Source organism: Pleurodeles waltl, chromosome 9, assembly GCF_031143425.1.
Source record: "Pleurodeles waltl isolate 20211129_DDA chromosome 9, aPleWal1.hap1.20221129, whole genome shotgun sequence".
NCBI lineage: Eukaryota > Metazoa > Chordata > Amphibia > Caudata > Salamandridae > Pleurodeles > Pleurodeles waltl.
Window position 1 is genome coordinate 716519889 of NC_090448.1, and position 60948 is coordinate 716580836.

General features: G+C 47.1%; 1 pseudogene; it reads left to right on the top strand.

Moving 5' to 3' along the window:
• The first annotated feature begins 41388 nt into the window (after positions 1–41388).
• LOC138260551 (U2 spliceosomal RNA) lies at positions 41389–41500 on the top strand (annotated as a pseudogene).
• The last annotated feature ends 19448 nt before the right edge of the window (positions 41501–60948 follow it).

The window sequence follows — 60948 nt, forward strand, 5'->3', positions numbered from 1 at the left end:
ACCGCGGAGCGGCAATGTGGCGGTGACCGCATGGCGGGCGGCGTCTGCCGCCCGCCGCGGTCAGAATGACCGCCTAAATCTTTTAGTCATATCAAGCCAAGATTTACACTGTCTGTCCTCAAAGTAGCTATGCACTAACATGACTTTTATAGATGGAGGTTTTTTTAAATTCAATGGAAACTGATGGTCCTATTTTCCCACTTATATTGGGATCTTCCCCCAATACATGCCAATATTTCTGAAGAATAGCTCTAATTCTACTACTTTCCTTATTATATTACAGTACGACTCTTGGTTTAGATACTCGTGATTTGTCTGCAATCAATCTATTTTGTTGGCTTTGCACTAACATATCACTCCGATTTGCTTGTCTCACCTTCTCCAAACCTCTTTGTATATCTTCTTGTTTGTATTCTCTTGCTCTGAATCTGCTTATCATCATTTCCCCATGTTTCTCAAATTCTATTTCAGTGGAACAATTCCTTTTGAACCTCAAAAACTCACCATACGGATTGTTTTTCACTACATGATGGGGATGAAAACTCAACACGTGCAAGACAGAATTGGTGGAGGTTTCCTTTCTATATAGGGTCGTCTGTAGCTTATTGTTCTCTACATATGAAGTTATATCTAAAAAATTTATTTTAATTTTATCGATTACATGTGTGAATTTTAAAACCACAGAATTAGAATTCAACATTGTGAAAAAGATCTTAAGATCATTCACCGTGCCTTTCCAAATAATAAAAAGATCATCTATATATCTTGTCCATAATACAACCTTCTCCATGTATTCCTGATGATGTTTACCCCAGGCTACTTCCTTCTTCCACCGTCACTTTGTCAAATTGGCCTAACTGGTAGAAAATGCCACTCCCATGGCAGTCCCACATTTTTGTTGGTAAATTTGTTAATAAAAAATGAAAACATTGTTATTCAGGCATAAATTAATCGTGTCTAATAACATCTTTGAGTGTTTGTATTCTCCAATTCTTCTCTCTTTCAAAACATATTCAATGGCATTGTAGGAAAGTAGCCTCCTTCTAACATGGTTACCCCCACTTTTGGCCTGTTTGTGAGTGTATGTCAGTGTGTTTTTACTGTGTCACTGGGATCTTGCTAACCAGGACCCCAGTGCTCAAAGATAAAAACCTATATGTCAGTGTGTTTTGCCTGTCTCACTGGGATCCTCCTAACCAGGACCCCAGTGCTCATAGTTTGTGGCCTAATGTGTATGCCTGTGTAGTGCTGTGTCACTGAGGCTCTGCTAATCAGAACCTCAGTGCTTATGCTCTCTCTGTTCTTAAATTTGTCACTGTAGGCCAGTGACTTCATTTACCAATTTTAATTGGCACACTGGACTCCCCCTCATAAGTACCTAGTATATGGTACCGAGGTACCCAGGGCATTGGGGGTTCCAGGAGATCCATATGGGCTGCAGCATTTCTTTTGACACCCAATGTAGGAAGTTGGCTCTGTATGTGCTATTTCAAAGTAAGGAATAGCATGCACAGAGTCCAAGGGTTCCCCTTAGAGGTAAAATAGTGGTAAAAAGAGATAATACTAATGCTCTATTTTGTGGTAGTGTGGTCGAGCAGTAGGCTTATCCAAGGAGTAGTGTTAAGCATTTGTTGTACATACACATAGACAATAAATGAGGTACACACACTCAGAGACAAATCCAGCCAATAGGTTTTGTATAGAAAAATATCTTTTCTTAGTTTATTTTAAGAACCACAGGTTCAAATTTAACATGTAATATCTTGTTTGAAAGGTATTGCAGGTAAGTACATTAGGAACTTTGAATCATTTCAATTGCATGTATACTTTTCAAGTTATTGACAAATAGCTACTTTGGACACAGTGCAATTTTCACAGTTCCTGGGGGAGGTAAGTTTTTGTTAGTTTTACCAGGTAAGTAAGACACTTACAGGGTTCAGTTCTTGGTCCAAGGTAGCCCACCGTTGGGGGTTCAGAGCAACCCCAAAGTCACCACACCAGCAGCTCAGGGCCGGTCAGGTGCAGAGTTCAAAGTGGTGCCCAAAACGCATAGGCTAGAATGGAGAGAAGGGGGTGCCCCAGTTCCGGTCTGCTTGCAGGTAAGTACCCGCGTCTTCGGAGGGCAGACCAGGGGGGTTTTGTAGGGCACCGGGGGGGACACAAGCCCACACAGAAATTTCACCCTCAGCAGCGCGGGGGCGGCCGGGTGCAGTGTAGAAACAAGCGTTGGGTTCGCAATGTTAGTCTATGAGAGATCAACGGATCTCTTCAGCGCTGCAGGCAGGCAAGGGGGGGCTTCCTCGGGGAAACCTCCACTTGGGCAAGGGAGAGGGACTCCTGGGGGTCACTTCTCCAGTGAAAGTCCGGTCCTTCAGGTCCTGGGGGCTGCGGGTGCAGGGTCCTTTCCAGGCGTCGGGACTTAGGTTTCAGAGAGTCGCGGTCAGGGGAAGCCTCGGGATTCCCTCTGCAGGCGGCGCTGTGGGGGCTCAGGGGGGACAGGTTTTGGTACTCACAGTCGGAGAGTAGTCCGGGGGTCCTCCCTGAGGTGTTGGTTCTCCACCAGCCGAGTCGGGGTCGCCGGGTGCAGTGTTGCAAGTCTCACGCTTCTTGCGGGGAGATTGCAGGGTCTTTAAAGCTGCTCCTCGAAACAAAGTTGCAGTCTTTTTGGAGCAGGTCCGCTGTCCTCGGGAGTTTCTTGTCTTTTTCGAAGCAGGGCAGTCCTCAGAGGATTCAGAGGTCGCTGGTCCCTTGGAAGGCGTCGCTGGAGCAGAGTTCTTTGGAAGGCAGGAGACAGGCCGGTGAGTTTCTGGAGCCAAGGCAGTTGTCGTCTTCTGGTCTTCCTCTGCAGGGGTTTTCAGCTAGGCAGTCCTTCTTCTTGTAGTTTGCAGGAATCTCATTTTCTAGGGTTCAGGGTAGCCCTTAAATACTAAATTTAAGGGCGTGTTTAGGTCTGGGGGGTTAGTAGCCAATGGCTACTAGCCCTGAGGGTGGGTACACCCTCTTTGTGCCTCCTCCCAAGGGGAGGGGGTCACAATCCTAACCCTATTGGGGGAATCCTCCATCTGCAAGATGGAGGATTTCTAGAAGTCAGAGTCACCTCAGCTCAGGACACCTTAGGGGCTGTCCTGACTGGCCAGTGACTCCTCCTTGTTGCTTTCTTTGTTCCCTCCAGCCTTGCCGCCAAAAGTGGGGGCCGTGGCCGGAGGGGGCGGGCAACTCCACTAAGCTGGAGTGCCCTGCTGGGCTGTTGACAAAGGGGTGAGCCTTTGAGGCTCACCGCCAGGTGTTACAGCTCCTGCCTGGGGGAGGTGTTAGCATCTCCACCCAGTGCAGGCCTTGTTACTGGCCTCAGAGTGACAAAGGCACTCTCCCCATGGGGCCAGCAACATGTCTCTAGTGTGGCAGGCTGCTGGAACTAGTCAGCCTACACAGACAGTCGGTTAAGTTTCAGGGGGCACCTCTAAGGTGCCCTCTGGGGTGTATTTTGCAATAAAATGTACACTGGCATCAGTGTGCATTTATTGTGCTGAGAAGTTTGATACCAAACTTCCCAGTTTTCAGTGTAGCCATTATGGTGCTGTGGAGTTCGTGTTTGACAGACTCCCAGACCATATACTCTTATGGCTACCCTGCACTTACAATGTCTAAGGTTTTGTTTAGACACTGTAGGGGTACCATGCTCATGCACTGGTACCCTCACCTATGGTATAGTGCACCCTGCCTTAGGGCTGTAAGGCCTGCTAGAGGGGTGTCTTACCTATACTGCATAGGCAGTGAGAGGCTGGCATGGCACCCTGAGGGGAGTGCCATGTCGACTTACTTGTTTTGTCCTCACTAGCACACACAAGCTGGCAAGCAGAGTGTCTGTGCTGAGTGAGAGGTCTCCAGGGTGGCATAAGACATGCTGCAGCCCTTAGAGACCTTCCTTGGCATCAGGGCCCTTGGTACTAGAAGTACCAGTTACAAGGGACTTATCTGGATGCCAGGGTCTGCCAATTGTGGATACAAAAGTACAGGTTAGGGAAAGAACACTGGTGCTGGGGCCTGGTTAGCAGGCCTCAGCACACTTTCAATTGTAAACATAGCATCAGCAAAGGCAAAAAGTCAGGGGGCAACCATGCCAAGGAGGCATTTCCTTACACCCATAGGGAGCTCAGACAAACCCTTACACAGGACTGTCATTGCAGCCTGCGTGAAATAGTGCACTCACTATTTCACAGCCATTTTCACTGCACTTAAGTAACTTATAGGTCACCTATATGTCTAACCTTCACTTGCTGAAGGTCAGGTGCAAAGTTACGAAGTGTGAGGGCACCCTTGCACTAGCAAAGGTGCCCCCATGTAGTTCAGGGCCATTTCCCGAGACTTTGTGAGTGCGGGGACGCCATTACACACGTGCACTACATATAGGTCAATACCTATATGTAGCTGCACAATGGTAACTCCATATATGGCCATGTAACATGTCTAAGATCATGAAATTGTCCCCCCATTCCAAACCTGGTATTGGGGAGCCAATTCCATGCATCCTGGGGGCTCCACCATGGACCCCCAATACTACCAAACCAGCTCTCTGAGGCTTACAGCTGCTGCCACCTCACAGACAGGATTCTGCCCTCCTGGAGTCTGGGAAGCCCAGTCCCAGGAAGGAAGAACAAAGCATTTCCTCTGAGAACATGGTGTTACAACCCCTCCCTTTAGAAATAGGTGTTACCGGCTGGGGAGGGGTAGCCTCCCCCAGCCTCTGGAAATGCTTTGAAGGGCACAGGTGGTGCCCTCCTTGAATAAACCAGTTTACACTGGTTCAAGGACCCCTTCTCCCCTGCTCTGGCGGGAAACTGGACAAAGAAAAGGGGAGTGACCACTCCCTTGTCCATCACCACCCCAGGGGTGGTGCCCAGAGCTCCTCCAGTGTGTCCCAGACTTCAGCCATCTTGCTTTGCAAGGTGTGGAGGCACTCTGGAGGGCTCTCAGTGGTCAGAGCCAGCAGGTGACGTCAGACACCCCTCCTGATATGTCCATACCTGATAAGGTAGCCAATCCCCCTCTCAGGGTTACTTAGGATCTCTCTTGTAATTTCTCTTCATATTCTGCGTGCAAGTTTCCTTCAGGAATCCTCTGCAACAACTTCCGCATCCTCTGACCTTGGATCAACTGCAGCCTGCTGCAAGAAAAGCTGTAACTGCTACAAAGTGTCTGCAGGAGACACTTTTCTTCAGCAACCTAAGCACCACATCAGCAACTGCAACAGTTTCCATGGTGTGCATGCTCTGGTGACGGAATCACTCCCCTGCTCCAAGCAGGCACCATCCAAGGCGATGACGGGTACCCTGGGACTCCTCTCACGCTGACGAGCGTGCACCTAAGGACACAGAGGGTAGACATCATCAACATAGACTGTCCTGAGGTCCTGCTGACGTAATTTGGAGGGGGTAAGACCTTGCCTTCCCTGAGAACGATGGTACCCCTGTGTTTTGTGTCTTCTTCACCTCCTGAGGCCTCTGTGCACTCTTTTCAAAATTCCTTTGTGCACAGCCTGGCCCAGGTCCCCAGCACTCTACCCTGTGACGCACAACTCAGCAGCGTGGGATCTTCTTTTGTTGTGCTGCATCAACTGCATTTTGAACCTCCTTTGAACCCAGATCCTGCAGATTCTGGGGGTGCTGGCTGGCATCCTGAGGGCTCTCTAAAGTTCTGAGAGACCCCTCTTCCTCCTCACAGAGAGTTGAGGCCCCCAGGTTCCTCCTGGGTCCATCCAGCGCCATTTTGATGAAAGACGCACTTTTGCCGTAGCCAAGGCTTGTTGGAGCCTTCCAACACAAAATCTCATCTGCAACGATCTTCATACCGTTGGAAATATTTTGCATCATGCAGGAACCCACTGGCATCTTCCTAGGATGCATTTCTGCAGTCTTCTACTAACCGGAGACTCTTGTTTTGCACCCTCTTTTGGGTTGGCAGGGGCTCCTGTCCTTTCTGGAACTTCTTTTGACTTCTGGACTTGGTCCCCTTCCTTTGAAGGTCTTCAGGTCCAATAATCCAGCAGTTGTTTTTGCAGACTTGGTTGGCTGCTGCAAAATCCCAAAAACGAGGTGTAGTGTGTCCCAAGGAAACTTGCAGTACTGTACTCTTGCTTTTCTGGGCTCTGGGGTGGGGTAATTTACTTACCTTTACTGTATTCTTACTCTCCCAGCAATTCTGCACACACTACACTTGTCTAGGGGGGAATTCGTGATTCACATTCCACTTTTTTAGTATATGGTTTGTGTTGCCCCTAGACCTATTTTCTCCCATTGCATTCTATAGGATTTCCTACTGTTTGCATTGTTCTATGACTATTTACTTGTCAAATTCTGGTGTATAGTATATATATGGTGTATAATACTTACCTCCAGAAGGAGTATTGTTTCTAAGATATTTTTGGTACTATGTCACCCAAATAAATACCTTTATTTTTGATAACACTGAGTATTGTCTTTACTTGTGTATAAGTACTGTGTAACTATAAGTGGTATTGCATGAGCTTTGCATGTCTCCTAGTTCAGCCTGCACTGGTCCAGATCAGACAGGGAAGAGGTGGAGGATAACTCCAACCAGGAAGGCTCAGAGGAGTATGATGACAATCCTGGCGCGGGTCCTTCCAAAGACCTATCTGTCAACAAGCCCCCTAGTATAACTGGTATTGGAAAGGGTTCACACACAAGTAGGGCTCCCTTCACCCCTAGAGGCCAGGCCACTAGAGTGGCCCCTGTTAGAGATAGGTGTGCCTCCGCACACTCTCATGTTACCTCTGTTTCTGAGGCTTCACATAATTCTAGCCCTGAGGACCAGTCCCTAGATAGGGAACTCAGAAAGCTGAGGTTAGAGGAGGCCAGACTGAAGGTAATGCAGCAGCAGTTGGCCTTAGACAGAGACTCCCTGGCTGTGGAGAAAGAGAGGCAGGGTTTGGGGTTAGTTCCCCATGGTGGCAGCAGCAGTTTTAGAAATACAAATGTTAGGGAACCTTGATTTGATTCTAGAAATCTGCACAAAGTTGTCCCTCCTTACAAGGATGGTGATGACATCAACAAGTGGTTTGCTGCACTTGAGAGGGCCTGTAAAGTTCAGAGGGTCCCTCATGTACAGTGGGCTGCTATCCTTTGGTTATCCTTCTCTGGCAAAGGTAGAGACAGACTTCTGATTGTCAGAGAAGATGATGCAGATAATTACCAGATTCTTAAAAATGCCCTCTTGGATGGTTTGGGATTAACCACTGAACAGTACAGACTTAAATTCAAAGAGATTAGAAAGGAGTCATCACAGGACTGGATAGACTTTGTGGACTGTTCTGTGAAGGCCCTAGAAGGTTGGTTACGTGGCAGCAAGGTGACTGATTGTGAAGGCCTATATAACTTGATTCTGAGAGAGCATATCTTGAATAATTGTGTGTCTGACTTGTTACATCAGTATCTTGTGGACTCAGATCTGACCTCTCCCCAAGAATTGGGAAAGAAGGCAGACAAATGGGTCAGAACAAGGGTGAGCAGAAAAGCTCATACAGGGGATGACAAGGATGGCAAAAAGAAAGATGGTGAAAAATCTCAGGACAAGCATGGGGATAAAAGTAAACATAAAGATCCTCCTTCAGGTTCAAAACACTCCTCTGGGGGTGGGGATAAAACCTCTTCATCTTCTTCAAATTCTTCACACTATCAGAAAAAGCCTTGGTGCTTTGTGTGTGGCCAGTAGATAAGTCCTGCACAGGTAAAGCCCCTGAACCTACCACCACTAAGATATCAGACTCTAGTGCCCCTAGCAGTAATGGTAATAGTGGTGGGACTACTGGCAATAGTCAAACTACAGGTGTAGTTAGGGTCACTTTGGGACCATAATAGAAACTGGGGTAGACAGTCCCAAGACAGTTTCTGTCACAACTGGTGGCATTGGCCTTGCCACCTTGGCTGCTTGTCCCCTTAACATGGATACGTACAGGCATTCAATCTTAATAAATTGTGTTGAGGCCCAGGCCTACAGGCACACAGGTGCCAGTATTACTTTGGTGACTGAAAACCTGGTGTCACCTTCATCAACCGCGTTTTGCACCTTCTTTGAACCTGGATCCTGCAGCTTCTGGGGGTGTTGGCTGGCATCCTGAGGGCTCTCTAAAGTGCTGAGAGCCCCCTCTTCCTCTTCACACAGGGTTGAGGCCCCCAGGTCCCTCCTGGGTCCATCCAGCGCCTTTTTGATGAAAAAAGCACTTTTGCCGTAGCCAAGGCTTGTTGGCGCCTTCCAACACAAAATCTTGTCTGCAATGATCTTCACGCTGTGGGAAATCTTTTGCATCACACAGGAACCCGCTGGCATCTTCCTAAGGTGCATTTCTACTGTCTTCTACTAACCTGGGACTCTTCTTTTGCACCCTCTTCTGGGTTGGCAGGGGCTCCTGTCCTCCCTGGAACTTCTTTCATCTTCTGGACTTGGTCCACCTCCTTTCCAGGTCTTCAAGTCCAATAATCCAGCAGTTGTTCTTTGCAGACTTGGTTGGCTGCTGCAAAATCCCAAAAATGAGGTGTAGTGTGTCCTAAGGAAACTTGCAGTACTTTACTCCTTTCTGGGCTTAGGGGTGGGGTAATTTACTTACATTTACTGTATTCTCACTCTCCCAGCAATTCTGCACACACTACACTTGTCTAGGGGGAAATTAGTGATTCACATTCCACTTTTTTAGTATATGGTTTGTGTTGCCCCTAGACCTATTTTCTCTCATTGCATTCTATAGGATTTCCTACTGTTTGCATTGTTCTATGAGTATTTACTTGTCTGATTTTGGTGTGTAGTGTATATATTGTGTATAATACTTACCTCCAGAAGGAGTATTGTCTATAGGATATTTTTGGTACTGTGTCACCCAAATAAATACCTTTATTTTTGGTAACACTGAGTATTGTCTTTACTTGTGTATGTGTACTGTGTAACTATAAGTGGTATTGCATGAGCTTTGCATGTCTCCTAGTTCAGCCTAAGCTGCTCTGCAATAGCTACCTCTATCAGTCGAAGCTGCTAGAACACTACTACATTCACTAACAAGGGATAACTGGACCTGATGTAAGGTGTAAGTACCCAAGGTACCCTCTACAAACCAGGCCAGCCTTCTACAGGCATGTATACCTATTTCATGTTTTATTGATGTATATAAATTGCTACCTACCTCATGAATATGAATGAAGTAGGCCATTTGCGACCCCGTTGAGAATCTCAGTGTGAAGTACACTGTTGTACATATGGTTTTGCAGCTTGCAATTTGCGACTCGCAAGCTACTACATCTTAACTGATTGAATAACAGTCCTCCTGCCATATAATGCCATCCACAATTCGAAGTAGATCTCTAGTGTTTCTAATATGTGAACTCACATTTTGTACCATGGGAGATAAATAATATTCAATATATTTTGCAATATTTTCCAACACAGAGACTCATGATGATATTGTTGGTCTGCCTGTTTATTTTTTAAGATTCTTGTGATTTGTTGGTAAAAAATAAATGGTTGGTGTAGGAAGTTGGCTCTGTATGCACTATTTCAAAGTAAGGAATACTATGCACAGAGTCCAAGGGTTCCCCTTAGAGGTAAGATAGTGGCAAAAAGAGATAATTCTAATGCTCTATTTTGTGGTAGTGTGGTCGAGCAGTAGGCTTATCAGAGGGTAGTGTTAAGCATTTGTTGTACACACACAAGCAATAAATGAGGAACACACACTCAGAGACAATTCCAGGCCAATAGGTTTTTGTATAGAAAAATATATTTTCTTAGTTTATTTTAAGAACCACAGGTTCAAGATTTACAAACAATACTTTAAATGAAAGGTACTTCACTTAGGAACTTTAGGAACTTTGAATTAGCAAAATAGCATATACAGTTTTCACACAAATGGCATATAGCTATTTTAAAACTAGACACAGTGCAATTTTCAACAGTTCCTGGGGGAGGTAAGTGTTTGTTAGTTTTGCAGGTAAGTAAACCATCTACGGGGTTCAAAGTTGGGTCCAAGGTAGCCCACCGTTGGGGGTTCAGGGCAACCCCAAAGTTACCACACCAGCAGCTCAGGGCCGGTCAGGTGCAGAGGTCAAAGTGGTGCCTAAAACGCATAGGCTTCACTGGAGAAGGGGGTGCCCCGGTTCCAGTCTGCCAGCAGGTAAGTACCTGCGTCTTCAGAGGGCAGACCAGGGGGGTTTTGTAGGGCACCGGGGGGACACACGTCAGCACAAAAAGTACACCCTCAGCGGCACGGTGGCGGCCGGGTGCAGTGTGCAAACAAGCATCGGGTTTGCATTAGGTTTCAATGGGAGACCAAGGGGTCTCTTCAGCAATGCAGGCAGGCAAGGGGGGGGCTCCTCGGGGTAGCCACCACCTGGGCAACGGAGAGGGCCACCTGGGGGTCGCTCCTGCATTGGAGGTCGGATCCTTCAGGTCCTGGGGCTGCGGGTGCAGTGTCTTTACCAGGTGTCGGGTCTTTGAAGCAGGCAGTCGCGGTCAGGGGGAGCCTCGGGATTCCCTCTGCAGGCGTCGCAGTGGGTGCACAGGGGGGTCAACTCTGGCTACTCACGGTCTCGTAGTCGCCGGGGAGTCCTCCCTGTGGTCTTTGTTCTCTACAAGTCGAACCGGGGGCGTCGGGTGCAGAGTGCAAAGTCTCACACTTCCGGCGGGAAACGTGTGTTGTTTCAAAGTTGCTTCTTTGTTGCAAAGTTGCAGTCTTTGTGGAATAGAGCCGCTGTCCTCTGGAGTTCTGGGTCCTTCTAGATGCAGGGCAGTCCTCTGAGGCTTCAGAGGTCGCTGGACCCTGTGGAACGCGTCGCTGGAGCAGTATCTTTAGAAGTGGGGAGACAGGCCGGAAGAGCTGGGGCCAAAGCAGTTGGTGTCTCCGTCTTCTCTGCAGGTTTTCCAGCTCAGCAGTCCTTCTTCATCTTAGGTTGAAGGAATCTCACTTCCTTGGTTCTGGGGGCCCCTAAATACTCGATTTAGTGGTGTGTTTAGGTCTGGGAGGGCAGTAGCCAATGGCTACTGTCCTTGAGGGTGGCTACACCCTCTTTGTGCCTCCTCCCTGAGTGGAGGGGGGCACATCCCTAATCCTATTGGGGGATCCCTCCATCTGAAAGATGGAGGATTTCTAAAAGTCAGAGTCTCCTCAGCTCAGGACACCTTAGGGGCTGTCCTGACTGGCCAGTGACTCCTCCTTGTTTTTCTCATTATCTCTCCTGGACTTGCCGCCAAAAGTGGGGGCTGTGTCCAGGGGGCGGGCATCTCCACTAGCTGGAGTGCCCTGGGGCATTGTAACACGAAGCCTGAGCCTTTGAGGCTCAATGCTAGGTGTTACAGTTCCTGCAGGGCGGAGGTGTGAAGTACCTCCACCCAGAGCAGGCTTTTGTTTCTGTCCTCAGAGAGCACAAAGGCCCTCACCACATGGGGTCAGAAACTCATCAGCAGGCTGGCACAGACCAGTCAGTCCTGCACTGAACAATTGGTTAAAATACAGGGGGCATCTCTAAGATGCCCTTTGTGTGCATTTTTTAATAAATCCAACACTGGCATCATTGTGGGTTTATTATTCTGAGACGTTTGATACCAAACTTCCCAGTATTCAGTGTAGCCATTATGGAGCTGTGGAGTTCGTTTTTGACAGACTTCCAGACCATATACTCTTATGGCTACCCTGCACTTACAATGTCTAAGGTTTCAAGTCAGCATCAGTATCAGGCAAAAAGTGGGGGGTAACTGCAACAGGGAGCCATTACCTTACACAAGCCCCCCCCCCCCAGCCCACAGGCCAGGAGACTCAGCCAAAGCTGGGAGAGTCTTCCTAGTCTGTCAGGCGAGGAAGAGTAGAGGAAATAGGCTGGTTTGTTGCAGGGCCTACTCTGCCTTACATCCTCCTGTTCAGGTCATTCCCTCTGGGGAACTGACCCACTTCCACAGTGATAGGACCTAGTCTGAATTGCCTCTTGTCTGTGCTTTTTATGTTTTCACCCATTCTCTCTATTTTGGGGTTAGAGGTATCCACCTCTGTTAATCTTATCTTAGCCAGGGTCACCCCTAGCTTACCCAAAGAGGTTACCCAGAGCTGGAGTAACCCCACCATGACCAACGGGGTCAGGGGGCCTAACTTGCTATTTGGCATGGGGTCAGACCACCATGCCAAGGATAGTGCAGCCATAAAGGCTAAACCCCCGCAGAGGCCACTGACAGCTGTCAGTGCCCAGAACCACACCTTTAGCTCTTCACCTACAAGGGAAGGAGCTAAGTTACAGGCTTCTTTGGGTTCAGGGTGCCTGTCTGCTGTGTGAGAGTGGGGGGTTACTACATCTTGTAGTAAACACCCTTCTCCCACTCTTTCTTCTGTTAACTGAGGAGCCACCCACTCAGGTTTAACAGTTGCATGACTAGCCAGGAATTCTTGTGGGTCAGGTTGGACTTTACCAGTGCCATTTTTGGAGTTGTCCCCTACTGGAGCAGAATCTCCTTGGCTTGCTGGAACCTTGGCTAAAGGTTGTCTACCTTTCCTACTCTGTTTTCCTTTCTTTTTCTTTTGGGGCCTACTTGCAGTTACTGCAGGGGTAGCACCCCCAGAATCCTTAGGAGAGGACTGGCACTGGACCAGTTCCTCTCTTGGGCTCTGACTAACCTCTGGGTAGTCATTTCCAAGGAAACAATCAAGGGATAGGTCTGTACTGACTACCACCCTTCTCCAGCTAAAAGTCCCACCCACTTCTATTGGCACAAAAGCCACAGGCCTATCAGTGACCCTGTCTGGGCTACCTCTTACTCTGGCAGTCTCACCTGGGATGTACTGGTTTGAGAACACCAGCCTGTCATGCACAATAGTTTGACTGGCACAAGTGTCTCTCAGGGCAGTGGCTGGGATTCCATTCACCAGTAGGTGGTGGAAGTGTCTACTTCCCTCTGGAATCTCCATCTCACCTGTTGGGCCCTTTTTCCAGTTGAAGGCTATGAAGACATCCTCATCTGAGGAGTCATCCCCAATGGCTACACTGGTCACCCCTGGGATTTTGCTAGGGGGTTTGTTTTTGGGACAAGAAGTGTCCTTGGTGTGGTGCCCTGTCTGTCTACAGTTGTGGCACCATGCCTTAGTGGCATCCCAGTTCTTACCCTGGTACCCACCTTTGTTTTGGGTTGTGTCTTGGGGCCCACCCACCTGGTTTGGTTTTTGGGGGCCTACAGAGGACTCTTTCTCTTTGTTTCTAGTGTCGCCCACTTTCTCCTGGGGAGGCTTTGTAACCCCTTTCTTTTGGTCACCCCCAGTCGAAGTTTTGGTTACCCTAGTCTTGACCCAGTGGTCTGCCTTCTTTCCCAATTCTTGGGGAGAAATTGGACCTAGGTCTACCAGATACTGATGCAACTTTTCATTGAAGCAGTTACTTAAAATGTGTTCTTTCATAAACAAATTATAAAGCCCAACATAGACATGCACTTCATTTCCAGTTACCCAACCATCCAATGTTTTCACTGAGTAGTCAACAACATCAACCCAGGTCTGGCTCGAGGATTTTTGAGCCCCCCTGAACCTAATCCTGTACTCCTAAGTGGAGAATCCAAAGCCCTCAATAAGGGTAGCCTTCATGAGGTCATAGGATTCTGCATCTTTTCCAGAGAGTGTGAGGAGTCTATCCCTATACTTTCCAGTGAACGTTTCCCAAAGGAGAGCACCCCAGTGAGATCTGTTTACTTTTCTGGTTGCACAAGCCCTCTCAAAAGCTGCGAACCATTTGGTGTTGTCATCACCATCTTCATATTTAGTTACAATCCCTTTAGGGATTTTCAACATGTCAGGAGAATCTCTGACCCTATTTATGTTGCTGCCACCATTGATGGGACCAAAACTCATCTCTTGTCTTTCCCTTTCTATGGCTAGGAGCTGTCTCTCTAACGCCAACCTTTTGGCCATCCTGGCTAGCAGGAGGTCCTCTTCACTGAGGCTATCCTCAGTGATACCAGAGGTGCTGGACTCTCCTGTGAGAGAAGCAGCATCTCTGACTATCACTTGTGGAGTCAGGGCTTGAGGGGCCCTGGCCTCCCTAACTAGGACAGGAGGTGGGAATTCCTCCACTTCACTAGCTTCCTCCTCTGGGAGGTCATCCTCAGAGGGGTTGTTCTTGGCAAACTCTGCCAAAAGCACCTGTAGCTGTACTTTGGTAGGGTTTGAACCAGTTCTAATCTTTTTTGTTTTGCAGAGAGACCTTAACTCTGACATTCTAAGATTCAGGTAAGGGGTGACGTTGAGTTCCATCACATTCTCTTCTGCATTAAACATTATGGGGGCCATTACAACATTGGCGGTAAAAGCCGCTTACCGCCATGCAGAAGACCGCCAATACACCGCCGCGGCCGCGGAATTCCGCCACAGCTATTATGACACACATCTCGGAATCCGCTGAAATTCAGACACCCACACAACACCGCCACACCAAAGGTCAGTGATAAACTGGCGGAAACAAATCCTCCACCTCCACGCCAACAGAAACACGCCCATGCTATTACGACCCACGAATCCATGCAGCGGTCTTTCAACCGCGATATTCCATTGGCGGTACACACCGCCGTGCTCAAAATACACACACATCTACAAAACACCGCCACATTGGACAATTACAAATACACACACCTGATACACATACACACACCACTCCCACACACCCAATACAATATAAAACACACACCCACATCACCCACAAACCCCTACGACCAGAAATTCTGAAAGAAGGCCAGAGAGAGAGCACAGCAATTGACAACCCCATCACACAGAGGCACACAACACCATCACCCACACAACATCCACGCACAAAACACCACACACCACTACTCTCACCACACTGATCACCACATACACCACTCCACACCTCACCCACACTACCCCATGGCACGCCAAAGACACCCTGCTTCTCCGAGGAGGAGCTCAGGGTCATGGTGGAGGAAATCGTCCGGGTAGAGCCACAGCTATTTGGCTCACAGGTACAGCACACATCAATAGCCAGGAAGATGGATTTATGGCGCAGAATAGTGGACTGGGTGAACGCCGTGGGACAGCACTCAAGAAATAGGGAGGCCATCAGGAAGAGGTGGAACGACCTACGGGGGAAGGTGCGTTCAACGGTCTCCAGGCACAACATCGCGGTGCAGCGGACTGGCGGCGGACCCCCACCTCCTCCCCCACAACTAACAACATGGGAGGAGCAAGTCTTGACCATCTTGCATCCTGAGGCCTCGGAGGAGTCGGTGGAGGATGGGACACTGGTAAGTCAAATCTTAAATATCAGATCCCCCACCCTACCTGCATGCTCTCACACCCCACCTCCCTCACCCCCTCCCCTATCACTACAACTCCTCACTAATGTACCCATGACACCAACCACCCATCCCAACTCCAAGCCCTGCATGACACAACTAAGCATGGACACCCAGTACTAAAGCATGCCCACTGCATATACCCAGAACACCCCCCCCCCAACCATCATCACACAAACCCACACACAGGAATGCTTGCACTGGGGTACACAAACACCCACTCATTGCACACCAGTACACACACACATGCAATAATCATGCTCTTATGCCCCTGCAGGAACCTGAAGGACCGTCACCACACCAGAGGGTCCAGACAACACCACTCCACCCCTAGAAGAGGCCCACAGTGACGAGAGCAGCTCTGCCCTACTGGATCTTGATGGAAAGCCCGGACCATCGTGGGCCTCAGGACAGTCGGTTCCCCTTGCACAGGCACAGCCCAACACCGACCTTCCACCCTCTGCTAACACCAGCAGAGCACCCACCCAGCGGGCCCAAACCACCCTACCCAGGACAGGTCAATCAGCGGTGTGTCCACCACTACAGGGCACCCAGGGTAACCCACCACCCCAACAACAACAGGGACCTGGGGGCAGTGGTAGTGGGCACACGGTCCAGGGGACAGAGGCACAGGAACACAGGGGAACTGGGAGGGTTGCTGTGCGACAGGGGGCGGACAGGCCAAGGGAACCCACTCTCCACAAGGCCCTATCCTCCATCATGGGAGCATACCAATACTCCCAGGAGACGATGGCCACGGTCCCGGACAAGTTGCAGGAGACCCTGCGCCTGCAGGAGGAGCAGTATTTGGGGTTCAGGGAGGAGCTCAGGACCATCAGCTCCGCCCTGGGCACCATCGTAGGGGTGCTGAAGGACATACAGCAAACCTTGAGGGACACCATGGCACTCCAAGGGGCCCCTGACACTAGCCACGACGATGAACTGCCCACCACCTCCGCCGGCGCTAGTGGACAGGACGCCCCGCCACAGGACCACCACACCAGCACCCCACCCCCTGCAGACGGAGAACCACCACGCAAACGGTCCCTGAGATCCAGGAACAGGACAGAGCAAGATGGCAAGACCCCCGCCAGGAAATGAGACCACCCTGATTGTCCTCCCACTGTCCCACTTTGTTACCCTGTCCATATTCGAACTGCCCCAGCTCCACTTCCTATGCCCATATGGGCAGTGCACCTGTGAGACTTATAGACTGGACTCTGCCATGGACATTCCTCCACCATCCCCCATCACCATTTTACAACCCCCCTTCTTTTTCTGAGCACTTCAATAAACACCCTTGAAACACAAAACAATCTGGAGTCAGTCTATGATTTGGTAATTTGTATTATCAATGACAGTGTCATAATGGCTGTACCATTGTAAGGCTAACATACCTATGTCACACATCACAAGCCCTTGAAGGATGCAAGCAGTTGACACGTAGGTTACCACACCTGTGAAACCATAATGGAAGGGTACAACTCAGTTAACAAATAGTGATTGAAATCAAGAAACAGGATAGAGGTAGACGTGTGAAAGTTAATGTAATGTTAAACATGAAAATGTTCTCACCTGTGTGTCACTGGAAATATTGCTGTATGACTGACTCCCTGTTGTCGTTGTCTTCTTCCTCAGCTTCATCCTCATCACTGTCCACAGGCTCCACAGACTCCACAGCTGCTACAACACCGTCATCTGGATCATCCTCCTACAGAAAAGGCACCTGGCGTCGCAAAGCCAAATTATGGAGCATGGAGCAGGCGATGATGATGTCGCACACCTTCTTTGGTGAGTAGAATAGGGATACACCTGTCATATGGAGGCACCTGAACCTGGCCTTCAGGAGGCCGAAGGTGCGTTCGATCACCCTCCTAGACCGCCCATGGGCATCATTGTACTGTTCCTCTGCCCTGGTCCTGGGATTCCTCACTGGGGTCAATAGCCAGGACAGGATGGGGTAACCAGAGTCCCCCAATAGCCATACACGGTGCCTCTGGAGTTGACCCATCATATCAGGGATGCTGCTATTCCGCAGGATGTAGGCGTCATGCACAGAGCCAGGGAACATAGCATTTACCTGCGAGATGTACTGGTCTGCCAAACAGACCATCTGGACATTCATGGAATGATAACTCTTCCTGTTCCTGTACACCCGTTCACTCCTGTGGGGGGGGGGGACCAGAGCTACATGGGTCCCATCAATGGCACCTATGACGTTGGGGATATGTCCAAGGGCATAGAAGTCAACTTTCACTGTAGGCAAATCCTCCACCTGAGGGAAAATGATGTATCTCCTTACGTGTTTTAGCAGGGCAGCCAACACTCTGGACAACACATTGGAAAACATAGGCTGGGGCATCCCTGATGCCATGGCCACAGTAGTCTGAAATTACCCACTTGCAAGGAAATGGAGCACTGACAGCACCTGCACGTCAGAGGGGATTCCAGTCGGATGGCGGATCGGTGACATCAGGTCTGGCTCCAACTGGGTACATAGTTCCTGGATAGTGGCCCGGTCAAACCGGTAGGTGACGATGACATGTCTTTCTTCCATTGTCAACAGGTCCACCAGCGGTCGGCACACCAGAGGATTCTGCCATCTTCTCATATGTCCCAGCTGACGGTGCCTACGAAGGACAACAGCGAAGAACCAGTCATCATTCCTCCAGGTATGTACCCACAGTTACACACAAGACTACACCAGACACAAAACCCTTCCTGTATGTGTGTTGAGTGTAGGCCTAGCTATGTGTGACGCAGTAGTAAATGAATCCATGTGGGCCCCTGAAATGGCGGCTGCCTGAACTGTAAACTGGGACAATGGGATTGTGGGGTAACTGCGCTGGCGTTGCACACTGTCGCGGTAGGCGGTCGTAGACCGCGGCGCAATGCTGCATTGGTTAACATTGGACCCTATGGGTCCCAGGAGCCAATGAACAGGTGCGCTGGCGGTGATGATGCGCACCGCCGCGGACGTCACCGCTGCGGACGTCACCGCCATTTTCTATCTGTTCAATCACTAGATACCTGACCTTCGACAGAAGAGGACCTACACTGCTAGTGCTGCTGTGACCTCGGTCTGGAAGCAACAATGGCTGCTGCTTCTGGTGAAAGGGCCCCTGCCTTCACTGCACAGGAGTTGGAGAAACTTGTGGATGGGGTCCTTCCCCAGTACACGCTACTCTACGGTCCTCCAGACCAACAGGTTAGTACACAGGGAGCACGTTGTATGGGCTAGGCCTGGGTGGAGAGGGCTGGGTGGAAGATGGAAGGGGGCCGAGTTCATAGAACATTAATGCATGGGAATGAATGGGCCACATGGCCAGTGTAGGGGGGCGGCCACTCACATTGACGGTGCAGTTGGTAATGACTGTTCCTCTTCCCTTGTGCATGTCATGTAGGTCAGCGCCCACCAGAAGAGGGACATCTGGCGTGCCATCGCCAAGGAGGTCCGGACCCTGGGGCCCACCAGAGACGGGGCACCCACTGCCGGAAGAGATGGGAGGACATTCGCCCCTACAGCAAGAAGACGGCGGAGGCTCAGCTGGGGATGGCATCCCAACGTGGGAGGGGTGCCCGTCGCACCATGACCCCCCTGATGTTCCGGATCCTGGCGGCGGCCTACCCGGAGTTGGATGGGCGCTTGAGGACATCACAGCAGACACAAGGGGGTGAGTACAACCTCATTCTGCGCACTTTGCGTGCAGTGGAGGGGTCTGGGTGGGGGAGGTGGGCTGTGGGTGTCCCTTGGCCAGGGCGAGTTAGGTAGGCAATGCCCCTCCGTAATGTAGGCCATGTAGCACTCAACCCCACCTCAGCAGAATGCCAAGTCGAGGTATAGTTGCCCCTGTGGCATCCATGTGCGCAGATGTCCACCATTGCCATGTAGGCCATAACCCAGAAATTGCGTGTGCAGAGTGCAGGAGCACGGCGTAATGCAGGGGGCTGCTGCGTCTGTCTTGTCCGCCAACGGTAGCGGAATGCCATGCACTAAAACTCTCTTTCTTCTGTCTCCCCCCCCCTTTTCCTGCTCTCCCTGTCCTTTTGTACATCAGCATCAACAGGCGGAGGTACAGTGGCACCGGAGCACGAGGGAGCTGCATCCCACATGGCCATGGAGGGCCACACCACGGAATCTGAATGCACCAGTGGGACGCAGGGCGAGGGGAGCTTCACATCGGCCACCGGATCACCAACCAGCGACACGGACTCGTCCGCCGATGGGAGCTCCCCTGTGGTGGCGGCACCATCTGTGCCCACCACTTCAACAGGTACAGCCGCCACCTCCCCTACCAGCACCACCCTCCCAGCAGCCCCTCAGCGTTCACCTCGTGCCCGCTCACCCAGGAGGGTGGGCATCACCTTCGCCCCAGGCACCTCTGGCTCTGCCCCAGTCACCCCTGCTGCCCTCAGTGAGGAGGCCATTGACCTCCTCAGGTCACTCACTGTTGGGCAGTCTACCATTGTGAATGCCATCCAGGGTGTAGAACGAGAGTTGCAACACGGTAATGCATTCCTGGAGGGCATTCATTCTGGTCAGGCTATCCTTCAGCGAACCCTGCAATCTCTGGACTCAGCACTGATGGCAGCCATTGTCCCTGTGTCTAGCCTCCCCCCTCCAACTTCCTCCACCCAGACCCAATCTCCTGTACCCCAGCCCATCCCAAGCACACCTACAGACCAGCATGCACACAAGTCAACACACAAAAGTAGCTCAAGCAAACATAGGCACCACACATCCCACAGGCATTCACACAAGCATCACACCCATACAGACACAGCAACATCAACTGTCTCCACTGTGTCCCCCTCCTCCTCTTCTCCCTCCTCCCTCCCAGTCTCGTCCACACACACACCTGCATGCACCACATCTACAGGCACCATGAATCGCACCAGGACACCCAGCATCACAAGCCGCTCACCTGCACTCACCACCTCCTCTGCCATTTACACATCCCCTGTGTCCTCTCCCAGTGTGTCTGTGACGCCCCCTCCCAAAGTACACAAACGCCGACAATCACTCACCCAACATCCATCCACCTCACGACAGCCTCCAGTACCGGCACCTGCACCCAAAACAGCTAAAGTGACACCTCCGACAACCACCTCCTCTTCCTCCACTCCCAGACCCCCTCCAGCTTCCCATCCCAGTGTTCGTCAGAAACTGTCCCTGTGTAAAATTGACCTTTTTGCCCCCCCCCCTCCAATTCATCAGTCCTGTCGTAGCGCCTCAGCCAAAAAGCCTCCAATACCAGTGGTGCGTGTTCAAGGCTTGTGGAGTGCGCCGGCCACTAGGGCAGACAGTAGGACCCGGAGCCAAGGCACTGGCAGCCCACCCCCTGTAAAGGCTCTAAAATTGGAGAGTGGACGACGGGACCGTGTTAAGACTCCTGGTGGGACAACAACTCACATGGGTTTGAAGGGGATTGGTGAGTCAGCTGTGACACCACCAAAGGTGGGTAAGGTCCAGAGGAAGTCTGCCCAGCCTGTTGTGAGTGTCACAGCGGAGAAGTGCGCCATCATTTCCGGCGGTCCAGACACAACCGCCAGCACTGTCGTCACTGGTCCAGAGACCACCACCAGAGTCACAGCCCAGGAGGGCCCAAGTATCGTCACTGGTCCAGAGACCACCGCCGGAGTCTCAGCCCAGGAGGGCCCAAGTATCGTCACTGGTCCAGAGACCACCGCCGGAGTCACAGCCCAGGAGGGCCCAAGTATCGTCACTGGTCCAGAGACCACCGCCGGAGTCACAGCCCAGGAGGGCCCAAGTATCGTCACTGGTCCAGAGACCACCGCGGGAGTCACAGCCCAGGAGGGCCCCGGCTGCCACAGCCCCGCTGGGCAATGATGGAACGTCATGCCACACACCAATGCTCAGTGTGAAGAACGTCATGCCACACACCAATGCCCAGTGTGAAGAACGTCATGCCACACACCAATGCCCAGTGTAGAGATCGTCATGCCACACACCAATGTCCGTATCAGAACCGCCATGTAAAATCACCGCTGAACAGTCCAGAACCGCCATGTCAAAGCACCGCTGAACAGTCCAGAACCGCCATGTCAAAGCACCGCTGAACAGGGCAAAGACCGCCATGGCAAAGCACCGCTGAACAGTCCAGAACCGCCATGTCAAATCACCGCTGAACAGGGCAAAGACCGCCATGGCAAAGCACCGCTGAACAGTCCAGAACCGCCATGTCAAAGCACCGCTGAACAGGGCAAAGGAAAAGACCGCCATGTCAAAGCACCACTGAACAGGGCAAAGACCGCCATAGCAAAGCACCGCTGAACAGGGCAAAGTCCGCCATGGCAAAGCACCGCTGAACAGGGCAAGCACCGTGTAGGAATGAATAGCCCGCCACATCAGGCATCCTTATCCCATGTGCAGCTGGGACAGTGACAGGACAGGAACATTCACAGGGAGACTCATCCAGTCTGGGCACCAGTCCCACCCAGTACCAGTAGAGAACTGCATCTACTTGAGAGACTGTGGCTTTGCACTCCCCAGGATGGCACAGTGGGCAAACCAGCCACTGTAGTGAGTTGAGAGACTGTGGCTTTGCACTCCTTAGGATGGCACAGTGGGCAACCCACCCACTGTAGAGACTTGTGAGACTGTGGCTTTGCACTCCCCAGGATGGCACAGTGGGCAACCCACCCACTGTAGAGACTTGTGAGACTGTGGCTTTGCACTCCCCAGGATGGCACAGGGGACAACCCACCCACTGTAGTGACTTGAGAGACTGTGGCTTTGCACTCCCCAGGATGGCACAGTGGGCAACCCACCCACTGTAGTGACTTGAGAGACTGTGGCTTTGCACTTCCCAGGATACATCAATGGGCATGGAGCCCCGTCGTGGATCTGGCTTTGCATTCATCCGGCTGAGGTGCCCCCCCCTTCCCTTCCCCCTGAGGTGCCTGTAGTATTTCTATCTGATGCCCCGGCAGTGTTCTCTCCGATAGTGGTCAGGTATCGTTTGTGGGCCTCACCCATGCATTTATGGACTGTTGGTGCATGGACATTGTTGTGTACATATCTGCACTACTTTTTGTATTGTATATATAATTATGACTGATTTTCAAATATATATCTGTATATTTTTGTATGACATGTATATTGGCACATTACAATGTTTGACCGAATTTCGCATTGTCTTTTCATTCTTCCGGGGAGATTGTGGGCTGTTCTTGTGATTTTTATGAATGCATTGGTGTGTATGTTGTAATATGCGAGGGTGGGGGTGGGGGTGTTTGGTGGGTGTCCCCCTAACTTTTGCCTCCCCCCTCCCCGTGTCGTAGATGCAGTACTCACCGGTGTCTTCGGCGCCTACGTAGCTGTTGGTCATAGAGGAGCAGAAAGACAAGGGCAGGGAGTATTTGTAATTCCGACTCCATGGTGTCCTCCTTCCTCGTGGGATGTGTTCAGGTGAGCGTTTTCCCATTGCAAAAGCTGCTTCCGCCGTGTTTTTATCCACGGTGAATCCGCCCCGGAAAAGGTGGCGGATTGGCGGGTTGTAATACTGTGGGCGGTACATTGTCTCCCGCCTGTCTGTTGGCGGTAACCGCATCGCTGCTTGTCTGTACGCCGTGGCGGGCGGTGTGTTAAAGTGGCTGTCTATGTTGGCTGTTTCCGCCAGGGTCATAATTCCCTTTTTTTGTCCGCCGGCCTATTTGCGGTATTTCCGCAGCTTTAACACCGTCCGCCAGGGTTGTAATGACCACCTATGTTTCTAAAAGTTGGAATACTTTTTAAGAATCTAAAACTATCTCTAGAACTTAATTCAAACTTTTACAAAACTTTTAAACTCTAAAAGAAATGCTAACAGGGACTAACACAAGGCCCTAGCAGGACTTTTAAAAATTTAGAAAAATATCTCAAATTTCAAAAATCAGTTTCTAATGACAATTTTTTGAATTTAGGCGTGTGATCAGGTATTGGCTGAGTAGTCCAGCAAATGCAAAGTCTTGTACCCCACCGCTGATGCACCAATGTAGGAAGTTGTCTCTGTATGCACTATTTCAAAGTAAGGAATAGTATGCACAGAGTCCAAGGGTTCCCCTTAGAGGTAAGATAGTGGCAAAAAGAGATTATTCTAATGCTCTATTTTGTGGTAGTGTGGTCGAACAGTAGGCCTATCAGAGGGTAGTGTTAAGCATTTGTTGTACACACACAAGCAATAAATGAGGAACACACACTCAGAGACAATTCCAGGTCAATAGGTTTTTGTATAGAAAAATATATTTTCTTAGTTTATTTTAAGAACCACAGGTTCAAGATTTACAAACAATACTTTATATGAAAGGTACTTCACTTAGGAACTTTGAATTAGCAAAATAGCATATACAGTTTTCCCACAAATGGCATATAGCTATTTTAAAACTAGACACAGTGCAATTTTCAACAGTTCCTGGGGGAGGTAAGTGTTTGTTAGTTTTGCTGGTAAGTAAACCACCTACGGGGTTCAAAGTTGGGTCCAAGGTAGCCCACCGTTGGGGGTTCAGGGCAACCCCAAAGTTACCACACCAGCAGCTCAGGGCCGGTCAGGTGCAGAGGTCAAAGTGGTGCCCAAAACCTATAGGCTTCAATGGAGAAGGGGTTGCCCCGGTTCCAGTCTGCCAGCAGGTAAGTACCCGCGTCTTCCGAGGGCAGACCAGGGGGGTTTTGTATTGCACCGGGGGGGACACAAGTCAGCACAAAAAGTACACCCTCAGCGGCACGGGGGCGGCCGGGTGCAGTGTGCAAACAAGGGTCGGGTTCGCAATAGGTTTCAATGGGAGGCCGAGGGGTCTCTTCAGCAATGCAGGCAGGCAAGGGGGTGCTCATCAGGGTAGCCACCACCTGGGCAAGGGAGAGGGCCACCTGGGGGTCGCTCCTGCACTGGAGGTCGGATCCTTCAGGTCCTGGGGGCTGCGGGTGCAGTGTCTTTACCAGGTGTCGGGTCTTTAAAGCAGGCAGTCGCAGTCAGGGGGAGCCTCGGGATTCCCTCTGCAGGTGTCGCTGTGGGGGCTCAACTCTGGATACTCACGGTCTCATAGTCGCCGGGAAGTCCTCCCTGTGGTGTTTGTTCTCCACAAGTCGAGACGGGGCGTCGGGTGCAGAGTGCAAAGGCTCACGCTTCCGGCCGGAAACGTGTGTTGTTTCAAAGTTGCTTCTTTGTTGTACAGTTGCAGTCTTTGTGGAACAGAGCCGCTGTCCTCGGGAGTTCTTGGTCCTTCTAGATGCAGGGCAGTCCTCTGAGGCTTCAGAGCTCGTTGGACCCTGTGGAACGTGTCGCTGGAGCAGTGTCTTTAGAAGTGGGGAGACAGGCCGGTAGAGCTGGGGCCAAAGCAGTTGGTGTCTCCGTCTTCTCTGCAGGTTTTTCAGCTCAGCAGTCCTTCTTTGTCTTAGGTTGCAGGAATCTCTCTTCCTTGGTTCTGGGGGCCCCTAAATACTCGATCTAGGGGTGTGTTTAGGTCTGGGAGGGCAGTAGCCAATGGCTACTGTTCTTGAGGGTGGCTATACCCTCTTTGTGCCTCCTCCCAGAGGGGAGGGGGCACATCCCTAATCTTATTGGGGGAATCCTCCATCTGCAAGATGGAGGATTTCTAAAAGTCAGAGTCACCTCAGCTCAGGACACCTTAGGGGCTGTCCTGACTGGCCAGTGACGCCTCCTTGTTCTTCTCATTATCTCTCCTGGACTTGCCGCTAAAGTGGGGGCTGTGTCCAGGGGGCGGGCATCTCCACAACCTGGAGTGCCCTGGGGCATTGTAACACGAAGCCTGAGCCTTTGAGGCTCAATGCTACGTGTTACAGTTCCTGCAGGGGGAGGTGTGAAGCACCTACACCCAGAGCAGGCTTTTGTTTCTGTCCTCAGAGAGCACAAAGGCCCTCACCACATGGAGTCAGAAACTCGTCTCTCAGCAGCAGGCTGGCACAGACCAGTCAGTCCTGCACTGAACAATTGGGTAAAATACAGGGGGCATCTCTAAGATGCCCTCTGTGTGAAATTGTTAATAAATCCAACACTGGCATCAGTGTGGGTTTATTATTCTGAGAAGTTTGATACCAAACTTCCCAGTATTCAGTGTAGCCATTATGGAGCTGTGGAGTTTGTTTTTGACAGACTCCCAGACCATATACTCTTATGGCTACCCTGCACTTACAATGTCTAAGGTTTTGCTTAGACACTGTAGGGGCATAGTGCTCATGCACATATGCCCTCACCTGTGGTATAGTGCACCCTGCCTTAGGGCTGTAAGGCCTGCTAGAGGGCTGACTTACCTATGCCACAGGCAGTGTGAGGTTGGCATGGCACCCTGAGGGGAGTGCCATGTTGACTTAGTCATTTTCTCCCCACCAGCACACACAAGCTGGCAAGTAGTGTGTCTGTGCGGAGTGAGGAGTCCCTAGGGTGGCATAAGACATGCTGCAGCCCTTAGAGACCTTCCCTGGCATCAGGGCCCTTGGTACCAGGGGTACCATTTACAAGGGACTTACCTGGGTGCCAGGGTTGTGCCAATTGTGGAGACAATTGTACATTTTAGGTGAAAGAACACTGGTGCTGGGGCCTGGTTAGCAGGGTCCCAGCACACTTCTCAGTCAAGTCAGCATCAGTATCAGGCAAAAAGTGGGGGGTAACTGCAACAGGGAGCCATTTCCTTACAGTTGGTAATACAGGATAATCCACTTCCAAAAATGTAAATTAATTGCCATTAATCAGTAGGTCTGTGTGCCATAGTTTCAATTTTTTGTCAATATCTTTTTTAATTGACAACTGGATTGTATGGTAACTTAATGTAGCAATCTGTATCATTTAGTTGTCACATTGCATCGATGATGTATGTGTCTTTATCCCAAATTACTATATTCCCTCCTTTATCCGCAGGTTTGAAGATGATAGCCGAGTTATCTTTCAATGTCTGGAGTGGTGGTCTTTCCTCTCAAGATAAGTTCTCAGATCTACCTTTATTTTCTACCTTTTTCATTTTTCCCAAATCTTTCCTCACTAACTCATGAAATAAGTCAATTGTGTTTCCTGGTGGTAACATTGGACACAATTTAGACTTTGGTTTGAATTCACTATATCTGTGTCTGTCTGTATCTATATCAAATATTGTAATAGCTGTGTATTAGTCATATCTTCTATTCCCTCAGGACCCTGTAGTTCCAAGACTGTTGTTAAGTCAGGTAGCTGGTTGACCCGCACTTGGTTAGATTGATAAATTGTTTCTTCTTTCTCCTTTTTTGGATTCTGTTCATGATTTTTTATTAGCTACAATTTCCTGGTAAATTTGTATAAATCTATCTTTGTATCTACTTCATTAAAGTGCATTTCTGGACAGAAGGAGAGGCCCTTATTCAACACTTTGGTGGTCATTCTGACCCTGGCGGTCTTTGACCGCCAGGGCGGAGGACCGCGGGAGCACCGCCGACAGGCCGGCGGTGCTCCAATGGGGATTCCGACCGCGGCGGTAAAGCCGCGGTCGGACCGGCACCACTGGCGGGGTCCCACCAGTGTACCGCGGCCCCATTGAATCCTCTGCGGCGGCGCAGCTTGCTGCACCGCCGCGGGGATTCCGACCCCCCCTACCGCCATCCAGATCCCGGCGGTCGGACCGCCGAGATCCGGATGGCGGTAGGGGGGGTCGCGGGGCCCCTGGGGGCCCCTGCAGTGCCCATGCCACTGGCATGGGCATTGCAGGGGCCCCCGTAAGAGGGCCCCTACATGTATTTCACTGTCTGCTGCGCAGACAGTGAAATACGCGACGGGTGCAACTGCACCCGTCGCACAGCTTCCACTCCGCCGGCTCGATTCCGAGCCGGCTTCATCGTGGAAGCCTCTTTCCCGCTGGGCTGGCTGGCGGTCTGAAGGCGACCGCCCGCCAGCCCAGCGGGAAAGTCAGAATTACCGCCGCGGTCTTTCGACCGCGGAACGGTAACCTGACGGCGGGACTTTGGCGGGCGGCCTCCGCCGCCCGCCAAGGTCAGAATGAGGGCCTTTATGTTCCAAAGGTGTTAAAGTGTAATTTGAGCTATTTACTACTAAGGCCCAGATGTACAACCCCATATTGCGAGCCTCAAAACCATATGTACAACAGTGTACTTCACACTGTTTGTGATTCTCAACGGGGTCGCAAATGACCTACTTCATTCATATTCATGAGGTAGGTTGCAATTTGCAACCCATTTGGAATGGCTGCACGCACAGGGATGGTGGCCTGATGGAGACAGCAGGGCACCATGTCTGTGAATTTTTTTTTTTTTTAAATGCAGTCCGTTTTCCTTAAAGGAAAACAAGATGAATTTCAAACACAAAAATGAAAAGTCTGCCTGCTCTGAAAAAGTATTTTTGCTACCATTCACAAAGGGGAAGGGGTCCCATGGGGACTCCTTTCCGTTTGCGAATGGGTTAGCACCAATTTCAAATTGGTTCTCACTGCAATTCTTTTGTGACCGCATTCACGGTTACAAAACAATCCTACATCGCACTGCAACTCACAATTAGGAAGGGAACGCCCCTTCCAAATTGCGACTCGCAAATCATTTTTGCGATTCGGTAAATAAATTACCGAATCGCAAAAAAGGCTATGTACATCGCAAAATGCTTTTTTCTTGTCGCAAGCGGCCTGATTCTGTGAATCGGGCCGTTTGTGACGAGAAAAAAGCTTTGTACATTTTTTCTCCAAATGTATTTTTTCCTGGTGTGAAGGGGGTAGGCTCTTCCTGAACCTTCTTCCCGTTCTTCTGTTCCTTTTATTCTTCCTCTGTTTCTTTCTTGACCACCATTGTTCCCTTTTACCCTGGTTTTCTGATCTAAAAAAAACTAATTGCATTGCCTCTGCCAATGTTGTTTTTCTTGACATTGAAATCAGCATTTGCTCATTTCTTACTCTTTCTGATCCGCTAGTGCACTCAAGTGACGATAATGAGCTCTTACTTTGTTGTGCAGTCATTAGTTGACCCTGATTTCTTTGTTGTTTTAATATATCAAATCTCCTTGCAAATGTGTAAATTTTACCTTGAGCATAATAATTTTCATCTCTCTGGAATTTTCGTTGTTTTTGCTTTTTATCTTCATCCTCATGTTTATCCAGCTTTATGTCCAAATCTTTTCGCCTTTTCTCCACCTTTTTCTAATTCGCCTGTTGTGATATTTTGTTCTCCAAATCCCTTAATTCGGTATTTAATACTTCCAAATCTTTTTTCGCATCTTAGTATTCTAACCATGTTCTTTGGACACTCCATGTTATTCTGTCCCCATTCTTGTAATAGCTCTGAGGATGTCTCTGGATGATTTTGCATTACAAATATCCTGAAACCCCTCAGAACTCTATCCACTTCCAAATACTTTTTTAAGGTGATAACTTCCCAGCTTTTATTGGTTTCTTTTCTTTACTTTTTTCCATTTGGGAAAATAATTTCCTTTGACTTCATTTCTGTTGTTTTCTCTCCATTCCTATCACTCCTGAAACATGTCTCTGCTTCTTTTTGACCTTTAATTATTTTTGCTGCTAGCATTTTGTATTGTTATGGAAGGACTTTCACTTATTTTAATTCACTTTTTTTCTACACATATGCTATTTTACTCAATTGTAGATTCGCCACAATATATGTATGCAATTTGTCCCTTCTTAGTTTCTTTATTATTATTCAACATAGAACAGTTCCTTCACTTGTTTTCTGTAATCATGTTCTTGCTTTAAAGATCTTTTTCTTCTTTAGACATATAGCCATTGAAGCATATTCGCTGTAGTTTTTAAACAGAACTTTTTCTTATATTTTAAATGAAACAACTGTTCACAGTATTAATTATTTAATCCACGTTTGTCACTCATGCTTTTTCCGATACAATGTTGCTCCCAAAGCTGTATTTATTTACTGAGTCTTTTTCGTTTCAACATTAGTAAAATAACTGTTCATAGTTAGTCACATCCAAGATAATTATGTTTTTTCAAAGAGACATGTTCGTTAAGTCGTTAAATATTTCTAATTGATGTCACTAAGAATGCCACAGTAACACCTGTTCGTATTTTATGTCATCAAGACCATTTTGCTCCTTTAAGTCAAGTTTTTCTTTTCTTAAAATGCCGTGTCCGCTTTTATGAAATCTCATTGGATAGAAAGTTTCAGGATAGAAGGCTAGAACACATTCTTTACAATGTAGCCAAGATTGTATCACAACAACTGCTACGGCAACCCAATTCACTGCGTAGACTCATACTAGTCTTCCAAAACAATATTACTACCACGTAATGTATAGACATGTGTTGGATCAAACACTTTAATTTAATTATTTGTTCATACACTGATCCTTTCTTCGAGAACGATATTAATGTACTTGTATAACATTTAATGGCACTTTATTAGTCTTCATATACCTGCGGCCAGTGCTTTAAATGGGCCGGTACTGTCCGGTACTGAGTACCGGCACTTTTTTATTTTGAGAGGGAGAGTACCGGCACATTTCAAGAAAAACGTAATACTTTTAATAGGAGAGTACCGGCACTTCTCAGGAACAAGCAGGTACTCTGGCACAGAGTACCGGCACTTTAATTTTTCCATTTCAAGCACTGCCTGCGGCTCTTTAGTTCCAACCTTAGAAAGCCAAGTTCACTTTTTCAAATAATTTCTCCAAAGCAATATTCAAAGAACTTTCAATGAATGGAGCAAATTGTTTACAATGTAACCAGCAATATAACAACACTGCCAGTGCCCCTTGTTTCACTCTGCGGCTCCACGAGTTTCAAAGCGAGTCATCTCCATAAAGGGGACGCTCTCATTTGTTGACTGATTTGCAAAGAAATAAATGTTTTTACTCAAATGAGGAGACTGCTGTACCTCCGATATCCTCCGATGCGTCGATCCAGCGCTCTACCCAAATTCTTCTTTCTTTTGATGTAGAAGTCCAATTGTAGTCCACACTTCAGGTTTCCTCCCTTAGCAGCGGGCATGCCACTGCTATCCTACTTTTCTCCAACTCAGTGTACAAAAGGTAGCACACCATCCGGGCAGGTGGTCCCAGGAGCTTAGACCAACTCCAGATAATTGAGAAAACAAAATAATGGGAAGCACTCCCTGGCAGACATAGCTGTTTATTTAGTTATAAACAGTCAACACTTTTTAACCACAACCATCTTGTTCAAGTGTGAAGACACTGATGACCCTGGGGATCGCCACCCCCAAGAGTCAGCTCCTGCAATTTCCGGTGAGCCTACCCCCTGGGATATAACTGTTTGCTGTGACTTGGCTGCAGCACTACAGTGCTGCAGCCAAGCCACAGCAAACACTTAGGGTTGTGACAGCAGGACCTTTAAAGCAGGTCCCACTGTCATAAGAGATGAAATGCTTCAGCAAGCACGGAGCTGCTCTCAAAGCAGCTCCATGCTTGCTGAAGCAATGGCATTGTGAGGGAAGCCTTAAGGCTTCCCCCACAGCGCCAGGTAGCTTGTAAAGGGTGTTTTATTTGTTTTAAATTAAAAAATAAGACACTTATTAAAAATAAATATAGGGACCACAGGGAAGCCCTGAAGGCTTCCCCAGCAGTGCCAGAAAGCTTCTAAAAGGCTTTTGATATTTATTTTATTTTACATAAATAATATGAAAGCCCATAGAGGGCTAGAAAAAAAATAAACCCCGTAGCTCAGTGTGAAGATTGAAGACCTTCACACTGAGCTATGAGAGTTTGAGTCCAGATGGCCTGATTTTCATTTTTTTAAATATAAAAAAGATTACATAAAAAAAAAAAACAGATACTGGTTTTTATTTTAAGTTGGAGACAAATAACTAATTCTAAGTATATCAGACATCAAAGCCTAAAAAACTCTATCTCTGTCCCTCTCACTTTCTTTCTCTCTCTTTCAGTCAATTCTCCCACTAACACACCCACACAGACACTTGCTCACCCACTCTCAGAACCACTCAGACACTCAAGCACCCACTCACACACCCACTCAGACACTCAAGTAGCCACTCACTGACCCTCATGCACTCTCTCACAGCCCTAGTCAGACCCTCATTCACCCACTCAGTTACACACTCACACACCCACTCAGACCGTCACACACCCACTCACACCCTGATGCACCCACTCACAGACTCACGCACATACTGATGCACCCACTAAAACACAGATGTACGCACTCCTAGACACTCTGACAGCCACTCTTTCCCCCAGATACAGCCTCTCACACCTATTTTCACACCACAGAGGCTATGGCTTACTTCCGCCGTGCATGCACAAAGGGCCGTGCACAACATTGGGTTGGGTGGTTAGGGGGGTTGGCTGCAGGGACTGGCTGCAGGCCAGCCCTTGTGGTCAACCCCTACTGCGTACGAGAGAAGGTAGTGATTGGTGCAAGGTCAATTAAAATTACTATGCGTTAAAAAAAACATAGAGATTCACTGAAAAAAACCAAAGGTTATAGTGATGTTATAGTTAGGTTCTGAATTTACAAAACCATAGAAATTCAGCAGTTATCGTTAGATTTTTTTCAAGTAACTAAAACTCATGCCCTAAGGTAACTATAACTTGCACCTATACACAGGGGCAGGGACTGTAAATTAAATGCTACTAGTGGGCATGCAGTGCTGGTTGTGCCACCCATAGAAGTAGCCTTTCAAACCTGGCTTAGGCCTGCCACTGTATGGCCTGTGTGTGCAGTTTACTGCCACATTGACCTGGCATTTCAAACTATTTGCCAAGGCCTAAACTCCCCTTTTATCAAACCTATGTCACCCCTAAGGTAAGCCCTTGATAGCCCTTTGGGCAGGGTTCTGTTTATGTAAAAGGTAGGACACATACTTTTCAATTTTTCATGTCCTGGTAGTTACAAACAGCCTATTTTGCTTTTCACTACTGTGAGGGTTGCTTCTCTCATAGGTTAGCATTGGGAATTCCCTTATAATTTTTATAATTGCAATTTCTGATCTGAAATGAATAGCATGGGCATATTTGTTATGTTTCGGATTGTAGTGAAACATCCTGCATTCTGGTGTAGCTGGATTTTACATTACTATTTTAGAGATGCCACTTTTTGAAAGTGGGCATTTCTCTGTGCTTATAACTCTAGACCTAGATTTCTGAGAGCCTAGCGCCTCCTTGCACCATATTAACATCCTTTTTTTAATGCTAATATGGCCCATCAAGGCCAAAATCGCCACACCAGATTTACAAAGTGGTGAAATGCATGAATTGTGCCACTTTGTAACCCCTTGAGCCATTTTTTGCGACAAGATTTCTTCGCGTCATTTTTTGCAGGATTTTTAACGTCTGCTCAGAGCGGGAGTTAAAAGGGGCACACTGTTATTTATAATGGGTCACTATGTACTGTTCAACGTTAGTGCCAAAAATGTTGGCTCTAACACTGAACATTACATCAATAGTGTCAACAATTTCAATGCTATTGCCCCTACCCTGCACCATGGTGCGCTGTATTTCAAATTCGGTGCACACATGGTGGCAGTAGGGGGGCACTAAAGGCGCAAGAAAAGTGTTGCAGCACTGTGTGCAGCGTCACTTTTCTTACATCTGCACCCTAGTGTTTTACAGCCTGACTCTAATCCACGTCTAGGGCAGAGTGGCAGTTACACTTTGTGCATACTTTCTGGACAACCACAATGTAGAAGGGGCTGGGTGTGACAGGAGAGACATGTACATCCATCTGCATACTGATAGTCTTCCTTGACTGGGAGAGATGGAGGCGGGTGCGCTTACATGTCAATAGGTTGCATCCCTGCCTCACACAATGAGCTGATTTACCCTCTACTGATGTATGGAGCCAGGACTGGATTGAAAGGGATTGTGTCACACTTGAAAGTGTTCCTTTGAAGTCACCCCTTGAATAAAGACATTTTTGAGTATAAGTACAGGGACTCTGACTCCATGTTTTAGAGCACCTTTGGAACTGGGACTGAACCTCTGTCAGAAGGACTGCTGCACTGCACGAAGGACTCATCTGGGCTTCTTTTTTGCTGTTGCTTTGCTACCTACGATTTTCTAGGAGACATAAAGGACTCACTGGATTGCTTTTCTGATTGTTGCTCTGCTGCCAGCTGCTCCCTGTCTCTGTTCCCCAACTGAGGCGCTGCCTGGAGAGATTGCCATCAGGATTGCTGTACTGGTCATGCTGGTCTGTCTGCATACTGCTGTCTGCCTTGTCCTTCCCCTTCTCCAGTGTTCTACCAGGAAGCCCAGTGTGTGGTGGGTGCTGGTTGTGCTCCTGGTCTCTACAATTATAGTGCCTGGGGAGTGCTTCATTTTCCACTATTTTGGCACCCAGTGCAGGGAATACGCATCATTTTTCCTTTCTGGCCCATAGCACTTGGTGAGCACTTTATGTTCGCCCTGGTGCATGAGGAGCACTTAATTTGCTTTAAGCACATGTAGAGTGCTTCATTCTCTTTCTTTTCCTTGGCTGCCTCCAGCGCGTGTCAGGCACTCTTTATTTCCCAGGGCCAGCGCATGTCCTTGTGTCCCAGTGATGAGCGATACCCTGGGGTTGTGGCCCCGCCTGGTCTCTGACAGAGGGAGCTGCACTGCATCCCAGCCAACTGCAAGGTAACCATCCAGTGTGGCCTACAACAAGGGGGCTGTGATGTACCACTCCTTAGATATAAGTGCCATCCTGAGGCACCCTCTCCTTGCCTACCCACCTTGCTAGCTGACCAGTGGAACCCCTCCCCCCTCAGGGAAGCCCCTTCCTGAACCAGTACTGCATGTTGAGGGGGGAGACACCTTGCTTAAGAATCGCATTAGTGGCTCTCCCTCATCAGCAGCAGCCTGGCAACATCCATTGCAGGGAGAATCTCCCTCAAAGCTGCCCCTCCTGCCAGTGGAGATACGGCTAGCTGAGCACCCAGCTGACAGGGTCAAGGAGACACCCCCTGTGGCAGTGGTCTGGTTGCAGGTACCGCATAGCTGCCCCGGTCCAACTTGCATGCGGGGTCTCTCCGACACCAGCTACAGTGTGGGCATGCCCACACCCACTGGACCATACCTGTGGGCCTCGATTCTTGCTGGGGCTGGTCTTGCAGGTGGAGTCCCCTACGGGGATCCCACTCTGAGTCTGACCACGGGGAAATTACCCTAACACATGAGTAGGCGCGCAGGTACTCCTGCGGCCTCCGGTCTGCCTGATTACTGTATCACATTCTGTAGGAGTGCAGGGGTTCTGTGTACTGTAATTTCATTGTGATTATGTACTTATAAAGGTAATTGGTAATTGGTGTGTTTTGTTCATTATCTGTTGCATTTCATGCCTTAAAGGTTATTGGATGTTGTTTTTGTCAGAGTAATGAGTATTACTCAGCTATTGCAAAATGTGCACAGATATCAAGTTTCATGTGTGTATTTTGTAGCAGAGGACAAGGCATGAATATTCACTGATAATGTGTCATATGTCACTGGTGATTATGACATTACTCAGAATAACAGTTAACAAATTTTAGTTATTGTCATATTTGCATAGTACTTATGACCCATGCTATTTCTGGTCAATATATCTAGTTACAATATACTATATTATTTATGTAGTCCTGTGTGGAGTCTCTTTTTGTCACTGGTGTGTTTTGCAAACACTTTACACATTGCCTCTGAGAATAAGCCTGACTACTACTACTACGGCAAGCTACCAGGGGGTGAGCACAGGTTATCTTTGGTGTGTAACTTACTTGCCCTGACTAGAGTGGTGGTTTCCATCTGACTGCGTTACATACTAAAGTCAACCAGAAACCCCATTTCTAACAGACATAATGACTTTTTTAATACTAGGTGAGATGCCCAGCTAGGGCTGCTCTGGGGCCCAGTGTAACCTACCATTGCTTCTATTATGCGGTATACTGCTACATCCTAGTCATACAAACATGTTCACAGCAGAAACCTGCCTCACTACACCACAGAACTAGCCCACACACTGATCTGTCAGAAAGAAGTTTCTTGCACTGTCAAATTACCAAATTGGCCAGTCCAAGCCTGCTAGTCCGATGACCTAAATGATTGGGTCTTAACCCCTTCGCTGCCAGGCCTTTTCCCCCTCAGGTGCCAGGCTTTTTTTGGCTTTTTGGGGCAGGGCGCGCTTAGGCCCTCATAACTTTTTGTTTTCATAAGCTACCCATTCCAAATGTGATCCTTTTTTTCCAACATCATAGGTATTCTAGAGGTACCCAGACTTTGTGGGTTCCACTGCAGGAGACCAAGAAATTTGCCAAAAGACAGTGAAAAATTCGTTTTTTTTTTTAAAAATGGGAAAAAAGGGCTGCAGAAGAAGGCTTGTGGTTTTCCCTGAAAATGGCATCAACAAAGGGTTTGCAGTACTAAACACACCAGCTTTCAGGAACAGGCAGACTTGAATCAGAAATCCCAATTTGTCAACACAATTTTGGCATTTTACTGGGACATACCCCATCTTTATGATTTTTTGTGCTTTCAGCCTCCTTCCAGTCAGTGACAGAAATGGGTGTGAAACCAATGCTGGATCCCAGAGAGCTAACCATTTATGAAAAGTGGACGAAATGCTGAATTTAGCAATGGGTAATATGTGTAGATCCTACAAGGGTTTCCTACAGAAAATAACAACTGAAATAAAAGAAATATTGAAATTGAGGAGAAAAAAACTGCCCCTTTTCTCTACCTTTTACTTTGCAACTTTTTCCTGCAATGTCAGATTTTTTAAAGCAATATACCGTTAAGTCTGCTGGACTCTTCTAGTTGTGGGGATATATAGGGCTTGTAGGTTCATCAAGAACCCTAGGTACCCAGAGCCAATAAATGAGCTGCACCTTGCAGTGGGTTTTCATTCTATACCGGGTATACAGCAATTTATTTGCTGAAATATAAAGAGTGAAAAATAGGTATCAAGAAAACCTTTGTACTTCCAAAATGGGCACAAGATAAGGTGTTGAGGAGCAGTGGTTATTTGCACATCTCTCAATTCTGGGGTGCCCATACTAGCATGTGAATTACAGGGCATTTCTCAAATAGATGTATTTTTTACACACTGTCTTATATTTGGAAGGAAGAAAATGTAGAGACAGACAAGGGGCAATAACACTTGTTTTGCTATTCTATGTTCCCCCAAGTCTCCCGATAAAAATGGTACCTCACTTGTGTGGGTAGGCCCAGCGCCCGCAACAGGGAATACCCCAAAACACAACGTGGACACATTCTAATTTTCCCCAAAAAAACAAAAGTGTTTTTTAGCAAAGTGTGCACCTGTGGATTTATGCCTCTAGCTCAGCTGGCACCTAGGGAAACCTGTACATTTTTGAAAACTAGAGACCCAGGGGAATCCAAGATGGGGTGACTTGTGGGGCTCTCAATAGGTTCTGTTACCCAGAATCCTTTGCAAACCTCATAATTTGGCAAAAACAAACACTTTTTCCTCATATTTTGGTGACAGAAAGTTCTGGAATCTGAGAGGAGCCACAAATTTCCTTCCACCCAGCATTCCCCCAAGTCTCCCGAAAAAATGATACCTCACTTGTGTGGTTAGGCCTAGTGCCCGCGACAGGAAATGCCCCAAAACAAAACGTGGACACATCACATTTTTCCACAGAAAACAGAGGAGTTTTTTGCAAAGTGCCTACCTGTGAATTTTGGTCTTTAGCTCATCCGGCACCTAGGGAAACCTACAAAACCTGTGCATTTTTTAAAACTAGAGACCTAGGGGAATCCAAGATGGGGTGACTTGTGGGGCTCTTACCAGGTTCTGTTACCCAGAATCCTTTGCAAACCTCAAAATGTGGCTAAAAAAAACACTTTTTCCTCACATTTCGGTGACAGAAAGTTCTGGAATCTGAGAGGAGCCACAAATTTCCTTCTACCTAGCGTTTCCCCAAGTCTCCCGATAAAAATTATACCTCACTTGTGTTGCTAGGCCTACTGCCCGCGACAGGTAATGCCCCAAAACACAACGTGGACACATCACATTTTCCCAAAGAAAACAGAGGTGTTTTTTGCAAAGTGCCAACCTGTGAATTTTGCCATCTAACTCAGCCGATACCTAGGGAAACCGACCAAACCTGTACATTTTTTAAAACTAGACAACTAGGGGAATCCAAGATGGGGTGACTTGTGGAGCCCTTATCAGGTTCTATTACCAAGAATCCTTTGCAAACCTCAAAATTTGGATAAAAAGCACTTTTTCCTCACATTTCGGTGACAGAAAGTTCTGGAATCTGAGAGGAGCCACAAATTTCCTTTCACCCAGCGTTCCCCATAGTCTCCCGATAAAAATGGTACCTCACTTGTGTGGGTAGGCCTTGTGCTCGCAACAGGAAATGCCCCCAAAACACTATCTGGACCCATCAAAATTATCAAATACAAATCTACCTGTTTTTGCAGGGGGGCACCTGCGTTGTTGGTCCTGGGCTCAGCAGTCATCTAGGGAAACCTACCAAACCCAGAATTTCTGAAAACTAGACACCCGAGGGAGTCCAGGGAGGTGTGACTTGCGTGGATCCCCCAATGTTTTCTTACCCAGAATCCTCGCAAACCTCAAATTTAGCTAAAAAATCACATTTTCCCACATTTCTGTATGGGATCACCGCACCAGGACAAATTTCCTACAACCCAATGTTCCCCACAGTCTCCTGGTAAAAATGATATCCACTTGTGTAGGTGGGCCAAGTGCTTGTGACAGGGAAGAGCATGTCGAAATTGAGGGGGAACCAAAGTGGGTCCAAAAGCGCAGTTTGAAAAAAAACATTTTTAGGCTGACAAGGTCAGCAGAATTTTTATCATTATAGATGAGACAATGCTGGGTGGTAGGAATTTTGTGGATTTCTGCAGATTCCGGAAGGTTCCATCACAAAAATGTGGGAAAAATGTGGGCTTTCCAGCAAATTTGCACGTTTGCAGGGCATTGTGGGTAAGGAAATGGTGCGGGTGCATGTGAAGCTCACCACCCTGGAATCAACCAGATGTTTAGTTTTCAGATGTGTCTAGGTCTTGTGGATTTTTCTACATGGCAGCGTCCCAAAGTAAAAAAAGTGCAGCACTCACCATTCCAAGTGGGACGATTTTGAGAGTTACCAAGCTCTCATGGCCCAAATGTAAAACAAAAACCAAAAATAATCAAATGTCCTCTTGCTTGCCATGGGATAAGATGTTTTAGTGTGCAGGGGAGAGCTGAAACTCTGTTAGCCCCTTCAGTTTGGGTGGGGGCATAACCACGCCCATACTGGTTGGTAGTCACCACCCCAGTATTTTCTTTTATTTTTTTTATTCCCTGGCATCTAGTAGACTTTCTGTCCCCCCGGGGTGTGGATCGGGGGGTAATTGCCCATTCTGCCCACTGGTGGGCAGAACAACTTTGGCTCCATTTATTTGAGGTGGGGGTATGGCCATACCCCCAAACATCTCCTTTTAAAAAAAAATCTTCCCTGGCCTCTGGTGGGCTTTCTGCCCCCCTTGGGGGGCAATGGGCCTTCCAAAAATAGGCCAATCTGCCCCCAAGGGGGGCAGTTATGGCCAACAGTAATATGCCCCCATGGGGAGCGAACCTTGCCCGAGGGGCTGTCCCCCCAAACAAAACACACACATACACACACACCAATACATGGTGTCTAGAGGTTTAGATCGGCCTAATTATATTAGGCATATCTGCCGCCGGGGGGGGGCAGAAATGGCTTAAATACAATTTGCCCCCCAGGGGAGCAACCTTTGCCTAAGGGGTCGCTCCCCACTCATAATAAAATAAAAATTAACAAACAAATTATCCCTGGTGTCTAGTGGTTTTCTGCCCCCCCACCCCCCCCCCTTGTGGGCAGAAATGGCCTAAAAATAATTTGTCCCCCTGGGGAGCGGCCCTTGTCCAAGGGGCTTCTCCCCTTATGCGCAAGTATGAATAAAATAAATAATCCCTAGTGTCTAGTGGTTTCTGCCCCCCCTGGGGGGCAGATCGGCCTAATTATATGAGGCCGATCTCCCCTCAGGGTGAGCAGGAATGGCCTAAAAATAATTTGGCCCCGGGAGCGACCCTTGCCTAAGGGGTTGCTCCCCAAACATAAAAAAATAAAAATAAACAATTTTGTTTTAACCCTGGTGTCTAGTGGTTTTCTGTCCCCCCCCCCCCCCCCCGGGGCAGATCGGTCTAATAATATTAAGCCGATCTGGCCTCGGTGGGCAGAAATGGCCTAGAAATAATTTGCCCCCCCCAGAGAGCGGCCCTTGCCCAAGGGGCCACTCCCCTTATTTGAAATATGACAACAACAAAAAAAATCCCTGGTGTCTAATGTTGTCTGCCCCTCCCCCCCCCAGGGGCAGATAGGCCTAATTATATGATGTCGATCTGCCCCCTGGGGGGGCAGAAATGGCCTAAAAATATTTTGGCCCCCTGGGAGCGACCCTTGCCTAAGGGGTCACTCCCCAAACATAAAAAAATAAAAATAAACAAAAAAAACTTATCCTTGGTGTCTACTGGTTTTTCATAATATAATGCCGCTCTGCCCCTAAGGGGGGCAGAAATAGCATAAAAATAATTTGCCTCCCTGGGAAGCAGCCCTTGCCCAAGCGGCCGCTCCCCTTATGTGCAAGTATGAAATAAAATAAATAATCCCTGGTGTCTAGTAGTTTCTGCCCCCCCCCCCACTCCGGGGGTGGGCAGAAATGGCCTAATAATATTAGGCCGATCTGCCCCCTGGGGGAGCAGAAATAGCCTAGAAATAATTTGGCCCCCTGGGGAGCGGCCCTTGCCCAAGGGGCCACTCCCCTTATTTGAAATATGACAAAAAAATAAATTCCCTGGTGTCTAGTGGACATTTCTGCAGCCCAATCACATCGCAATCGGGCAGCAGAAATGCTGTGAGAGACAAGAAAGCAAAGGAAAGGGCTTTCCTTTCCTTTCTTGTCTCTCCCTCCCCACCTCCCAGTTGGAAGAGAAATGAAAAAGCATTTCGCTTCCAGGATCGCACTTGAAGTGACCTCTGATGAGGTCAGCATGCAATTTGCACGCTGAGGTCCTCAGACGTCACTGGGGGGTGGGGGGGGTCGGTGGTGAAAGGGGAAGCGATTCCCCTTTCATCCCTGACAGAGGGGTGTGGGTGGGGGGCATCCTGCGGGTTAAAGCAGTGCCGCTGAAGGCAAGGCGCTAACCCTAGCCAGACTTGCAGGCCATGAATCTCAGATGAACTCTAAATTGAAGTTCAGTTGCCCTTTTGAATCCTCCATATATATTGCCATTCGGGGCAAAATCCAACAGAATAACCTCTGAAAACACTTTCTACTTGGTGAGAAAACTCCCTGGAACACAGTTATATGAAACTGGGGTGCCTCTGTTTTGTAGAATCCAGGACATTGTTGTGGTACATTTCTAGACCTCACATTGCTAAATTCAAGAACTGAGACTGTTCGGGAAACTGAGGTAAAATTTGAGGGCTGTGTGAGCGTTCTGCACCAACGTAAACTACTTGGATGAACTCTGCTTGCTTCCGATGACACATCATTCCTTGCTTGCTACAAGTTCCGTTAGATTTAGGATTTCATTTTCCCTGGTGAATAGGGGCTGTAATAAGGGATCTGGAAAGACAAATAGAAACCACTTTTTTAGGGATTTAAGTGGGCCTGGTCCCGCCGGGGCTCAGCACCGGCAGTTCTAAAAAGCCGGTGCTGAAATGGGTCCCTATTGGGCTTTCCTTTTTTGCCCTCATCCTCAGGGTGAAAAAAAAATCTTAACTCAGCAGCAGAACCACCCTTCACGGTTTTGATGTAACTTCAAAGGGACTTGTTACAGTTATTTCACAGTCTCATTGTGTCACAAAGCATTTTAAATATTTTATACCACAAAGCCATTGTTTATCTTACAACTAACACCAATTGATAAAGCCAATAGTCCTGGCTTGTTGTAGGTGTAAAGTTACTTGTATCATATATCTGGATGGAAAAAAAGCCCTGCCGCTTTCTATTACAAAAAACATGTAATTTAAAATCTGTAGACCCATGATTGGAAAAATCCACACGTTCGAGGACTGCCTTAAAGGGAATTAAAATCCAACAATCGCCGCAACTTTCAGGGAAGAACAAAAGTCCTGAAAGCTCAAGTAAGCTGAGCCAGCAACACATTCAATTATTGGAGTCTGCTTCTCAGCCTTTTGGCTAAGATCAAGTGTAGTATCTATTCTTTACCGAATCTGCGACCTTGTCTTCGAAATAAATTTGTATTGTATATGCGAATGCATGCACATTAACCGGACAAGGCTCACTTATCTCTAAGGAGAGAAGAAAGGACACCATCATGCTGGTGTCAGTTTGCTTTCCTGGTGTTTGGGTGGATTAATGCTGGAGGCATAAACCCCTCCTAACATCCTTCATAGGCCTGTTAGCACCCAAGACCTCTGGACAGGGGATCTATGCTTAGGTAGTAACACTTATAACCCTTACCTTAGCTCTTGGGAGTGACTGTGCAGTGTTTCTTGCACTACAAACAGTTGCAGTCTATTTGTTGGTACAGAACAGGTAATACCTACAGGCATACCGGCAACCCTGAGGTAACCCAGAGAGACCTGCAGCCAAGAGGTAGCACCTAGGGCAACCGTGGCACCCATGGTAGACAAAATGGACACTTGCACCCCAGTGCCCAGTACTGAACGCATCCCCCAGTGGAAGCCCCAAAGCCCAACCCCCCTGGGGTAGGCAGCAAGGAGGCAAGTAAGGTGAACCCCCCAAATACGAGCACCAGCACTGGGAAGGGTGGTGAACAGAAGGCACCAGGGCCAAAGAAGGGGAAACCTGAAACCCCCAAAGCTGCCAAACCAGGGGGTAGGGGAAAGAGCGAGGAGGGGACCAGACCAGGGACAGCCCCTGAACCCTTCAATCGGTACAACCTCACCGTGGGCATGCCCAGGTCATGCGTTGGAGGTGAAGGATAAGAAGGGACCCACGCTAGAGAGGGACATTTTCTTAGACAAGGTTGTTTGGCCAGCAGAGATCGCAGGGGAGGAGGTGCTGAGCTGCCAAGATTCTGCATCTGGATGGATTTTCCGTCTGATCTTCATCACCCAAACCCTCTATAGGAAGTATTGGGAGTTCTTCCAAGGAAAGAAGGAGAAGAAACCATACAACTCCTTTAATATTACAGCAGGCTGGGAGCCAGCATACACTGAGAAGAGGATCAAGGTGGAGATGACAAACCCCCACATCCCAGACGGAGACATTGATTTGCTTCTCCAGAAATACAACACCATTGTGAAGGTACCCACCAAGGTCAGAGACAGGAGAGGCATTTGGAACATGACTTGGCAGACCATTATCAACCTCCAAAAAGACCCAGCAGGAAAGGATGGACTGAGGCACCCCCTGGCAAGGTTCTACCTGGGAGCAGACGAGGGCAAGATCTGGTACCCAGGACAACCTTTCACCTGAAGGACATGTCAAGCCGTAGGACAACAAGGTAGTGGACTGCCCATAGAAGTTCTGCATGATCTGCAGACAGACTGGACACAAAGCAAGCGGCTGCACTGGCAAGAAGGTGTGCAACTTCTGAAGAGGAGAAGGCCACACCTATTACCAGTGCCCTAAATCAGAAAGGCTGAGGACCTACGCAGCGGCAGCAGGAGGAACCCCAGCACCAAAGACCAGAAGACCAAAGATGGACCTAACTGCCAAGGTGAACACCCTCCTGAAGGCTTCTAGGGAAGAAGCACAGTGAAAACCAGAGCCAACCAGGGGCAGCACCCCGAAAGGACCAGCCATGCAAAGCCAAAAAACCCCAGGACCCGACCCAGAAGAGAGACTGTTGTGTATCCATTTTAGCTATAGTTTTACATACGTTATTTTAGCAAACCAGGCCTGCCGCTGTGCACTTTAACTTATATATGTATTTATTTTAGCTTTGTTACATTATTTTAACATTAGCCATGTCTGCGGTCTTGCTTTATTTTCTCTATCTAGCTGTTCTTCGCCTAGGTCAGCACTATGTTCTTAAACAAGACATTTCTTTCACTCTGTGTTTTTCTCAAGGTTGCAGTAAGATAGGTTGCCAGCAAAAGTGGTACCCTTTGTCTCCAATGTTCACAGAAACATACACACTATTATGTGGGAATCCTTTCTTGGAACATCAGCTGCTTTTTTTATAAAAACACTACTTTGACCCATGTACGTTAGAGGGAGATTCCAGCCAGATGACCACGACTATATGCTGATTGCTGATTGCTTCACTACAGCTGCTTATGTAGACTGCAGGCCTCTTGCTCAGGTATGAGGGATGATGTCTTCCCAGTGAGAACCTGAAGGGCAGAATTAGAGCTTAACATGCTGTGCTCTAACATAGCCTAGGTAAGATCTATCTCTACAAACTCTAGTGACAATATGGTAGTGTTATTCTTCTGTTTAATTCTCCTTGTCACAATTTTAATCTTATTGTGCTTCATTGTCCTAGTTATTGCAATACATGCTTTATTATCGAAGATGCATTTACTTCAATAAAACCTTGTTGAACTTTACTCTGCCTCTGATTGTCCTTGCATACGTGAGACTAATGTAAGTAAGAGAAACGGATGAGATCTGAGTGACCACGATTCCCCTGAGTAGTCATTTATGTCATGCGCACCGTTGTGCCGATCATCCCTGCTCTTGGGTGGAGATGAGGCACTGCTAGTTAGCCAGAAAAACTCGGATTAGGTTGACAGGTGTTACAAGGTGCGAGATCAGACTCAGTCCCCGCAGTACAAGTGATTCTGCCCCCCAAATCCAGTAGTCTCATTAGGATAATGAGAACATACACAACATGGCTCTGCCAATGTTTGGTCAGGCTCTAGTTTTCGGGTTCTCCTGAGTATCTCTGTCTCACTACATGCAAAGACACCTCTGTACTATTTATGAAGACGTCTGTGGTATTGAGGATTTTCCTCCAAAGCTAAGTAGGGAATACCTAACTAAAGCTGTAGGTTGTTCAAGCTTAAACCCTAAAAGGATAATCCACATTTGGTGTGCTTATCTCTGAGCTAAATTTACCATTCACCATGGCAAACCCACAATGGTAGCAATTGCAATTAATATGTGACCACCTCTTACTGCGCATTTATTGGTACATGGCCTCACAGCCCAGTGGGGTTCAGTTACATTTGTTGTTGAAGCTCATGTAGCATACAAAACAGAAATGTTCTATTCTTGGGTCACATTTCCAGCAGCCGTTGGGAACACAAATACATTTCACCACCATACACCTGCAAACATACCTGCACCGTATAGAGCTTATGCATATTTAGAAATACCTCTATCTTATCAAGACCATAATAATTGTCATGATGGCACCCCACCACACACAGTCCTACATGTTAGGTTAGGTCCTCAAAGTAATGATGGTCCTACCTGGCCTTTATTGGCCACATATACACCGCACCCTGATGCAGCAACCTTGACGGTAGCTGAGGTTCGCCACTTATATGCTGAACTTACGGCAATATACAGAATATTAGTAAAGTTTGTAATGCAAACATTAAATACAAACCCAGCATGTGCTGCCCCGCTGCAACCACATGCAGCAACGCCAGGTATTATTCCTGCATCTGTACATTCGATTATGGGTAAGGTACCCTTCAAGGTTCAAGGGGGAAGAGATTCCACTTTAGCTAAAAAAAAATGCACTGGAAGCAGCATTTCCCCATAACGGACCTCAGAATAAGCATAGAATGTTAACTATGTGCTTGCCATTTGGGATGGTTCCCACAGTAGATAACTGCAGTACTTGGGGCACGGTATTTGCCACGCTGTATACTACCGCACACAGTACGCCAACACTTGCCAATCTTCCGGAAGTGTTAAAATAAATTAAAGATGAATATGGTGCTGCCCCGGGCCTAGATTTGGAGATGCAACTTATGGACAATATTGCCACTGTATCTTCAATTATATTAAGTAACCTTAAAGGGGAAGCAGTCGCACTAACTATGCGGCTCCGGGATGTTCCTCCACAGGATCAAGAACGTGAGCTGCCAAAGATTATCGCGGAGACCTAATCTAGTATTGGTTGAGATAGTCAGGGGACCAGACCCACGCAACCACAGTTTCAGGGTAAATCTAATAAAGATTCTACCAAGCAGGCACCTGGGGGGGGTTCTAAAAAATGCTGGGATAAAAAAAAACAAATACCTAAAAAAGAAAGGGGAGAATCTCCATACTCTGAGATCCCTCAGAATAGATACAATCTCAGAAATAGAGATAATATAAAAATGGCTGACAGATATCAATATACTGATACACACCAATCTTGTTCCTTTCAGGACTCACCGGAAAAACGCAGTGAGAGAGGTGGGTGGTCAGATCGAAGAACTGAGTACGTGAAACCGAGACAGGAATCACAACACTCTACAGAAGTTTCTGTTAAAAAAGAAGACAAACTTCTCCAACACAAACCCCAGTTTAAAAAGAAAAAAGTGGCAGCAGTTGCGATTCGTCATGCCACTCAAGAAGAGGGTTCCATTGAAGAACAAGACGTGGGTGCTAGCTCTGCTAGACAGCGCAGCAGAGGTCACAATAGTTCGCTGGAATCTTCAAGAGCATCTGGAGGTGAAAGCAACTGATGACTTCTTACAAGTTTAAACTGCGGACATGCGTGTCTCCGTGCCTGACATGGTGTACAAAGTAACGATACAGTTAGAAGGAGACATTGAATGCACAATTTACGCAATCTTTTGGGACCACGTTGTTAAGATTTATGATATTTTACTGGCTGAAAAGGATTGTCCACCTGAATTTGTCTGTACTTGCCCATATGAGGAAGAGGTTATCAAGCCTTCTTTCTCACCCCTTGTTCCTGATGAGCTTGCAGAATCCTACACCATTGATTGGGCATTGGCGCAGGCACCTGCGTTATATCGCAACCACATAGGGTGGGGTAAAGATTCCCTCTATCATGTCATTCCAATTAAAATTCAACCCTAACCTCAACCCCAGTACCCAATAAAACATGATGCTAAAGCACCTGTGAGGGAAATCCTCACACAACTAGAGTACCAGGGCGTAATCGAACCCTGTGTCTCACCAATGAATAATCCTCTATTCCCTGTAGCTAATCCGGACCATTCGTACAGAATAGTCTTAGATTACAGACACTTGAACAGTCATACACGCACATATGCCATACAAAACTCTCATAGCACAGCACTTATGAATAACATAGTGCACAAAAAATACAAGACAACATTGGATATTTCCAATGTCTTCTTCTGCCAAAATATAGCGCCTGAGAGTAGAGACCTAACAAGTTTCAGTGCACTAGGCTCCCAGAAAACATTCTGTTGTTTACCAAAGGGGTATGAGAACAGTCCAGGACTGCAGCTTGTGTAACTTCATTATTGCATGACATTGACCCTGAAGCATTTTCCTATGTAGGTGATATCTACCTTATGGATGATGAATTACTGCAACATCTACCCCACATTGTTGTAGGATTTGCCGAATTAGGCTACAAATTCACCTTCAAGAAAACAAAAATACCTTCCTTAGTGTCTTGTTCATGGGATACAAATTATCAAGTGAAGGAAAGAGACTAGCGCCACAATTCTTAGAAAAATGCGCACAGTTACAACATCCAAATACCAAAAAAAAAACTCCAACCCCCTATTGGGTTTTCTAAATTTTGGCAGAACATACATTCCAGATTACGCATCACGCATAAAACCCTTATATGACTTGATATGTCCTGGCTTTTCTAGTAAATTCTGGACAGTGGAACACACCCATTCTCAGAGCATTGCAACAAGACATGCTTGCAGCACAACACCTACACACTAAGAACAATAAAAAACATCTGGCCATCAGAGTAATTGCTGGTGCCATTTGTTTCACCTATGTAACATTCAATGAGGTGAGACAGTCCCAATTGCATACAAATCACATCTGTATTCAACAGGAGAACAACGTTTTGTGGCCACTGACAAATTTCTCACTGCTGTTCAGATGGCTTTCATTAAAGAAAGACCACTGGCCCAGGGGAAACGCATTATTGTTGTATCTCCAATTCCAGCCCGCGAAGCTGTTACCGAAACAAGCATCCCAAATGCTTAAGCAATATATACACGTTGGATTCAGTAGGCAAAGTCTCCGACAGCCACTGATGTTGACTATATTTTTGACCCAAAGTTACAAACTCAAGAATTTTTGCAATATGAACTAGAATACCCAGTTCCACCAAATACATTGCCTATTGATCAATATCAAAGAGTCATGTACACCGATGGCTCAGCACAACCTGCAATAGGCACGAAGCATCAATACTCCGCTGCTTGCACAGTCGTAAGCGGCTATATGGAAGGTAGTAAATTCTATCCACAGCATACCTTTACTCAAACCGTAGGGGATGGCACTGCACAACTAGCAGAGCTAAAGGCTCTGGTGATGGCACAGGAACACATGGATCCTGATCAGCTAACGCTGATTGACTGTGATTCGTACTATTGTGTCCAGTCCTTCAATGAATGTCTGTATTATTGGTGCCAGAATGGGTTCAGAGATTCTGAAGGTAACACTATCAAACACAGACTTCTGTGGGGGAAAGTAGTGGATCTGAAGGAAACGCTACCAAATGTCCATGTTGTACACACACTTGGACACCAGCGTTTTCGAATACACGTTGCTAGAAATACATTGGCTGATGAAGCAGCCAAATCAGCAGTGGCTACGGCTCCTGTTGCTGCAGTAACTCATTCTAGAACTAAACCGGACAATGAAATTATGGCTGCCGTGCAACCCTCGGCTGACGGCACACCTTTACCTAAAGGATAGCCCATTAAATATTCCTACCTAATGGGAGGGTTCCTTAATGCAGAAGTAAAAATACCAAGTGTGGGAGTTCGAGTAATTCCCAGTAAAGACTTAAGAACAGAGTTGATCAAAGCAGCACATGAGGGAGTTGCTTCTGCCCATGCTGCTGTGGCAACTACAATATCATTGTTGCAAGCTCGTTATTGATGGCCAGGTATTTACAAACAGACCAAACCGTATGTCCTTTGTTGCGATATCTGCCAACAAATTAAGGGGTCCACCGTCAAACGCCCACCACAGACACCCCTCCTTATTTCAAACACACCACTACAATGTGTGTACTTGGACCATTGCGGTCCCCTGACACCTGACAGTGCATACAAATACTTCTAAGTCACTGTTGACTCCTGCTCCAGATTTCTATGGATGTAGCCACAATGCTCGGCTGATGCTTGGACTGTTGTTAAAGATTTGCAAGTCTTTATCTGCACATATGCAGTTGTGGCTTTCCACTCTGACCAGGGCCCTGCTTTGGCCTCCAGGGCATTCAGGGAAGCATTGGCTTTGTTAGGGGTCCAACTCATTACTCGTCTCCATTTCATCCCAAGGGAAATAGAGATTTAAAGCAATCCTAACAGCCAGAGTATTAGCTACGGGTCGTAGTTGGCTTAAACACCCGTATGGAGGCCAGAGAGCACTTAATAATCTGCCTAGAAGGTCCCTGGGTGGTCGTACTTCATTCGAGTGCCTGTTTGCAACTCAAATGTATGTCTCAGATCTTGAAGGTCCTGGAGTGGAGGCAGCAGAAACATCTTTTGACAAAAACATGTCACTGTCTTGCAGGAATTACAACAGTTCTCTGATGAAGACGCTTCTGCCAGTGCTGCCTCCTTAGGAATTAAGGATGTACCAATAACATCTACTGGCTGCATTCCAAAGGTTGGGGATCTAGTACATGAAAAAGGTGCTGTGAAAAAGGAGTTTGGTCCTTCCTATCGTGCACCGGTTCAAGTCCTGGGAATACACAGTACCAGAACTGTTATTCTACCACTGCTGTCTGGCTCTGAAGAAAACCGCTTTGTCTCCATTGACAATGTCAAGTTCCACCATGTGGCTGATCCTGCACAGCAGACCAAGAGGAACAACCAGCAGTACCCAAATCCCTCTCACTACTGGTCAAGATGTCCCTCTACAAGTTTTGAGCAGCAACGCTGACACCTCTCCGAGCTTGGGGAGTGTGGAAAATGATCTTTTACTAATTCCACTAGCATCTCTTACAACAAGCAACATAGAAAATGTTGACCGATCACTCTCAAATTCTACAAAGACGGATGGCATTGTCTATTACGAACCACCTGGGAGACCACTGATGATTCTCCTCTTGAAAATACGGCTCCAGTTTTTGCACTAACTGCTTCTGGATACTTTTCTGACATCCCTGACACCTTTTCGGACTCATCTGCCTCCTCTGCCTCTGAACTGTCAAAATCTGTGCCTTTTCTTGACTATATTACCTTCCTCCTTTGGATTGGCTTTGTTATTACTTTCTTTCTACTGATACATGGTCATTGCCTTCCTCAACGATCAACAGTAGAACTGACGGATGAGGTCCTAAAACCCAATTTTTCTTCTCACAAGGTCCGCAGAGACTTGTCTTTTGTGAACATTTCTGCTGTGCCAATTCCTGATGGGATTGTTTGGGATAAAGTCACATTTGATATATACGGCCCGACGGAGGTCATTCAAATAGGATATGTGTTTAAACTTTCTATGAATGATATAATAATACCTGGAGTTGTTTCTGATGACTCGGATGTGAAAACAGTTGATTCTTTGATGACTGAGTTGCAGTATTTCACTGTATTCAAAAGTGAGGATGTTTATCAATCTAAAGAGAATTATGGTGACATGTCTGCTATAATTATTATGGACACCATTTCATTCACAGAGCAAGCACCCCGAAAACTATCTTTAATTGCACACAATGGGAACATTGTCCAACTCCTCCACAAGGAAGTTCTAAAATATATTCTGGAAAATTTACATATTTTTCTGGGCACAATGTTAAAAATGCTGAATCATGTTAATTTAAATTACCATTGATAGAAAATGTACATATATTATTCACAGATACAAAATTCATTTATTCGGATTCCTTTGTTTCCCCGTTGGTTATAGAAGGCTATGAATACTGGTTGAAGTTAATTGACTTAAAAAGTGTGTGGGGAACAAAAAATTGGCAAATAAGGGGAAAGGAAACTTTGTTTAGAACATGCCTGATACCTATTCAAATGATATTTTTGACTGAAACTGTAAAACAGACAGGTTGTTTAGGCTTAGCAAAAAGTAAGGATTTGAATGCACCCAGTATTCCTGCCTCTGCAAAATTTTACAAATGGCAAAAGTTTATCAGTGCTACAGAAGATCAGCTCGGTGAATGGGTCCAAAGCAGCATGTTTAATGCTTCACTTTCACGTCCTGGTGGGTGGTTATTGTGGCCAGTGGATACTAATAGGTGTCATAAACGTTTTGTAAACTCCACGGGGGGTTTTAGAACAAGTAGGCCTGACCCTCGCTCTGTGTCACCTGAACACACGGGTATAGTGACAACATACAGTGTAGGGAAACTATGCCAGAAATGGTTGAAGGGTTCCTCACTAGACGCTGTTAAAAAAATCTCAGTCTCCTGTCTAATAATACTGACTTACAGGATTTCCTGTTAGGCCCCAGAAAACAATGCAGAAAGCACTTTTTATTTGCAGTCTATAATAAAATTTGGAAGCTTTCTCAACAAGATGCTGCTGCCCGGTTCAGGCAAATAGATCAGGAAAATTTACAGAAGGCATCAGCTGTTGTAGATAATGGGATTAATACCCTGTCTGACCGCATATACACCTTAAACAACATTGTTTCCTCTGTAATAAACATAGTACAGAGCGACATGTCCTCTTTACACCATGGACAGAGTCAACTAAGATCCATTATGCAGTTAGGTTGGACACTACAAACACTGACGGCAGGTTGCGTTCCCTGGCAACACGTTAGTGTGAGGGACATATTTGCCACATTCAATTTAACGCGCCAACAACAACGAATGGCTAAAAAAGAAGTGGCTTATGTCATGATAAATATTGAGGAATTCGAAAAGTTGCCTTTTACTGTGGCTGAAATACCATCTGCTGAGTGGTTAATACATGGGGTCATAAATATGCCTATTTTAACACTTCAATTCACATCCTGCTTAAAACACATTCCAGTGGGCAGATATGAAAAGCTGGGAGATAGTCACATACACGAGGTGTGGGAACTAGCTTTCTTTTACAAATGTCTCAGTGGCATTAAAGAGGTCTTCCTTAGCGGTAGTGAATGCAAGACTTCTGTCAGACATTCAATGGTTTGTAAACAGCTGTCCTTGCACAGGGCGGGCAACGCTTCGGCAGCAAACTTGGCTTGTTAACTAAAGGGAGTCCAAGTCCTTTTGATTAGACCTGCGTGCCAGGTGCTCTCAAATGGCAGCTATGTGCTCCTTAATAGTGAGAGCTGTTGTGGGATGCAAGCCGGAATAGTTTATGTTGTTTCGGTCTCCAAAATTGTTACATGCTGGGGCAATGTACTATTTCCTCCTACACGACCGAGGGAAGTAGCTGAGATTTGGCCCCATATCTCTACTTCAAATGTGAATTTTGACAAGTTGTGCAGACTCAAGGATTATTTTTTCAAAAACATGTGGCACTTACATCTGCACGTGAGATCTATGCACCTCAGGTTGCGAGGGCATCTGCAGAGATACAGTCCCTTTTAAGTACTAACTTTTCAAGACACTTTGGTGAACTTGTGGGATGGATATTTAATGTGTCCAGTACTACTTAAGGCTGTTGATCCTGGTTTTGTTCACGCATTCTTCTCTATATTTGACTTAATACCTTCAGCCATTCACTCAATATTTTAAAGTATTTTCGGGGAATTTCCAATAACTTTGGCTATAATAGGTGACATCTTGCTATTGCTACTTTTATGCGCAATGGCTGTCCCGTTACAACAAGGAGGACTGAAAGCGCTTCCACCAGCCCAGCTGTGTCGTGAACGCACGATGCAGTACTTTGGAGCACCACTCCTGGAGCAATTAGACTGATCTCTGTCATTCAGACCGGTTTTGCATTGTGTGCAGCCCGTGTTTCGGTGCCTCTGGTGCCCTTTTGAATGTTTACTGAAAGTTTGTCTTTCTACGCAGTGCTTGCTTTCATTGGACCCTGATCTGCTGATGTTGTCGCTGAGGGCTCATATCCTGTCTTCAATTATCCCAGATTCAATTAGCGATTTTAAAAATGACTCTGACTTTTGAAATTCGGCTTTTCTTGATGCTACAATTAACATTTTAAATTGTCCTTTTAATACATGCTCAAGTGTCTTTTTAACTTGTCATTATTGACGCTGTGCACTTTAACCTAGATATATTTTTATTTAGCTTCATTATAATATTTTAACATTAGCCACATTTGTGGTCTTGTTTTATTTTCTCTATCTAGCTGTTCACCTAGGTCAGCACTACGTTATTAAACAAGATATTTCTTTCACTCGTTCTTCTTCAAGAAACTTCACTCGGCCCACACCCCACTGGTGGAGCTTTGGGACTGGTGAGGCAACCTCCAGAGTGGGAAAGAGCACGTCATGAGAGCTGTGACTGACTTTTATGGTGAGCTGTACCCACCGAAGTCATCAGAGAGATCCCAGGCGGACAGGTTCCTAAAGGGCATCTCAAACACACTGGGCTGGAAGAGAGAGAGGGCCTAAAAGTGCCCTTCACCCTGGAAGAGCTGCACTTTCCCGCTACGACCTCAAAGAGAGGCAATGCCCCTGGAAGTGATGGTCTCCCAGTGGAACTTTATGTCGATTTGTGAGGCCTGATCAGGCCGGACTTGTTGGACCCCTGAGAGGAAATGGTGGGCAAGGGCGGTATGCCGCAATCCCTGCGTGAAGGCCTGAAAACGCTTTTTGAGAGAGGGAGGACCTCAAGAACTGGAGGCCCATTTCACTCCTCAATGTGGACTACAAAATCCTAGAAAAGGCAATGGCCAACCGCCTACAGAAAGTAATAGAAAAGATAGTTCACCCTGACCAGTCCTGTGGGATACCGGATCGGCAGATCGTGGAGAGCCTGGCCCTAGTTCGGGACACAATCGAGTACATCAAGAGCCAAAAGGCTTAAGCGGCCTTGGTCAGTCTCGACCAGCAAAAGGCGTTCGACCACATCCCACATGAGTTCATGGACTGGACACTCAGAGCACTTGGACTGGGCAACTTCTTTTGTGACGTGGTAACCACAATGTATAAAGATATCTCTAGCACAACGCTGGTTAACGGATGGAAAACCAACCCCTTCCCTGTCCTGTCAGGTGTTAGGCAGATCTGTCCACTCTCACCTCTTCTGTTCATTTGTGTTATAGAGCTCCTCGCCAAACGCATCAGGCAGAACAGGGATGTCAGAAAAGTGACAACTCCAGGAAGCAAAGGGAAGGGGGAAGTGAAGTTCTTCCTCTACATGGACAACTTCTCAGTATTCTGTGCGGACGGGCACTCCATAAGAGAACTGGAGAAGACTTGTATCGAGTTTGGAAAGGCGTCAGGAGCAAAGATAACAGCACAAAGTCAGAAACCCTACACCTTGGCTACTAGACCCTCACCCAAGACCCACCTCCATTCCCCATCAAGCAGGATTTCCTGAAGATCCTTGGAGTCTGGTTTGGTGAAGAAGGTGCGACGGAGAAGGCATGGGAAGAGAGAGTGGCAAAGATGAAGCAGAAACTGGGATTCTGGAGCCTCTGCAAGCTTATAATTGAAGGGATGTCTTTGGTCTTGTGGAACGAGACCCTGCCAGCGCTCCAGTATGTCACTCAAGTGTGGCCAGTGCAGCATCGAAAGGCCAAGGCCATCATGAGAATGATCTTCTACTTCATCTGGAACTCCAAGATGGATAGAGTGAATAGAGAGGTGATGTTCAAGACCCACGACAAGGGAGGCAAAGAAGTGCCAGACATCACCACCATCCTGAGGGGAACCTTTGTGTGCCACTGTGTGCGGAACACCCTGAGGACAGAAGATGAATGCCATGTCTGCTCTCTGATTGCATGTTTCTTCCTGTTGCCAATGTGGAGGCACCTCAGATGGGCAGAGTGGGAGAGCTCCGTCCCCTACACCTGGGAAACCCAGTGGTTTTACAAGGAAGTGGAGAAGTTCATCAAGGAGTTTCGATTGTTGGCCTTCGCCCCGAACCAGTGGACTCCGAAGATCGTTCGATGCCAGATCCCTGCAAGGGACTTCAGCAAACTGATCAGAGCCCTCCCCTCTGCCACAGTGGACCACAACTGGGAAAATGTTGCCTCTAAGCTCCTGAGCAACCACCATAAGAACATTGTGTGGATGGCCATCCAGAGAGGCCTGCCAGTGAGAGCTTTCATGCATGAAAGAGGGCTCAACTGATACAAATCCTGCCCGAGAGGATGCGCCGCAAAGGAGACGTCCTACCATCTCTTCTGGGAATGCACCTACCCCCAAGACCTGCTGAAGGCCCTAAGCATGAAGCTTGGGGCCTGGATACCAACATCGTGTATCATCACAGACTCGATAATGTATGGTTTGTTTCCCGGGGCCGATGCACTCAGAGACCTCCAGGACTGCTGAGGCTCCTGTGCTGTTTTAAAGATGTTCTTCTGTTTTTCAGAAACTTACTGGTAGTAAGGAAGAAGGAGACATCAACTGTGAGCTGCCGAAAGATGACCCACAGCCTCCTGCATGACTATGCAGCACTAGACGGATCAGACGACGACGAAACCTGAAGGAGTCCCTCCTATGGGGGCCCTGAAGGGACCACTAACCCTGTTGTCTCTTTTTTCTCTTCACTCCGGGATCCGAAAAACAAACGGGGGAAGAGGATACAGATGAAGATAGGAGTAGTAAATGTAAAGTGATGTAGTGTATTGTATTATGGTATTGCTTTGACTAACATGACCTTTTCCCTTAACAGGTTAAAGGTCAAAGGGATAGCTTGTACAAATGTCAAGTTTGTTACCTACGACATACGATCAAAGAGGTCTCTGTGAAAGGTGAGGATTGTCTGTATCTGAACAAAACATGAATTCCTGACAAAGGAAAGGAAAAAATGTGTTTCATAATGCCTTCAACTGCTTTAATAACAAGACTGTAGCAATGGTAAACGCTGAGGATGTTTGCAGGTTATATACTATGATAAATTATTAAAATGTTTGTCTGGGCAGCAGAAAGCAGCTGATGGTGGGATCCTTTTGGAAATAAACACACAACAACTCATAGACAAACGTACATAGAAAAACCTACATGCTGAGACACAGATGGGAACATACATTCAAAAACAAAAACACAGGAACACACAAGCACATAACAGCACCGAAACGCACACTCACACACACAGAAACTTCAAACACACCCACGGACACATACACACGACACAGAAATACACAGACACCCCTTTAGAGTCATCACTTCCTCGGATTCCTGGGAGGCGCCATTTGTCATATGACCTCTAAGCTCTGTATTAAAAACAATCGGCTGCTGATTCCACTTTAGAAACGTCAACATCATTTGGATTTCCTAAAAATCAAAGATGTGTGAAGAATGCCGAAAACCCAATCAACCGAAAGCAGGGTCACCGCATTTCTGCCTGTCACATGTAATCTTGAATCCTCTCAGAATACTTGTGGGGAGCCTGGCAGGCTCTAAAAGAGTTAGGGCTAGATGTGTACCATTAATTTCAATAACGATTATCAAATTGCATTTTTTGCGAATTGCAATTAAGTAATCGCTATTGGAATGTATGAAACTCTAAAACTCTATTTATGACCGTGAAGGAGGTCACAAAACAATCGCAGTTAGCACCAATTTCAAATTGGTGCTAACCCATTCGCAAAGGGGAAGGGGTCCCTAAGGGACCCATTCCCTTTTGTGAATGCATGCAAAAACATTTCTTAAGAGCAGGCAGTGGTCCCTGGGACAGCTACCTACTCTTCTAAAAAGGAAACTGAAACATTTAATTTAATTTCTTTTTAAACACAGCCAGTTTTCCTTTAAGGAAAATGGGCTACGTTTAAAAACAAAGATTGCTTTATTCAAAAGCAATCATAGACATGGTGGTGTGCTGACACCAGCAGGCCACCATCCTTGTGATTTTTGCGATTTTCTGTGGGTCGCAAATTCGACTTACCTCATTAATATTAATGAGGCAGGTCTATTTACGACCCATCGGGAATCACAAAAGAAACTCAATGGAGTTTCTTACATTTGGAATTGCGATTCCCTAATTGGGATTCGCATGGAATCGCAATTAGGAAATGGTTACGTTCTAACGCACCGGCGATCAGCCTGCCTCAAGCCAATTCGCATTTACTAATTGCCTGACTTCCAGGCGTTCGAGTCGGAACTTCTGGTTGGCAAACCTCCACACGCACAATCAACACACAAACAGGTTTACAAACTGATCAGAGCAGGAAATATAAGAAAATTTAATGCAGCTCTGCAAGGAGGCAACACACTGAAGCATCACCTGCTCTCTGCACCTGCACACAGGCATTGAACCAACCAAGTACAGAAGAAAACCTAAGCAACAGCTGGCAAACGACTGCCAGAACATTTAAAGGAACCGGTGCCTCGTACCCAGGCACTCCAGATACAAGAAAACACTTTTTACACAGTAAAACATGGATTTCCACTGCTGAAATGTTGTGTGTGCGGGTGATCATGCACAGAAACTGGGGGCATAGGATGATTAGAGGGCAGAATATTACCACACCTCTTCCCATTAGTATTCAGTAACCTACTCAAACAATCCTGTTGTTTTAAATAATCCATTGGGCACATTTTTGTCTTCGCTGTCGCCCAGCTCTTTGTGGTTGGTGTTAACGCATCTGACCTTAATAAGTAAACTTACAAGGGGACGCGAATAGGTCGATTAACTTTTTGACTGGCAATTAAGATGTTCTTACCATAGCGCCAGCATATAATTAATAACCAATACACAATATCAATAATCAACAACAATCGATAACAGTAATAATCAATAGAGTCAGTAATTTCCACACACGATGACCTTTCAGTCATGAATAATCACACCTTTAGTAAAGGTTAGAATATTTATTTCCCTATATTAACAATGCTAAAGTCAAGTAGATTAATCTCAAAATCAAATGAAACACATACAGAAACAATACTGGCTGTCCAAAGCGGTGGAAGAAACGTAATCTAATCAAAGTTTGAGCTACAACACATTCTAAGGTTATGGTGCAAATTAATAACAAAGTCAACTGCGTCAAAGTAATTACATACATTCAAATTCATCAAGCATTATTCCCTCTTAGAACAATTCCATTACTATGTATCCTTAACTAACATCAGATTAGCATTAGCATGTTGGGCTTCGTGCAAAACAATTTAGTAACACAAATTTGGAAAAACATCTAACTATGGCTCTATCAAAACAATATAGTTGGTACCTAGAAAGAAAAAGCAAATATGCATAATAATCAACAGTATCCTTCATTATTCCTTAATTATACCTATCCTCAGTGTGGATGAGCAAGCAGAGCCAGTTTTCGTCCTCAGGACATTAGTCGATCAGCAAGGCATTCAGGGTTCAGCATTAAATTTCAGAAAACGCAAAGTCTTTAAGCATTAAAGTTAAGCACGTCTCTTGTCAAGACACAAAGGGCCAGATGTATCAAAAGTTTTTGCATTCGCAAACGGTGTGATTCGCAGAAATCGTCCGTTTGCGAATGCAAAAATATGATTTGCGATGTATGAAAGGCATTCGCAGGCCAAAAACAAGGAATCGCAAAAATTGCGATTTTTTGCAAAGCGACATGGTTTTGCGTGTCGCAATGTGCATATTACATTTTGCGACACGAAATACTGAATCGCTATTTGCATATCGCAAATTGCGAGTCCGAATAGCGACTTGCAAATACAGATTCAGTATTTCTCATTGCAAATTGCGATACGCAAATTGCGACACGCAAAACCATGTCACAATTCGATGCATCAAAAATTCGCAAATTGCGAATTTTCGGAGAATGGCCTTTTGCACATGCAAATTACCATGGATTGAAACCAGGTGGTAACCAGGTGCAACCTATATAAAGAGGCCCAGAATGCCTCAGCCTCTTTTCCACAATGGCTGCACTCTACATCATGGCAAGGAGAATGAGGATCTTGGCAGGTTTGAGGAGAGGTAGGAGGAGACAGGAGCGCATTTTCCGAGTGTGTATTACCCTTTTTGACCAGACTGAGGAGGAAATATTTGAGAAGTACAGGTTGAGCTCAGCCATGATACTTGACCTGATAGCTGAGCTACAACCCATACTGCAGTGCACAACACACAGGACTAATAGCATACCCTCCCATGTGCAGGTATTATGCTCCCTGCACCTACTTGCCTCAGGGAGCTATCAAGGGGTCATAGCAGCAGCTGGAGGGGTTTCACAGAGTGCCCTCTCTAGATTTTTAAATGCATTTCTAAATGCCATGCTGAGCAGGATACACCAGTACATCAGATTCCCCCACACCCCACAGGAAATACAGCAGACAAAAATAAATTTCTACCAGTTAGCACAGTTCCCCCACGTCCAACGACCATAGATGGGACACATGTTGCAATCTGTCCACCATCGGCCACAGAGTATGTGTACCGCAACCGTAAATACCAACATTCAGTGAACATACAGGTGATATGCAATGCCTCCTAGATCATAAATGATCTCGTGGACAGGTACCCAGGGAGCACACATGATTCATACATCTTTCGCCACAACGGGATTCACACAAGACTGCTAGCTGGGGAATTTGTTGAAGGATATCTACTAGGTAATTTCCCTCTTTACAATGGTGCATTGATGGCAGTGTGACGTCAGATGGCACAGCTACTCATTATATCCTCTGTTCCTTCCAGGAGACAGTGCCTACGCAGTGCGCACCTACATGATGACACCCTACCTAAATCCTGCAACACCAGCAGAGCGGAGATACAATTCAGCACACAAGGCAACCCGCAATGTTGTGCAGCGCACATTTGGCCTGCTGAAGAGTCGCTTCCGACGCATCCACAAAAGTGGAGGGGCACTACAGTACAACCCGGACACGACCATTAGAATAGTTGCCACATGTGCGATTTTGCACAATATAGCTACCACCAGGGGCATACCTGTGGAAATATCGGAGCCAGACTCAGATGAGGATGATGATCCCATACCACCCCTACAGCCACCAGACAGGACCAGTGCAGCAGAGGGCAGGCAAAGGCGTGCTGACATCACGCACAACCATTTCAGATGTAAGTTATGACAACACAACCTCACTGACATGTATTCCGGTAGTTAGCACCTTTATTACCTTGACTTCAGGTAACATATGTGTCACTAGGACAAAGCAATACACATGAGTCTGACATAAGCCATTAACAGTGTTGCACTATTGTCATCATAGTTTACTGTATTGCTACATGTGAAGGAAGTCCCCTGTGGCCCTTAATGTCACTTCTTACAACAACGCATTCTACTTGAGTGTGCAGTGGCCTCGCTGGCACCTCTTGTATCAGGCTCACAGGCAGTACTGTGCCTGGCACTGCGACGCCTAGGATCCATCATGGGCACTGCAAGACTGTTGAGTCTAGATGACTCCTCAGTAGCCCCAACTCCCAGTTCGCTGGGTGTAGCACTGCGTGCTGTCAGCATAGCATCCAGAACGTTGGTAATTTGCACCATTCCCTGGGCACGGCAGTAGATGAAGCAAGACGATTTACAGATCTGCAAAAGCCATTGAACATTCCCATGAATTGTCTTTCGTGCCTGCCGTGGCTAACTCGCTCATGCCTGAACTCATTACAGAGTTCCTTAATGGCATTTGTCAGTTCCTTGGTGTTCTCCGCAGGTGTTTGCTGTCCCTCATGCAACTTGCAGATGTTAGCATTCAGACACTCCAACTGCTTGTGCAGCCCCCCCATATTGGCATTGTGTGACTGCATCTGCCTGTGCATTGCCCTCATGTTTTTGTTTTGCAGGCGCTGCACTTTGAGCGTGGACACTTCAAGGCCACCAAAGAATGATGGGCCCTCACCTCCATCTGTGTGCTGTGTTCCTGCATCGTGAGGCCTCCTGCGGGAAGTTGAGTGATGCTGGGACAAGGACTGCTGCCTTCCTGTGGATCTAGCTTCTGGGGGTGGTGTGTGGCCTTCGTCCAGCATTTCGTCGGAGTCCAGGCTCGAATCGTGGAGCGGTAACACCCTTGCCCTGCGTCTGATCGGTGCTATATACAATGACTCGCTGGTGTTAGAGTCGGACAGAGGCTGTGTGTCTGCATCCCCCATATTGCACATTCTGCTGCTGCTGGGCCTGAGCCATCTGCAACGACAATGGGCAGCATGTCATTTATGTATGTATCACCAAATGTGGCACAATGGTAATAAATGTACACTTACATCGTATCACTATGAACTGGGTGTTTTGTTCTTCTGGGTGTCGCTCTACTTAATTGCATTCTATGTGCTATTTACAGTTCTGGGTTGTGGACTACAACTCCCATAAGGCATTGGTTTGCCGCATGTAAGATGTGGAATGGACTACTTATCACAATGCTTTGCCCTACTTGCTATTTCCTAAGGGGCATTTGTACATGCACATATGGGGTTACATATCATTTTTGGACTTATCTTTACTGGAGCTGGGTGAGCCAGAAGTGTCAATGTCAGTGACCCCACCGACAGCTTCTGGAAGCAGTGTGGACTCCACCAGGTCTTCCATGGGGGTGGAGGGTGTCTGGGTGGATGGTTCGCCTCCTGTGCTCCTTGACTCCTTTAGCCTGCTGGCCACCCTCTCCTTGGCACGGGAACGCAGGTCGTACCACCTCTTGCGTATCTCTT